The sequence below is a fragment of the Taudactylus pleione genome, unplaced genomic scaffold, assembly GCF_031769625.1.
Source record: "Taudactylus pleione unplaced genomic scaffold, aTauple2 ptg000007l, whole genome shotgun sequence".
Classification (NCBI taxonomy): domain Eukaryota; kingdom Metazoa; phylum Chordata; class Amphibia; order Anura; family Myobatrachidae; genus Taudactylus; species Taudactylus pleione.
The window spans coordinates 17,598,064-17,670,152 of NW_028284410.1; positions in this window are offsets into that span (position 1 = coordinate 17,598,064).

Below are 72,089 nucleotides of genomic sequence, written 5' to 3' on the forward strand. Positions count from 1 at the left end.
ACATGCATAGATAACAGTAAACAGTAAGAAAAGGAAAGTATAATATAGATATGTTTTTAAATTACTGTTTTAAAAATGGATTACTGCTATGTTCTTTCCATCTTATCAAGAAGCTGAAGAAATAAGGGGCCTATTTATTTAGCTACACAATTTTGCCCTGTTAATTAACATCTGTTATCTCTGTATTTGTAGCGATTACAGATTAAACTAAACAGGGCAATGTATCATTAGAATCTTGCCAAAACAAGGCATCTGATACAAGGTCCTGGCAACGATCTTCCCACATTAAATGCTCCTTCACTACTAGATAGTCGCAGCGGCAAAGGAGGTGTTTGTACTGGTTATGCGCACAATTGAGACTGCCGGGAATTAAAAAATTTTTCTCTGACAAAAATGCAATATTTCAGCCTATAATACCCCTTTCAGACATACGACCCGGGAAATTTCCTGCTCAGACCCAGGAATTTCTCCTGTGCAAATTCCCGGGTATTTGGTAGAGACCCCCCTTTCACACTACAAAGTCTACCCGGGAAATTCCCAGGTAGACCCTTTCAGACAAGAGCAGGGTTTTTTAGATTACAATGCAACTGCTGGACACAAAGATGAGGTGGAGCTGATGTGAGTGGTGCCAGGCCCTGATCACACACAACAATGTGCCCCCTGTGACTGGCATGCTGTGTATGTGGGGGTGCACATAATTTGAATCACTGCCCAACATGTCCCCAAACTACATCCCATGGGTGCCCTGGCAGCTCGCCCCTATCCCCAGGCCTCTGGCTGGGCTGCCCCTGGACACAAGTCTCCTGCCTGGCACTGATCACGGGCACAGAGAAGAGCAGAGCAGCGGCCGAGGTGCCAGGGCCGGACAGGCCGGGTACAGATGCACGAAGAGCAGTCGCCCACCCATATTTGCGGCAGCAGCAGCGTCCCACCCAGCCCTCCCCGCCTCTCACCTCTACAGTGGCGGGGCAGGCAGAACCCCCAGCGAGCCAGCATCTCACCCCGTCACCCGATGCTATGCCTGGGAAATAGGGGCAGTAGTGGTGGTCCAGCGGGAGTGTGGACGGGTGGTGAGCGGCAGCGCTGAGCGTCCTATAGGACGCTCTGCGCTGCCAACTCAGAGCAGCAGCGCTGTTCCCGGGTAGGTACCTTTCAGACAGACTTGGCTACCCGGGAATTTGGCTGAGGCAGGCCAAATTCCCGGGAATCTCAAGATGTCTGAAAGGGGTCTAAGTTACAATGGCTTACACCATCTTAAGATGACATGAGCTATAGCAAGCTTAGTGAATAGTTTCAGACTGTAGTCCCCATTGTGAATAATGGGGACTGAGATATCCCGCTTTAATTAGCTGAACGCAAGAGATATTTTTGATATTGCCTGTGTTTAGCTATTGGTAAATTGCAGAGATACTTTAATTATGCTCAAACTGCTATTTCCACTTGATTTAGTGGGAGATGTATCAAATCATTGAGATAAATAAAATGGAGAAGTTGTCCATAGTAACCAATCAATTTGGAACGGTCATCTCATAGACTGTGCTAGATAAATGACAGAAGTTTATTGGTTACTTATCTGCTTTATCTCTCTCCAAGGCTTGATGCATCTCCACTTTAGTGAGTTATTATGTGGAGGTGAGTAACAGTGGCATCTTATGAGAGGAGGAGGCTTGTGTGAGCCTACAGCACATGTGCATGTCTCCCAAAAAATGGCCCCGGTACCATTTATCAGGTGAACTCTCTACTCCTCATATTGGTAGATTTATCAAAGCTTGGAAAGAGATAAAGTGGGGAGATAGGACTCAAAGGTCATAAACCCGGAAGTCCCCACACCACAAAGGACAGCTCTTATCGGGAGAGCTGTTCTTTGTTTGAATCTTCATGCATACGGCATTACTAAATACCGGTTTGCATAAGATCATACTAACCAATCAGCATCTAACTATCAGTTTACAGGCTGTGTTTGAAAAATGACAGTTAGGAGCTGTTTGGTTAGTACTTTATCTCACTCCACTTTATCTCTCTCCAAGCTTTGATAAATCTTGCAATAGGGCAGAATGTACTAATTGCAAAATCCCGGCTTTTGGCAATTTTACCGAATTTCCCATATGTATCAAGCTCTGGAAAGCTACACTTTCTGAAGCTTGTACCTGATTGGCAACGCCATCTAATAGAAGACTATTGGCTTCTTTTCACATAATTCCAAGAGAAGGAATAAATAGGATCCCTCTCTGGGTTCCCTGCATTTCTCATAATGTATCAAGTTCTGGAAAGCAAAACTTTTCAGAGATTGTACCCGACAAGCAACGCCATCTATATATGGGATTGCCTAATAGAAGCCCATTGGCTTCTTTTAACATAATTCCTGGAGAAGGAATCAATAGGATCCCACACATGCGCAGAAGGACTTCCGGGTCATAAACCCAGAAGTCCTCACACCACAAAGTATAGCTCTTATCAGAAGAACTTTCCTTTGCGATTTTAATCGCAAATCTACATGCATACAGCATGCAGTAGATGGCGAGATGTATCGCATTCAAAATGCGATATATTATACATGCTGCCCATAGTCTCTAGTGTGCATATCCCTGGGAAAAGGATGTTAGTGCCATATTCCCAGTGGTCTGGCCACAAGGTAAGTATATTGAATGGGAGCAGGCTGTGTGTTGTGGCGGGCCCCCCTTGTCTCCTCCTCCCATTATAGATGCCCCTTTGGTGAGTAACAAATGAATGCAGGAAGCAATGATTGTTTAAATACTGGAAAAAATATGGCAATAAAGTCCAAAGGCAAGTGAATGTCTGTCAGTCATTGTTGAGTATTTATTGCAATCATTAAGAAGCATTCTCTATTTATTAAGACACATAATGCAGAGAATAAGGCTCTTTTTTTGTATCAGGGCAATTTACCAAAAGCAGAAGATTTCAGAGTAATTTCATGTGCTTAGATAAGTAACGCAGAACACTGCAGTTCCCATCATTTTCAATAGTCTGCACCTCGTACTTTATGAAGCTTGGAAAAACTTAGCTTATACAATTTTCATTACCATTAGCTGCTACAGCCTACAGACTACAGTATCACCATAGCGGGATCTTCAGATCCCTCCCCAGCAACCTTAGACTGGGCTCATGTAAAGGGTTAATAGCTGCTAATAGCGGCGATAACAGATGTTACTTAACTGGACAAAAATGCATCCATTAATAAAAACAGTAAGCTCCAAAGTGTGCGCTCCAGGACTTCAATAAAAGAATGATTCACAGACCTGCAAGAAGACCGATTAAAAAGCAACTCCTTATAACAAAAATAAAGTAAACTTATGTAAAATACATTACTGCAGCTAAGGGTGGTATATTAATATGTAAATAATTATGTGTATATGAAAAAACTGTAAAATAAAACATTTTTTCCCCATTAATTTGCACTTCACTGTATCATAGTACACAGCTCTGCAATAATGGCATGGCACAGAGGGGGCATTTGTGTAAACTGCTTCACAATAGAGTTTTGGTTTTGTTGTATTTCCACATATATTACATAAACTTCAAAAGAGTGGTGTACCCGCGTAAGAGTAACATAACCAATTACTATTCAACAAGATCAGTATTCCAATAATGGGGCACTCAGAGCCGTTACTAGACTTTTTGGTGCCCTGTGCCAGAGAGAGCATTGGCGCCCCCCCTCCCATTTTTTAAATAGGCACATAAGCTAGTGCACCTGAAAAAGGCCTATGGCTTCATGGAGAAGGGCCAGGGAAGATATAGGGGAGGCTAGGAGATGCTAAAAGAAGAGGAAGCTACTAAGTGAGCATAATAATAAACAGGGAAATTGGCAGTCCCAAACAGCGCCCCCTGCCTTGCGGCGCCCTATGCCATGGCACAGATTGCACTACCCTAGTTACGGCCCTGGGGGCACTCACACAAGCAGTGACTAATAAAATATGACTTACAATTCAACTAGACATGCACACATTGCTGCTATCACACCATACTTTTGTGTAGTGGAAACAGCACAATTACCTATAAACAAATTATATATTTTATTATGGAGTTTACAATGTGTAAATGTGTGCATGCCTGGTTGAATTGTAATGATTGACTGGTGAAGAGTTTTTTCTGCCAAAGAGAATTTTGTGAAGAAGCAAATAGTCCACTGAGGGAACAATCATTTCCCTGTTACTTGGGTAATTGTATTGCTACATATAGCTCAGTGCCAGTATTTAGGAAGCTGGGGAATATACTGTACCCTGCCATTAGGGTGTCTGTTTTTTAACTGACCACTAATAATTACACTCACATGTTACATAATACATCACTATATGGTTTTATAATTTGCTTTTAGGGGCCTATTCATCATCACTTAATTTCAAAATGCACATTTTCACCTGCAATTGTAGAAATTAAGTTATCGGACCATTCATCAAGAAGGTAAAACAGGAGATATCACAGATATCTCCTACTTACCTGCCTCTTGCGGAATGGCCCGCTGTCCCCATACACTAGTATCACAGATATCTCCTACTTACCTTCCTCTTGCGAAATTTCCCGCTGTCCCCATACACTAGTATCACAGATACCTCCTACTTACCTTTCTCTGGTGGAATGGCCCGCTGTCCCCATACACTAGTATCACAGATATCTCCTACTTACCTTTCTCTGGTGGAATGGCCCGCTGTCCCCATACACTAGTATCACAGATATCTCCTACTTACCTGCCTTTTGCGAAATGGCCCGCTGTCCCCAAACACTAGTATCACACATATCTCCTACTTACCTTCCTCTTGCGAAATGTCCCACTGTCCTCATACACTAGTATCACAGATATCTCCTACTTACCTTTCTCTGGTGGAATGGCCCGCTGTCCCCATACACTAGTATCACAGATATCTGCTACTTACCTTTCTCTGGTGGAATGGCCCGTTGTCCCCATACACTAGTATCACAGATATCTCCTATTTACCTGCCTCTTGCGAAATGGCCCACTGTCCCCATACACTAGTATCACAGATATCTCCTACTTACCTTTCTCTGGTGGAATGGCCCGCTGTCCCCATACACTAGTATCACAAATATCTCCTACTTACCTTTCTCTGGTGGAATGGCCCGCTGTCCCCATACACTAGTATCACAGATATCTCCTACTACCTGCCTCTTGCGAAATGGCCCGCAGTCCCCAAACACTAGTATCACAGATATCTCCTACTTACCTGCCTCTTGTGAAATGGCCCGCTGTCCCCATACACTAGTATCACAAATATCTCCTACTTACCTGCCTCTTGTGAAATGGCCCGCTGTCCCCATACACTAGTATCACAGATATCTCCTACTTACCTGCCTCTTGTGAAATGGCCCGCTGTCCCCATACACTAGTATCACAGATATCTCCTTCTTACCTTTCTCTGGTGGAATGGCCCGCTGTCCCCATACACTAGTATCACAGATATCTCCTACTTACCTTTCTCTGGTGGAATGGCCCGCTGTCCCCATACACTAGTATCACAGATATCTGCTACTTACCTTTCTCTGGTGGAATGGCCCGTTGTCCCCATACACTAGTATCACAGATATCTCCTATTTACCTGCCTCTTGCGAAATGGCCCACTGTCCCCATACACTAGTATCACAGATATCTCCTACTTACCTTTCTCTGGTGGAATGGCCCGCTGTCCCCATACACTAGTATCACAAATATCTCCTACTTACCTTTCTCTGGTGGAATGGCCCGCTGTCCCCATACACTAGTATCACAGATATCTCCTACTACCTGCCTCTTGCGAAATGGCCCGCAGTCCCCAAACACTAGTATCACAGATATCTCCTACTTACCTGCCTCTTGTGAAATGGCCCGCTGTCCCCATACACTAGTATCACAAATATCTCCTACTTACCTGCCTCTTGTGAAATGGCCCGCTGTCCCCATACACTAGTATCACAGATATCTCCTACTTACCTGCCTCTTGTGAAATGGCCCGCTGTCCCCATACACTAGTATCACAGATATCTCCTACTTACCTGCCTCTTGTGAAATGGCCCGCTGTCCCCATACACTAGTATCACAGATATCTCCTACTTACCTGCCTCTTGTGAAATGGCCCGCTGTCCCCATACACTAGTATGGGGAAAGAATTCATCAAGCTTAGAAAATACAATATTTTCGGAGCTTGACTGCAGGAGGATTCGCCATTTTCAGATGGCGTTTGCTCCTGCTTGCGTATTGCAACCCACTCCTTCCTTCCGCCAGACGTCGAGGCTCTTGTGCGCATGCAAAAGGAGCAGTGAAACACTTTAGGGAGACAGCTGATTTTCGAATCAGTTGCCTCCGCGCCGGATCAATGAAGAATCGCTCCGGCACTTGCGGCGAGATGGAATATTAATTATCGGGGATAATTAACTTAATGAATAGGCCCCTTATTGTCCAAATAAAAGTTATATTTTATTAGTCACTACTTGTTTGAGTGCCCCTTTACTGGAATACTAATCTTATCCTTGCTCCATATTTCTTACATGTATCTGCTCTATGAAAAGAAAGTAACGATGACAGTGGTAACAAATATATAAACAAAAAGATACAAAAATGAGAATACATTTGTTGCCATGATGCCAAAAAGGATGGAAAGTGGATTACCAGAATACAGACACTATACAGCAACTCCAGTGCCAACTGAGAGCATAGGATGCCAGTGCTGATACCTGTAATGCCAGAAATCAGAAGCCTCTGTGCCATGCTCCTAAAACACACACTGAATACATCTCATATCCTGAGGACCATATTGATATACATGTGCTGAAGTGTTAATTGTTTCAATCACATAGTCAGAGGTCCAGACCTTTACAAACACATAATGAGTTGAACTGACTACAATTGACCAATAATGTTCAATGAAAAAGGATGTAGTGAGAAACGTGAGTGGATAAGATGCACATTACATGGGTAATTCACACATTTGTACATCTCTAGCTGTATGGATGAGCTATCTCTTGCTACTAATGAAGTGTGAAAGCCGATTGCTGGCCTAATTGGAGGCAATATCCATTTTCCCTTAAGCAATTTAATTGTCAATGACAACTTGACTGAGCTAACAGACCTTGAAGCTATAACACAGAATCCTATACGTGAACATATGTTTTACAGCATACTAATCAATTCCTCTCCTCAATTAGCATAGCAATGCCCACAGTCTTTTCTCAATAAGGCAAAGGTTACATGGTCTTTTATAAATCAATTACATATATATATATATATATATATATATATATTCCTCATCAAAAATACACTTATCCTGTGCAGATATTAAACTGATGTCTGCTCCTCTCAATGGGCTTCCTGTTGACAGGGCCTAAAAAAAATACCCAAAATATACATTGCGAGGGCGCACAGCACAGTAGTGTTGCCTTTTATTGCTAAGTGATAAAATGGAGTATATCTCTTAAAAGAGCTAAAATTACTTATTCCAATATGGATGAGTCTCTAATTGATGCCTTTAGTAACTAATCTATCTATGGGTTCTAAACTTGAACCTTTATCAACACCCAATATATTCAGACAAATTTATAAAAAAATACAATTTCACACAATAGCAGAGTTATAAACATATTACAGATTTGTGATACATAGCTGTACAATTATTCCAATCCTGAGGTCAAAAAATTATTTTCACCCCTAATAGAAGGGTGCTGTTATTCAGTTGAGTCTCCTCATAATGGATAGTACCCTATGCGTTTTGTCTCCACATGAAACATCATCAGGGGTATCTATTAGTGTGAATAAAGAAAAGGGGTGTCAATTATGCATATTATTAAGACACCCCTATAAAAGATAGATCTCCAAACAGGCTGATTTTTGCTGACGTCTGTACATCCCACATTTGCGTGAACGCACTCATACAACTGAATTTTGCCTAATTGTGAAAGCCGTCACATACTCTATAATGTGTAATTCACACAAAATATGCTCTGCTAATGGGGCTATGTTCAACTCTTCATCATACCCTTTGTGTGAATACACGTCATTAAAATTCAATAAGGTTCATTTACTGACTTGAAGATGTGCTAATCTCCGATGCTTTTGTATGTGTGCCGACTTGTGTACCAAGTGTATTGTGCACACTAATCCCATGGGGGAGATGTATCAAACCTTAGAGAGAGATAAAGTGAAGAGAGATAAAGTACCAACCAATCAGCCAGGAGCGGCCGGCAGAGGACTGACCACAGAAGTAGACTCTGGGCACTAGTCTATGCCCAGAGTCTACTGCATATGCGCAGGTCACTGGGCAAATGGCGCGGCTGTCATTTTCACCAGTCATTTCCCCACTGTGCATGCACAAAACGCCAGGAAAATGGCAGCGGCGGCCATTTTCTAGGCATTTTGTGCAGGGCTGTGACACCCAACGCAGGGCATCGGAGAGGTAAGTATTAGAAAATATGGGTGCAGGGTGTGCGGCGTGGGCCGCACCACACACCCTGAACCAATTATTGTAACGCCCCCTACAATCAGCTTTTAACTGTCATATTACAGGCTGTGTTTGAGAAATTACAGTAAGGAGCTGATTGGTTGGTACTCTAACTCTTTTCACTTCATCATTCTCCAAGCTTTGATAAATGTCCTACCTGAAACACCCCTGTAAAAGCAAACTGCTTAGTTACCAAAATGATGCCACTATTTCAGCCCTGCAAATCCATACACTTCCCTTTAAAACTAGGTGCCCTTGTACAAAAGTAGGCACATAAAAGAACAATTCTGTTCAGGTTTCACACGTTTTTAGTTTGCAAACGCCTACCATATATCTATATATATATATATATATATATATATATATATATATATATCTTTAAACGACGGCTATGGAATGGAACTGCATGCTCTGAGTTTATTATTCATTGGAAAAAAATGTCTTATAATCTACTATTTGGAAGCGGAAAAAAATTATTTCCTGCAATGGTATTCACAACCGCTCTGCCTTCATCACAATATAATCATAATAACTGAAGCAGGTTTTCCTGTGGGATTATACCTCTGTGTGATTTAATCCTTAAATTTGTTTGGCTTTCATCCCCCGGAGAAGACAGATTTCAGTTATAAAGTATTCTTGCTTCAAATATCAGACGAGGCACCATGCATCTATAATCTTTCCCAAGATTTGCAAAGCCTAGGGCATGAGGTGAGATCAACTGTAATACTCCTGCTGTACTTTATCACTTCATTTCAGGGACTAATAAAAACGCATACATGCTCACACACAAGGGGAGGAGCCATGTATTTTAATGGATTATTCTCTATTCAACATTTGATACAGTGAAGACTGGAAACGGCTGTACAATTAAGACAGTAATAGTTATCCTAGGCTTTCCACATATAAAGGAAAGATATGTTTGGGTCTGTGTATATAATTCACTGTGTATAAATAAGATTTCATAAAGGGAGTAAGAGGAATATATTTGTTTGATAAAATAATGACATGTTCAGATGTGTATGAGTAATATCCTCCTTATCTATGTGTACCTTTATAGTGCATATGCGATGTGGTAAATCAATATTAGCAGTATAAAAAATGTAAATGCTATAGCAGTAACTCTTAGGTCACATTGGCAACTATCGCACTGATTACTATAAGACACCACTGTATTCTGAGAGCGGTCACATGATTCCATAACATGCCAATCGTGTACACACTGAATATCAGCATCACATGTGTCGTTGTGGCATGAATTTTAACCCCTTCACTGCCTACATGTGCAAAAGAAAAACCACAGTTGCTTTTAGTTCAGTTAATTGAATTTCAATAAAAAACACACTTTCTTGGGGCATTTTGGTTACATTTTATTTGACGTGTTAGATTAATGGTATTTTCTGGAAATGACAGGTCTGGAAAAAGCAATATATAATTTGTGTGGGAAACTGATATAGATGTTTTAATGTGTGGTTACAATGGACTCAGCAAATGACTGAGCAAACCCTCAGCTGCGAAGGGGTTAAGGGAAGTTTAGTTTTTTTGCATGATAAAATAGTATGACAAGACTAGAAACGTGCTACAAATAGTAATAACAATTAGGCCTTTTTTCTATAAGTAGCCAGGTGTTACCATCTATTGATGTCAAATAAATGTATTTTGTTCCCTAAAGTTGATTCATTAACTAAATATTAACTGTAGTTTATCTATATATCTAGTATATCTATAAAACATAAGTATGACAACGAAAATGCAACACTGACAAAAACAGCAATACATATGAATGTATAATGAAGTTCTTTTGTATAATCATTTATGTTAATTGGTATCATGATATAATTTAGGGTCTGAAATGTCATCATCCTGGATTTTAATGGTAAGCTGTTTGCTCACCCAGGCACATGCAGTAAAGGGCATACTGGCATAAAGCATTATATTCCGATATTAAAGATACACAGAACTGACCACTGAATGAAACATAACCTCATAAGCTATCTCCATAACCTGAAAGCTTACAGTATGTAATAAGGCCATGCTGACTTTCAGAGGCAGGTGGACCAAAGGAATATAGGTAGGTTGTGCTATATATAAACAGCGTAGTAGGTATAGATAATGTACCTGCAAGGGTCACACAGTTCCATCAGTACTGAGTAATGCACTTGAGCAGAGTTCAAGCTACATTTTAAATATGCACTGAGTACAAATGCAAGGTGAGAAACAGCAAGTAGGGATGTGCAGTTTTACGCTGCACCTGCCCATCATATTAACCCCCAATTACAAAGGAATATAGAATCTATTAAACATATGTATTTAAATATTTATTTATAATGTTTTAGCTTTTTAAAAAATAGATGTGCTAACACTTACTGTACAAAACAGCATGAAAAAGCCACCCTGAAATCCACTGCTATACTCTTCTAATACCACTCACTGTTCCCTGTGCTGAAATGTGATATATATCAGAGAGGGGAATAAACAGCTTTTATGGCACTCTGCACTATAAGACCGTGCATTGCTGTTTTCCAGGCTAATAAAAACAGCAAAGATATACGTCACCCAGGGGGAGAATGGGTATTATGCTTATATGCGAGTGCGGCTAAAATATACTGGTTCTGTGATGTTGTTTTGCTTGCGTTATCTCATTTCGTGGCTTTTCCACTCTCTTTATGGTGGTGTTATGGTTCTGCCTTATTTATGACGCTGGTTCGCTCCTGTCTAATGCAGCAGCTAATTTATGTTTCAGTGGAGCGGTTTTGCTAGAAGAAATTGGTTTGAAGCACAGTCCTGACATCTGTAATGTGTGTTCTGCTTGTCTTTTGGTGTATGGGATTAATGTCTAGGGGGTTGTTCGAGATGGAAGGATTCTTCTCTTGCTCTGTTCTCAGTCCTTGGCCAATAGACCCCATAGCTTTTATAGGGTTTTCTTTCTGGCTGCAGGAAAATATTCATGGGCCCATTTATTTTCTTTTGTACAGTATGTGGGTTTGTGAATGACTAATTCAGTATTATAATGTTTTAAATGACAGGTACACTATCTCTCAGTGACCAAATAGTTGAACAATGCTGGTATTTAACTATTGTATCTATTCCTACACAAATGTATTTATGTTCACTATATTGATATTGACATACAGTGTAAAGGGAATTATATACAAGATCAAACAAAGGGCATAGAAGAGCAGGCAGGAGATGATGTGACAACAGCAAGGGGAGACTGCAACCTATAAAGTACTGGGAATGTACATACATGAATATAGATATACAGTAGGTATATTTAGTGGGAGTTGTATTACTTTGTGAGAGAATACAAACTTTGCTCACATTCTGTGGACTTGGACTGATAGCACAACAGTGGTGTTTGGTGTTGCAGTCAGTGGGACTGTTGCCTAAAGGAGACTTTAAATCAGCTAGACCTATGTGTCCTGCCTTCTCATAACTGAAGCCATCTTCCACATACTGTATGATGCCACTGGGTAAACTTGCAATGAGAAAGGGAAGGACGACTTTTGTCATACATGCATATGAAAAGTAAACCCGGACATTTATCTGACCAATCCACATCCCAATGGTGCAGAAGCTCCTTTGGGGTTACATAAATTATAATGGTTTCACCAAAAACTATTAGGGGTTGTGCATATGTGCTTTGTGTTTTTCATGTGTTTGAACCTTAAGAACATAGGAGCTCATTCAGACCTGCTCGCTAAGATGCATACTCTCGCTGCTGCCGTTGGTATGCAGTGTGTATGTATTATGCACATGCGCATACTTAGCGAAAGTTCACAATGCATTTGCTCGCTGCGCATAGACAGCCCAGCAGAGTGAGTGACAGGGGAAGCCATTTGTAGGTGGTAATAGGGGCTGGCCATTAAAAATGGGGGAGTGGAGGTGCAAATGCAGGCGTGCCTGAGGATCTCAATGGCGTTTTAGAGGTGTGCATAATTATAAGACAGCATCATAGTACACGTCACCTGGCTTGTTTTTGCACTGAAGTGCTAGCAGTGCTTGCGGCAGGGTATGGTCAACCTCAAGTGCTGCGATAGCATCCGATGTACTGATGGTTGCATACACTTCCTGGACATGACGTGCACAAGTGGGCTTCTTAAAACAGGCTGATGGGTGTCTGCATAGACTATGTGATCACTCTCTAAGAAATACTGGGCATGCTAATGCATTGTTGCGCGATTGCACTGCCTACGCAATTTGCATACATATCCTGCGAGCAATCGCATCTAGTGAGCGGTTCTGAATCAGGCCCATAGAGCTCTATGTACTACTGCTCCATTTCTTTTCTAAAGGTAATGCTATTTCAGAATAGCCCTGGTACATAGCAAACCTGAGGAGAGGGCGGAGACTGTGAAATATAGTAAAGTTTGGTTATTTGGCTAAAGGAGAACTTGTTTCTTTATGTGACTGAGTTTGGTTCTTTTTGTATAACTGTATAGCATGTTATATGGACCACCTATACTGTACTCTCTATTTGCCTGGACGGAATAGTGTAAACACATTTTTATTTATTAGTGTAAGAGTTACTGTTAATCAAGCCCCATTACTGTCTACATTCACTGCCAGCAAAACCTGTACAGGTATCAGTGCTCATTTGACAGGAACCTACTATTTAAAGTTCATGTTATGTGCAGTCTAAAAAAATTGAGAAATGTTGAGATCATAAGGCAAAAATAGGTGGCCAATAAATTGAGCATGCAGTGCCATAAAACTGTACTGCCCCCGCCCCCTGAGAACATGACATCATCATGTCATGCAGAGGGGGTTGGAGCCACCAGCATCGGAAAGTGCAGCACTGCCCATAGCTCCCTGAGGATGTTCCTAGCAGCTGTACAGACTGCAGTATGCCTGTCTGGAGCGTCCAGGTGGCAATGCAGTAGGAAGGGCCGTGGGGCAGCGATGGTGTCGCCTCCAGGCAGGGCCGTCTCTTCCATTGGGCTTGTTGGGCAGTTGCCCAAGGGCCTGAAGCTTCAAGGAGCCCAGCCAGCTAGTTTCACTTTCACTTTCTGCCTGTGACTGACGTGAGCTACTGCAGAGTGTAGAGGAGAAGCCAGGCAACACCCGTGGAGCTGCTGACAGACCCAGCTCCACCACACAGGATAAAGGTAAGAGCTGGAATAGGAGAGGCAGATACATTTGGGGAGTGGGGCTTGATGTCACTACTATGGGAGGGGGAGACAAAGACATAATGGGAGTAGGGGCTCAGGGAGTTGATGATACTGCTATGGGGGAGGGGGAGATATATACATATGGGGAGTGGGGGCTGATGGCACTGCAATGGGAGGGTGAGACAAAGACATGGGAAGTAGGGACTCAGGAAGCTGATGATACTGCTATGTGTGGAAGGAAGAAGCAGATATATGTGGAGGCTGATGACCTGTTATGGCGGGGAGGCAGAGATAAGGGTGTGTGGGAGCTCAGGGCTGAGGACACTGCTATGGGAGGGAGGGCAGAAGGCAGAAACACATGGGGAGTGGGAGCTCAGGGTGTTTATTTATGACACTGCTTTTGGAGAAAGGGGGGGAGATATTGGGAGTGGAGCCCAAGGGGATAGGACACTGCTCAGGTGGACTCCATCATCCACATTGACAGTAAGGGACCCAGCGACACGGTCTTCCGGTGTCGGGATTTGAACCGCTGGCCATAGGACCAGCGGTCATTCATACTGATTCCCAATGCGGGCAGCAGACTCTCTTGTGTACTATATGGTGGCTGTGTCATATCATTGTTCTGGGCAGCATATATGACAATTTACATTTTTTTCCCGTGAATGGGTGGGTAGGGGCCCCAGTGCATTGCTTTGCCCAGGGCTCACACTGCTGTTAAGACAGAACTGACTCCAGGATCCTCTGCCCTGTGCGATGGCACAGGTCACACACATCTGGTTACAGCCCTGTGCCCATGTGATCTTACCTTAAATGCTGTAGCCAGTTTTACATAAGACTTATGTTTAGAGGGAAATTAATAATAATTAATTATATTAACAATACATTATATTCTGCTCTTTATAATCTTCCTAACGCTACTTCTGAATGCTCTGTCTAAAAATTATACTTATAATATGCATTATATTTTAGATGTGTGTGAGTTAGTAAGAGTTTGTCCTGTACCCTTCAGCTTCATAGATTGTACTTAACCTATGATATGTGGAGAATTAGTTTTGCAATATTCTTGAAGTGTTTCCATTTTATCATTGATAGCAAATAGAGAGAGTGCAGTAAGCTGCCAGAATCTAAGAATGCATCTAACCCATAGTTCTGGAATTTAGCCAAATACTCATCAGAAGAGTCATCTCTGTATCAAACAAGATTCTAATTTAAATAAAGAACTGACATTGAAATTGTGCCTGTGACTGTGAATGATAGTAGTTGAGCCATTGGCATCCTGCACAGCAGTTTAACGATTCGAACATAATTGATACCTAAAGAAGGATTTCACAAGATCCAAAACTTGCTAAATATATTAAGATGTGCCTGGAATTTGTAATTGCAAACTTGTAGCTTGGCATGTCCTTCTTCTATATCTTCCTAATGGCCCACTGCAGAGAGCTGTGGAACTGTACAGTATTTTTGTGGCTGAATGCCATCTACATGCCTTTGAACAATAACCAGGAAATGCTTCAGAACAGTGATGTGCAAATGGATTTGTCCGACTGTGAAATTCAGCTAAATATCAGTGATCCACATTCACCTGACAAACGCAGGGCAATTTATTCACCCTGGAGAATCCAGCCTATCACAGTGCTTGGAAGGTAAATAAGCCAATCAGCAAGGAATAAGTAATGTCATATATCTAATGGTCTCTAAAAGGGTCTTATTGCAGCCCCTCACAAGTAATAAGACAACTGTAAATGCTATTAAATGCTATTATTTGGGAGTGTGACTTGTGAACAGAGGTAACCAAATAGCCAGCCAATTACTTCCCAGCTATCTCAACTGGTGTATTTTTTACATAGGTTGGTGCAAAAAAAAAATTCTTCTACATTTGTCATTTGCTATTTAAACATACAGATATTCAGGCAATACAATGACACTGTAACAGAGGGTGGAATGAGTCTGCAAGCCTGCAAATCACAGTAAGGATGTAATCACTGAAATGCGTCTCATGCTGACCATAAGAAAGACAGATATGTGTCTGTCAGAAGGCCGATCATTGCAGGTACTCAATCAAGGATGCAAAACATGAACTGATGATGATGGCCGCTTCTGATTGGCTCAGTGTGTCTCTACTCCTCCCACTGATACTATTAGTAGCGTAGATGCTGCAAACTGCTCACATTTTTACACTGATATTTGCAATCGGTTCACAGCATGAAAGCAGATTCCTATTTAGGGGCATAATCATCAAATAATATTGCGGCATAATGGGTGTTTTTGGGGGGTACCCACAAATATTCAGGATCCGATGAATGCATCTGCCCCTCCATTACTGACAGCAACGGCAGCCCCCATAAAAAGAGTCTTTATGGGGGATGCAAAGCTGTCAGATTTACTTGTCATTTCGGCCCCACAAACTAACATTAGCTGCTGTATTCCATAAAAACTACTTGAAAAGGTTTCCTCCGGTACCCTTCCCGGCAATGGTCGCCGCACATGCATAGTCAGCTTTAGCGATCATTTCACTTACACATGGCAGGGTTGGGCTACTTTCAGAGCCCCTGTGGGTGATTAATAGTACATCCAGTTGATTTATAAATTTTTATTGATGCAAATAGCTGTGATAAGAAATTAGAATTATCAGGTCTAAAACTCGATAATTAGTACATAAGCCCCTAAGGGGTCTATTCATGTAGGTTTGTGTAAAGGAATTGTTACTTTTCACTATATATCACATCAGTTTGATGTGATATATAGCTTTGTTAAGTAGCATTTCATGCCTACTTACCTTTCTGGTGATGCAATCCGATATTGAGGGCTCCGGCGTCCTGTCTTCAGCTGCAGTCTTCAGTCTTCTCTGCGAAGCATGTAGGCAAAGGAAGGCAAAGAACGGTACTTCCTGCGAATGCACCGGCAGCTGACTGCAGCAGGTCATGTCAGACCTGCTGCAATGGACTCTGGGCTAAGGGGGTGGAGCCAGCAGTATTCAATGACCCTGCTGCTTTTGTTTTTCTGTATGGATTAAGCCATCCTGAGATGGCATAAACTTTACACTGCAGAGGAATGGAAAGCTGTGTTTTCCGTTCTTCTATGAATCGCACTCACCATACAAAAGTATGGTGATGTGATACATACATGGAGCAGCAGTGCTACTGGAGAAGGAATAACCTTCTCCACTGTAACACCCTGTATAAATTGCCGAAAGCAGTGAAAAGCCCTGTTTTTAGCTAAACGGCTATACACTGCTCTATGAATAAACCCCTGTATTAAAGGGAAAGGCAACAAATAGTCTATGTCTGGTCCAGTGCCATAGCAGGGTGCAAAGACTCCCTAAGCCAACTTCCCCATCCTGGAGCAGGAAAATGGCCATCTGAGCCTTCCTAAGTAGGCTGTTCCAAGGTGGAAACAGTTGTCATCAGGGCATCCTTTTGGCTTTGAGCTCTGGGTGTCAGCACTGATTGCACACCCTTCATTGCAGCCCTAGTCTGGATAGTGTAGATAATAAATATAGTGCTTTCATTTTGTAATTGCTTCTCATTTTAATTGCCTTTTACAAGGTAAATGCAGCTTTATTATTTATTACCAACACTATCCAGACTAGGGCTGCAATGAAGGGTGTGCCATCGGTGCTGACACCCAGAGAGCAAAGCCAAAGGATGGCACAGTTGCTGCCCTGCTGACAACTGTTTCCACCTTGGAACAGCCTACTTAGGAAGGCTCAGGTGGCCATTTTCCTGCTCCGGGATGGAGATGTTGGCTTACGGAGTCTTTGCACCTTGCTATGGCACTGGACCAGACATAGACTGGGGGAGGGGGGCATTTTATTGCAATCTATGCGCAAATTACCTCCAACTTTACAATGGACCAGAAGTGTCAGGAAAAGTTACTAGGGAACAAAACTCAGTATATTGTCTGTGATCAATAATATTAAATGGCTTAATAGTCTCATTTGAGAAAACGTTAATTGTCCATCTACTGTAGCATTGTTATCTTTTCTGATGCAGATAGGTGTGATGATGTTGTTTTGGGACTGATTCTGCGCCTGATGACAATTGAGAATGTTCAAAATCTAAAAGCTCTGTCTTCGTCAATTAATGTTTGTAATAATTCCACTGTAAGATGCCAAACCAGCTACTGCTATCCCCTCTATCTATTACTGCTTTATGTAATACACAGAAAGGAAAAGTACAGCAGGACACATCCTAGAGCACTCTCCATAAATGTGCACTTAGCAAAAAATTAGAGCTTTACAAATGGTACCTTTCAAGTTTGTTGAATCTGCATCATTTCAATAATTGATGGCTTTTGAGGAATACAAGATGGCAAGTATCCAGGTAGAGTTATTTTTAAAATAAAGCTGAAATTCTTTATAAGCCATAGCTACAGAACCCTACATTTTAACTTTTAAGCGCCCTAGCTTATACGTACCGTGTCGCTGATACCACAAAGAATTATATGGCTTATAGCAATTGGTCATGGTGAAAAGATGCTTGTATCCAGTTAATTGGAATGAGTGGAAGCAAATTGTAGTTGGCATGCAAAATGTAAAGAATTCTTTTTGATGGGATTCATACAGTTTGATTTGAAATTTGTCCAAATCACAAATAACACAATTTAATACAGTAGAGGCCATATCCAATTAGCTGCGATAAGCTGTGGTTGTGTGAAAAGTTTTCACCGGTGTTAACTTTTTGTGCGGCTTTTCGCACATTCGCGAATTCTCAGGCAAAAGCGGCAAAAAGTTTTCACCATCTCAGAGCAGGTGAAAAGTTTTACAAAACCCCTTATTTTGGCTAAAAATGATGGTCGCGATGGTCTTGCGGGCTTGCGACGAGACCCTTGCGGTAGGGTCTCGCTGCCGCAAGCCCTGGAGTGCTTTTGGCTCCATCAGAGCCAAAAGCACTCCCACTGACATCACTAGTGATGTCAGCGGGGCCGGCCCCAGATGGTAGGCGTTCCCATGGGAACGCCCCCGGCACGACCACCAAAGGGGGCGTGCTGTCAATCACCATCGACAGCACGCCCCCTTTGGTGCGAGACCCATAACGACGGCTTGGCCGTCGTTATTCGGGTCTCGCACATGCGCACGATGGAGCCGCCTCCGTCGTGCGCATGCGCACTTGGGCAACATCGACCCGCTTGTGAGCGCTCAGCGCTCGCGAGCGGGTCTGAATCAGGCCCTTGGTTCAGAACCCCTTGGACAACCTCCTAATGACTAATTAGGCAAAAATATGCTTAAGTGGGCCAATAATGACATGTAATTTTTGGAGTGAAAAAGTAAAAAGTGTTGGAAAATGGGTTTAAATTCAAAGTAGTCGGATTGGTATTTGGGGGGATCTACTCGGCGGACAGGTGTTTTTAGGATTGCAGGTGCAAGTGACAAGTGTATTTTTTATGGGGTTTTTTTAAATACAGTTTTGCAACACAAAAATATACTTACACCCATTTTAATGTACCCCCAATTTAACTACAGCATTTATTTTTTCCAAAAGTTATAGTTTTCTATCATTTTTTCACTGTTACATAACAATGCATATAACAGCTTTTTGACACAATTTAAGAACAACACCCCCTTTAATTATTTATCTTATAGACTTCTATACTGTTTCCCAGTATTAGTTGGACTTCTTTTGGGGTACAGGCAGTCTTCCCCATTTTCACCTGTACTTTTTGCCGCTAACAGCATGGAGAATTTTCGCACGAAAGCCGCATCGCGTCTTTTGGAATAGGATAGCGCGAATAGAGGGAATGCGCTTACGTGCAAAAAGTGCCAGATTTTGGCAAACAGTGCAAAAAGTTTACACAAATGCGAAAACTTAACATTTTCGCGTCTAATTGAATATGGCCCTAGGTTTCATACACTCCACAATTTACATTAATTGAATTTGTGAGCAAGTAATATTTGCTATTAGATGTGCTTTTAGATGTATGTGATAAATAAATCTATATTATAAAGTGACTTTATTATGTATATGTATAAATGCTAGACTTTTTAGCAGAAACTTTTCATTTATTACAGTTTCCCTCATACACAGAGTATAATTTTGGAATCTGTGACACATTTCGGTATAGGTCACGAATCATTTGAATCTGTCAGAATGCTTAGAGATGACTTCAGTCACTTTTTATAGCATAAATCAGGACATGTTGGGTTAACAGTGGAAGTTACATCAAGATATCTGAATCATTTGCACAAGACAGTATCTTTCTTTGGTTCAGGGAAAAAAATGATAAAGTAGGTTAAGTGACTAACCAATCAGCAATCCGAATCCTACAGTATTCACTTATATCCTCTTGTACTAAGAACCTGGTTTGACATGCCATATTTTTGAACTTGCAATGAAAATAGTCAGTTTAGTGTTGTGTAGTAATATTCTGCAATGTTGGTTATGTTACTTTTTACTACAGTGTATGAAAATAAACACACCACATCAATATACTGCTACACTTTCAATGCACATTGCATAGGTTTTGTTCTCTGGGCAGCCTTTTATATTCTGCTATATGTCTCTATTTAGCTGCACTACCTTCCCTTGCTAGAAGTCACATCCATTGAACTAACTATATCCTACTTGATGGTCTTACTATTTATACTCTGCTTTCTAACCCCCCCTCCTCTCCTATCTGTGTGTCATGTGAAATGCTGTTCTTCTCCAATCTCCATCTGCATTTATATTCCGCAGTACATTTTAATTAAGGAGGAAAATGATACTTTTTCTGTCTCTTTTTTGGGGCTATGCAAATTATCCCGTGTCACCAACGTATATATAATGCAGGGAGAAAGCAGATTCCAGGCAGCGCTGACAGCACTTTGTGTTTCCTATTGGAATATTAATTGCAATAACATAGATATACAAAATATGAAAGGGGATAGAACCTACTTAGTCCGCTTCCTGTTCTTCTGATACCTCAGATTCCATCTAGTGAATGATTATATTCTTCATACAGTGACCGTGACATTAATTAGATATATTAAGTGTTGCTGGCTTTTATAATACAGAGTGTCAATAACTAGCATACATACATTACAGTCTTTTCTGGACTCATAGCCAGCAGTGCTACACAATGACTTCCATGCACCATTGCCTTATGTTAGGATTGTGGTCTGTTTCCTGTGTAGTAATAATGGCACACACGATAGTGCACCTGTTTCTTCTGGTTAGGCTCTGGAGCTTGCGCTTACATATTCTTTGGTGACTGTACTCAGAATATGCTGTTTATTGAATTCATATAGCCCCTTATTACACTTAAGGGGAGATGTATCAATCCTTCTAAAGAGTGGAGAAGTGAAGAAGTGGATAAGTTACCGAGCTTCTATCTATCATTTCATGGAATGTACTTGATAAATGCTAGCTAGAAGCTGATTTCTATGGGCACCTGGATACATCTCCCCCTTAGACAAAGAAACAATCAGGATAAACGCAGTTGTTATTATCCTGCAAAATGTGATCAGTTGAGGGATATAAGAACCAATGGGGTTGATGTATCAAGCAGTGAAAAGCGTGGAGATTTGTGCCAGTGGAGAAGTTGCCCATAGCAACCAATCAGCTTCTATCATTTTATAGAATGTACTTGATAAATACTACATCAAAGCTGACTGGTTGCTATTGGCAACTTCTCCACTAGCCAACATCTCCACTCTTTACACTGATTTGATACATCAGCCCCCAAATTACTGTTTTGCTATCCAATTTGGTCATAACCTGTAGATGACCCAATTTTTCTCTTTTTTTGTCCACTTGGGGTTAAGGCTGAAAAAATAATTCCCATAAGGACATAGATTTGCAGTCAATGGATGTCACACTGGCGAGCTATAGTCATCGGCTTACCTGTTACCAGCAGATATCTGCTGTACCAATCAGTATTGCAGCTGTTTATTTAGGTGAGTGGTGATGGGGCATGGCCTACCAATTTGGTGCCCTAGGCAAAATTTGGACTGGTGCCCCCTAGCAGATAATCCCACCAGCAATCTTATGTCGGGTACACACTAGACGATGTCTAGTGTACCCGACCTCGTCAGCGACTGGACCCTGTGGGGGAGACGGCATCGCCAAGTGCAATACACACTTGCAGATGCCGGCAGCGACGGTGTGGGCCATGCTGCATTCGGCAGCATGGCTCTCGCTAACAATATCCCCCGTCGGCCCTGCAGGGCACACACATATAACTATATATATATATATATATATATATATATATACATACACACACACACATTATTTATATATACACACACATTTATATATATATTTATATATACATATACACACATTATTTATATATATATATATATGCACTATATATATATATATATATATATATATATACACATGCACATTATTTATATATACACAAATTATTTATAGATGCATATATGGATATATATATATACACACACATTTATATATATATTTATATATACATATACACACATTATTTATATTTATGCACTATATATATATATATATATACACATGCACATTATTTATATATACACACATTATTTATAGATGCATATATGGATATATATATATATATATATACACACATACACATTTATATATATATTTATATATACATATACACACATTATTTATATTTATGCACTATATATATATATATATATATATATATATACATGCACATTATTTATATATACACACATTATTTATAGACGTATATATGGATATATATATACACACATCATATATATATATATATATATATATATATATATACACACATATTATATATATATATAGATATACACACACATATATCTATACTTATATAACTATAAATATATACATAAATACTGTGTGTGTGTGTGTGTGTGTATATATATATTTATATATATATACATACATACACACACATCTGCCCTCAGCTGGTACCTGCAGCTAATGCTGGCTGGATGTTAATAGGCTGGTCCGGTCTCTGATGCTGGGAGTTGGGCCGGGCGGCTACTATGGCTTATGGCCTACAGGCAGAGATGTGAGTTGTCACTCACGTCTCTGCTCCGCAAAGGCCCATGGGAGGAGTGGCCGCGGTAGGGCATGCGCGGCATGCCCTACCGCGGCCATCTTGTTGTCTCCTCCTGTAGCCTAGCCAGAATGAGCTTCTGTGCAGAAGCTCATTTCTGACCTGGCTCACGGTCAGCCAACTGACCGCTGCGCAGCCTGCGCTGCCCGATCGGAGCTGAGCTCTGATCGCGGCAGCGGCGGGGGAGGGGGTGGGTGTCTAAGGGGGCAGTGGCAGGCGAGCGGGCGAGGTGCAGTAGTTGCAGAGCCCTGGAATGCCCCCTAGGCATTCCAGTCACCCCTAGGCATATGCTTATTATGCCTATGCCTAGGGCCGGCTCTGCCGGGACCGCAATGTTTAGAGACCCTTTATTTTGCTTGTTCAAAGCTTCAATACAAGGTGTATTCCACACGGCCCATCTAGTCTTCCAGTTTTATAACCTTAGACCCTATTAGAGCTTCAGCTTTTGTTATAATTAGGATAAACTTATGTCTGTCCCAAGCATGTTTACATTCCACAACCATATTAAACTCTACCACATCTGTTGGAACGCTATTTCATCTAAAATGTATAATTTTATAGATTATAGAACTGCACATATTGTGCATTATGGATTAGTTCTTCATTTGCTATATTGCACCCTATGCTGCTATAGTTTCCAACATTTCTATGCAGTGTTGGCTCCAAAGGTGGGGATGCAGCGCAGTCCACAATTCAAATAGGGGAGCCACGCCCACACCAACTGCCAGTGAGTCCCGGCCGGTAATGTTTGGAAGTGTTTGGAGTGGCAGTTGGTGTGGCTCCCCTATTTGTTTTTTTAACTACGCTGCAGCCCCACCTCTGGAGCCGCCACTGTTTCTATGTATACAATAACTTCTATGTGAATACTTTTTTAAGCTAATGGTGTAGTCCTAAGAAGAGACTCTGAGCCTGATTCATTAAGGATCACTATTGCAATCGCAGCTCTGTAATCGCATGCAGGTCTGCTGCGAAAATATGCTAATGAATGCTATCGCAATGCCATCGCACTGCCAGCATATAAACGCCCACTGCCTCCCACTACGGCTATCTCACATCCGTAATAGCTTGCAAACCTCCACAAACATCGGTAACATTGAGTACCATCGGCCCCTCACGCAGAATGACAGTAGCCCTGACCTTACTTAGAAATTGCTAACCACGTTGCAAACAATGGGCTCTCAAGCTGCGTATGCAAATGCAGTGGCTAATTTATGCACGCCCACGCAACGGCGTTCAAACAGACAGACACACCTGCGTTTCTCCGACCACCCCGTCACCACCACCAAATGCTCACACTGCCTGTCAATCACTCTGTGATTGCACTGCGTGGTGTGCTTGATCGCAGTGGTGCCTTTGCTCATGGGCACTGCGATGCATATGCTGCACAGTACGCAACAATCGGCCAACTGCGAGCGCTGTTGCAATTGCGATCCTTAATGAATCAGGCCCTCTGTCACAATATATGAATAGTTTCATACCTTGTAAATCTGGTAACAACATATGGATACACTATCTAACACATGATGAGCAAATGTTTCAAACCTAAAAACAAATTGGCACAATATGCTCTACAGTACCAGAATTAGGGGCTTGTTTATCAAACTAAAAATTATGGCTAATCCTCCAAAAATGACTGTTGTTAGAGGATTGAAGCAGTTTGTAGTATCAGGGCTATTTAAGGAGGGGGAACCGCATAAGATATCAGAGATATCTGTGGCACTTCTCTCTTAGCTATTGCAGCAGCAGTCCATTTTAGCTAGCTAATGTACTTGTAGCCTATGGCCTACAAAATCAAATATTTTTATCATAGAGGGATCCACATACGGATCAGGCAAGCCAGATCCGAACCTCGAAATAAAGTTAAAATAATGTTAGCTATGCCTTTTGGCTTCATTTATCAATGAGTTTTATTATTCACAATGAGTGATAAAACTCGCTGCATATGATAAATGGTGCTCCAGCCAATCAGCTCCCAACTGTCAGTTTTCAAACAAATGACAGTTGGAGCTGATTGGCTGGAGCACCACTATCCTATGCAACAAGTTTTATCACTTATTGTGAATGATAAAACTCGTTGATAAATGATGCCCTTTATTTGTTATGTTTCCCTAGGACAGTCACTTTTCAGAACCCGTATTCCTGCGCCTTCTTCTTAATAAATAGCCTTGAAAAAGCATTGCAAATTGCCGCGAAATGTATAATTTTATCCCATTCAGTAAAAATGACATGATGTTGTAGCTAATATTGCGCCAAATTCCATTGACACACTATTGTGACCAACCTGCATACATGCACTCTCTGTGTGGCAATAGGCTTTTCTAAAATATTTAAACATTTTGGCAAGTGTGAATAAAGCATATTGGGATCTGTCTGACACATCATTTCCTGTTCCATAATGTAAACAACTGGGTTCCCCACATCCCAGTTGGTGTAACCTAACCACAGCTTGCACCAGGGCACGCCTGCACCTTGAAGTCAAATTTCATACAGAACTGAAACTTTCCAAAACTGTTTGCTCCTCCCATATAACTAATGACTGGAGTTTGTGCTATGAAACTACAGCCATTCTTTGTTTTTGCTAAATATATTTCTTATGCTTATAGAGAAAATTATTTTGCAGCTTCTGCCAGGGATACCTACAAATTTACATTGTCGATCTACTGGTTTATTCCTCAGGGCAGTTATTTCACATGCAGAGCTGCCTGACCCAGGACACAGCTAACACTGAACAGCTAAACTTCAGTTCTGTGCATTTTAATAACCAGCAAATTAAACGCATTGTCGCACTCCTCGAGTCGTGATGCCTTATTATTCCTGTCTTTATGCAAAGAATGAAATTATGAAAGGCTATGAGGGGGAAATAAACATTTGTCTAATGAAAAGAGCTGTCTAGAGGGAGGGCTTGCTGAGGAGCAGAATAGACATGAAAGATAAAGCTTGCTCCTATCTTCACTGCTCTTGCCAACATGAATAGGTTTTTGTCTGCCAGAAAGGCTTCAAGTCAGAGATGCTCTCTCAGAAACAAGCTGATTTTATGCAGTTCCAGGCTGCTCGGTGGATGGGAGCTTCAAGTGGCAGCGACGAACCCAGAGCTCCTGGCAACTCTAAGCTTCCCAGAAAGTTTTAGTCAGTTTAATGATTCTTTGCTCATGACAATCGGCTGACCCACATGATTCCTAACGTTTTCAAAGATGATGCATTAGAATACGTTGTGGAAATGTCACAGAGTTTGATGCCAAGAAATGATATGCTTCACTTTAGCTACATGTGTCTCTGGTGCGCACGGTCCTTAAAAGATAACTGTTCCATACATACCCAGCACAGTCAAAGCGAACATGTTATCCAAATACAAGCTAGGCTTTAATATCATTCCCACACGAGACTGCACAGGTGTTTCTAAATCATCAAATAAAGATGTGACTATCTGACTGTTGTAATTACTTTCCCCATTGCACAGGCCGGGAGCAGCTTTCATTTCATACTATTAAAATGCTGCTCAATCTGCCTCTGACCTCTTTTGTGCATAAGTTGGCAAGTGACATTGGGCATATAGCATGGTATAAAGCTAGGTGTACTGTATGTTACTCATGTAGGATTAATTCCAACAGGTTGATTTTAGCATTCCATTTCAAACCGATTTTTTTTTTTAAACTTGAGATTCTTACATTTAGAAAAAAAATAGCTTAAAATGTCGATCACTGCCATCACCAGGGCAAACATGTTTCTACACAGATGGTTATATTCCCTAATAAGCTTGATCACTTGTTTACCATAGAACCTGTGCTCAGTGCTCAGTATATAACAATATCATAAGTGGACAGTCACTGATGTCTGGGAGTTTAGCCAAGTACATGAACAGGCCACTAGTGCCAATGCGCTCAGATGTTTTTATAAAAAAAGTGTTGAAGGCAAAATATAAAGCTTTGTACTATATTATGATAAATATTTATTATAGTTATTGATGTAATTAACTATATTAAATTGACAGTTTTATTTCATTCAACAGTATAGTGGGGAACTTTTTTCAGAGGTCCAGTCAATATAACATATAGCAATCACTGTCCAAAATATGACAGAAATTCAGCTCCAGTTGCCTTGTGCCTAAGAACAAGGGCATTCTCTGACCAAAGTGCCGGGCGCACGGCTGTTAGCGCCGCGCTAAGCAGAAAAACAGCTGTGCGCCAGGCACTTTGGTCGGATTTCTCCTTGCATCCCCAGGGGGGTGTGAGAAACAATCCTTAGGCTGCCCAAACAGTGTACTGAACTGCTCACGGCGCTATTCAGTTCGCGTTGAATTGAATTGCCCCCATAGTGTGTACCCAGCATTAATGTTTTTAATTCTTAAAATGAAAAGACCTCTATTTACCTTACTTTATGAAAGAGCAATTATGTTACATATAAGCAAAATAATGTGTAGACTTTAGTTACATGTACCTCTGTCTCTTGTAACCTGTACCACTGTCTTCATGTATGTATCTACAGTACATAACCATGTTATGTTTCTCCCTTAACCAGGGCCGGCGCTACCACTAGGCAAACTTAGGCAGCTGCCTAAGAGCACTGGCCACTGCAGGGAGCCGCTGGATTGATGTGTAGAGTGGACCGCACATAAGTGTAGTCCGCACTACACTACTAGGAACAAACACACAGCCGCCGGCAATCGGCAACCACCATAGGACCATGGTGATTATTAGGTCCAATGCTACACACTCACTGAAAAAGTGTGAGTGCGATTCTTACATCGCTATTTCTTATTTGCTAATATTTACGGATTTACACTATATATTTTTTTTCTCTCTTTATCCCATGAGGGGACCACCAAGATATCCATAGATCCTACCGAAGTGCCGACACCACCACTTTTTTCTTTCTAATGTATATGGTTAAGACAAATATGTGTGGGACAACCACACCAGCCCATCATCAGCACTGTTTCCAATTAACCACAGCTATGGACACATGCCAGGTGCAAATACATTTTCTCTATATTAATGGTTATGTTATTATACAGTAGTTTGCAGGACTACATTTCATATTTCCAGTACATACACATACACTAAGGGACCCTTTATGTAGAGGCATATTGTGCTATTACAGAACACTAGTTACTTCATCCGTTGCATGATCAGAGAAGATAGAACGTGGTCTTTTAGAGCACTTGAGGGCATAGCTTGATTTAAAAGCATGACTGAACGCCAAGCATGGAAGCTGGGTATGTATGCCGCTTTTCCTCTTACTTTTCCTGTTATTGTCAGATACAGTTGCTGCATGTTTCTCTTCCACCATTCCTAAGGAGCAGCACATCTTACTCTGAATTTACTGGCAATGTCCTACAGTGGATTAAATCACACAAGTATTTACATTTTACAGCACCCTGTCACACTTATCTCACCTCAACTCCCATTACCTGCTCCCCTCCACCTACACTCACATCCAGACCCATAGTGACATTGATTACTGGAAAACATTCTGCCTTGTAGCTTTAGCATGATAAGATCTCAAACTGAAATGAGGTTTGAAGTGTGAAATGGAAACTCTTAATATGTCTGTGATATGAAGTAACAGGAGACTGTTATTCCTTTCTCCTCCTTTTGCGCTGTTGATGAAAATGTTTAGGCTTAAATACAACAGATAGCGGTGTCTGTTCATGTTCCGTCCACTGAAAGTGAAAAGTGCAGCCCTATTATAGGAATTACGATGCTGCAAGCAGACTATAGTAACCTGGCTGCCACCTATGACAAGTTTTCTCCATGTATTACTTTTCATGTTATATACCAATCTGAATCCAAACACATTAAGTGGTATGTGATTTGCCAGAGATCACATATAAATGACATTTTAGAAAACCAATGACCCACCTACTGCTTGTTTCTGTTATTTATTTATTTAGTCCTTCTCTCTCTACCTTTCCCTTTCAAAAACAGAACTTAGGATACATAGAATAAATCAGCATCAATCTGCTCATAGCCTAGAGCTACTTACCCACTGACATTTTACTTGTGTTTTTAATGCTAGTAAAAATGTCAGTAAAAATGCTATCAGAAAAATAAACCAAACTTAAACATGCTAGGCTAACTAGGCTGCAGCCTAAGGCGCTAGGCCATAGGGAGGTGCCAGCTTCCTACACCTTTCTCGTCACATACATCTAATGACATTACAACATTATCACAACATGCAGAAGTGCTGGATGGCTGCACAACTGCATAGTGGCCTTCACACTTGTTGTAAATAGACTGCAAGAGCTTTGACAGAGGTGGTGGTGGTGGGGGTAGCAAGACGAGTAGAGAGAGATACTTTGATGTGTGCTGGGGGGAAACACTATAATGTCGTTTGTGTAAAAGCAGGAGGAGACACTTTGACACTATGGGGGGTATTCAATTAGGCTGCGAAAAGTTGGAATCGGCGATAATTTATCACCAATGACATCATTTTTGCATGTTTGAATTATTCCCGTATTGAATTTCAAAGACTTTTCGCCGGTACAAAAAGTCTTTGAAAAAAACCGGGGATAACGTTTCACCATGCTTTACATGGCGAAAAAAAGTGCAGAATTGGGGTTTAGGGGTGAAGGCTTAAAAAAAAAAATCGGGACACCCCAAAAAATAAAGTTTAACTTTGGGGTGAAAGAAAAAATGGGGGACAAACTTCTAAAGTAGCGCAATTAATTCTCGAGGGGTTCCCAAGTATGCGGCAGGTGTTTTCTTCAATGCGGGTAGTAGCGGCAGGTGCATTTTTGAAGAATTTTTAAATGTACCCCAAATTTCATGGGCATATGGTAGTTATTTTTTGCTCCAAAAAAACCTAAGTGCTATTCTTCATCACTTCTAAAAACCCCTAATTACCTTCTGCAGGGAAAAATAGGGGTACCCATAGTGATCCCCCATGTCAGGACATCTTTAGGGGGGTCCTAGGATGAATTCCCGAAAATTCCTTATTTTTCCCGATACTTACCTTTCCACCGGTTCCCGTTTTTGCTGCTTTCTAATTGAATGAACGCGCCCGATACTTTATCCCTGCAAAACCTCCGATGTGGAGCGAAAAGTCCAGCACTGACTTTTCGCTCCAAATTGAATACCGTCATATGACCTAGGATTTGATGGAAGGGGCCACGGGGGAATCTTACGAGTATATCAGCCTAGGGCAGTTGGATACCTTAATCAGGCTCTGCCTTCTCTCTCCCCCCCCTCTCTCTATCGTAGAGAAGTCCTAGTGTGCAAAAAAAGATGAAAATATGGAGCTGCAGCTGTTTTTGCTCACATTGTATATGGCCAACTCTTAATATATTTGAGACAGGGATTATACACATGAAATTCCCATTAACCTCCCCTCCCTCTCCCTCCTTACACTTACCTTACACTTACTGTAGAAGAGTTGTATGAGTGGACTATGCTATTCAGTGCGTTTGTACTTTAAACAGTTTTAATGTTTGTACGTCTCTCACTGTTTGTCATCATTTTGATCTGTGATCTCTTTCAGAAGATCCCTTTTTGCCAATTATCAAACACTTTTCTAGCCCATCATCACTGCACTTGAAAAAAAGGTAATTTTAAAAGAAAATAGAAAGATGTTCTATTAAAAGATATTTTTAAGTGGCCAATTTGTTGAGGTGCGCTAGGAACATAAATATCCTGATTAAGTGACAGAGAACACAAATCTTTATATAACACAAGCCGGCAGCTGGAACGCTGTCCTCTATCCTAATTGCATTGCCGTACTGTGAGAAGTGACGCTCTCTCTCTCTGATCTCCCAGGGCCCCATTCATGTCGGTAATTACAAGGAGAAAAGAAACTAACACACTTGTAATTAAATGATGCGCAGCAGACAATGGACCAGTCTTTGCAAAGGGAGAATCAAAGCAGAGAACAGAGCAAAAGGGGAGGCAATGAGATCCCCCCACCATGAAATAGATTAAGAAGTTACTTTGTAGAAATAAAGGTACAGTCTCTCAGCAGAGGTGGTTTGAGAATTGAAGAAAAAGCTTGAAATTTGGACGAACATCAGTCACCCTAAATGAAGGACGTTGTTTATTATCTATTAACAGTTTCATATAGCGCCCACATATTATGCAGTGCATTTATAGTCTCTACCACACATGCAATAATGCACATTTTAGACAGCAAACAATTAATCTACCAGTTTGCTTTTGGATTGTGGGAGGAAATCAGAGTCACTGGAGGAAATGCACATGAACAGTGGAAGAACTTCACACAGATAGGGTTCTTTAATTCATAGCCCCAGTGCTGTGAGGCAGCAGTGCTAACCACTGTACCACTGTGATGCCAATTTTAGAAACAAACATTTGTATCTTCCTTGGTGGGAAATAATAAACTAGAATATCTAGCATTTTTTTGTGCCAGTCCTCAAGAGGGAGTTATTGTGAGCTCAGCCAGTTTAGGGTTAGGCACTTACTGGAGGGTTAGGGTTAGGCACCAGGAGGGTGGGTTAGGGTTTAGTCACCTACCGGAGGATTAGGGTTAGGCACTAGATGGGATGGTTATGGTCAGACACCTACCCTGATGGTTAGGGTTAGGCACCAAGGGGATGGTTAGGGTTAAGATTAGGGCTAAAAAAAAATCAGGTGTCGACCATTTTTGTGTTAACCATTTTCATGTTGACCTTTTGACCCTGTTGACCATTTGTACCTGTTGACCTTCTGACATGTTTACCTTTAGTGTGTCAACCTTTTGTCCCAGTTGACCTATTGATTGTCTAACATCTGGTGGCCAACCAGTCAGAGACAGGGAGCCCAAAATATCTATAGGTATGTCAAAGAGCCAAGATCATGCGCACGCCAAAGATGCAGGTGCAAAAAGGGGCATGGTCAGCTAGGCCATGCCCCTGATATGATGTTTGTAGGAACATGTAAAAGCACATGCACACAATCACCATGGAGGTAACTATTAAAGGGAAAGAAAAAGCCTGAACAATATAAAAAACATTGAAAAAAACAGATCCACATAAAATACACTGAAAAAGCCACATACACAAATAATACACTCAAAAAGCCACATCTACATAAAATACACTGAAAAAGTCCCTCCATGTGTCACTCCAGCCCCTCCATGTGTCACTCCAGTCTTCTCATGTCACTTCAGCAGCCTCTCATGTGTCACTTCAGCCCCCCATTTGTAACTCCAGCAGCCCCTCATGTGTCGCTCCAGCAGCCCCCCAATGTGTCACTCCAGCCCCCCATGTCACTCCAGCAGACCCTCATGTGCCACTTCAGCCCCCCCTCTCTGCCTGGGCCACTCCAGTCCAGTCACTCTCCCCTACACTCCCTCCCACTCTGTGAGCCAATTCAGCCCCCCCACATGTCATAAATAAAATGAAAAAACAAATAAAACTCCCCCACAGCTCTTACCCTTTTGTGACTGTCTGTGTCACATAGGTAGGCTCCGGCATCTGTGACCGCATCCTCCTTGTGGCTGCAGGTTCAGTTACAAGTTGAGCTCTGCCTCCTGTTTGCAGCGTGACATCACCACATCGCCCATACATGCCTCCGGAGGAGAGCAGACTGCTGCAACAAAGGACGGCCTCCTCTGAACAGCTGCACACCTATCAGAGGAAGCCATCAGTGTCAGTCGGAAGAGCCGTATATGGCTCTAGTGCTACAGGCTGGCCATGTCTGATCTAGACACTGTCAACCTTTTTCCTGTCTATCTTTTAATCCACACCTGTAGTCTATTCATTTGTTCAGATCCAGTGACATCACTGAGGCATTACTTAACAAATATGTTTGAGACCCTACTTATATTCATGAGGCAATGATTCATATGGAATTTATAGAATGTTGGTTCAGTCCATAAAATGGATATACGTGCAGGTGGCAGGTCCACTGTAACATACTCTCCTATAGATATCCATTAAATGTTTTTACAAGATATTGAACCAATAATTTTCCTCAAGCAATCCACTTTCTATTGCTGCTAACAGCAGTTTGTTTTCTTTTAACACAGCAAACCCCAAACCTCTTCTGAAAAACTGTAAATATTGAGTAGTGATTTTTCAGTAACGATTGGAGGCCGCAGATGATTGCTGTGGAAAATCTGTCATAAATTGATCATGCAAATAAACAGAAAGACTTCCCTATGTAAAAGTGCAGCTGAATAATCACCTGTGTCAAGACAGGTCATTGGAACTAAGTGAAAGCAATCTAAATTTTCAGCACCAAGGACAGCTCTAGACTTCGTGTCTTGTCCACTAACTGAATCCAGTGCTGTTTCTGAATATTAAATTGTGCTACAGAAAACATTCCTCAAAATTGCATAGTTTTGCGTATTATTCGAGCAGAATAGACTATTGTTATGTAATCATACAGTATATTCTGAATGTTGGCATAGTGAATAGAACACAATACAGTCTTTTATTTTATGGCTTCAGGACAAAGTTCTTCATCCTATTCCAATACATTTCAGTCCACATTTTGACAGCAGAACGGAGAAGTGGAATATCACTTGGAGATCATTGATCTCTATGAAAAGATGCTCGTGCAGTGCACACAGCTACCTACCGAAGCGGATGTCAGTACAGCTAAAGGGATAAGTAGAACGGTGTCTCTCCGTGAAGATCAGTGATCTCTGTGTGATATTCTGTCTTTCCACCATTCTCTTTCAAAACAGAACATTGATGCTGGCATCAATCTGCACATAGCCTAAAGCCACATACCCACTGACATTTTACTTGTGTTTTTAAAGCTAGTAAAAATGTCAGTAAAAATGCTAGCAAATATATAAATCAAACCCAAAAATGCGTTTTTACTTGCATTTTTATTAGGGTTTAAGAGACCACTGAAGGCTTCTCAATGAACATATAATGGGATGATGGTATTCTGAAAAAATACTAACATAATGCAATGGAATGGAACATAAATAAAGTGGCAATGAGTATGGTAACACTAGAAACAATATATATATCAATATGCAGTGATAGTAAACAGTTTGTGTTGCCGGCTGTTACAGCAATAGAAAATCTTTGATCAGTGCAATTTGCCAAAAACATTTTGCCAGAGCATTGGTAATACTAGATGGCAGCGGTAAGGTGGCTCTTACCTTTTTTCTGTCAGTCCTGGTTCCTTCTGTGCATGCACACATTCACACTGTACTGGAAGCTCAGACTTGGGCTTCAGTAGAAGATTCTGTTAAAAAAAAAATGTTTTTATAAATTTAAATAAAAATTATAAATTTAAATGTATTTAGCAAAGAAAAGAAAATATTTAATTTTAATAAAAAAGGAATACCTGGCCCTGCTATCATCATCTTGAGATTGTACCAGTTTGATTTTTTTTAAATAAGCATACCCATGATTTGTATCTTTATAACCTTCAAAAGGTTCACACATTATCCTTGTCCTCAGTAATAGGCTAAACAATACATTTATTGAAAGAAAAATACACTCATCTATAATGAAATACAACCAGGCATTTTAAAGGTAGATAAAGAAATGTCACAAGCTACAGCACACAAACGTGTCAATAAATAGCAGGAAGGGGCTGAGGGCCGCAGCCAAAGCATAGGAGGTCGCATCCGGTGCTAGGGCTGCCTGTTGTCATTCACTGATTTATGTTATTTCTGTGTGTATTTCACTTATGCTTCTCTACTGCTCATTTATACAGGGCAAATATATTATACTTTAATAACAAATGGCTGCTACAACAATAACTGCAATTTATACAGAAAATGTGTAATATTAGCTGAGCAGAGAACTGTGTACAGCCTGTATAATACAGGACAAAATAGGACATGTTTGTAGGGGATGTGGTGAGGATCCCGACAAGCGGGTTGCCGTCTGCCGGACGCCCCCGGAACCGGAATCCTGAACGATGAGACAACATCGGCACCGAAATCCCAACATGACTCGGGATGCCGATGTCTGGATCCCGACAGGCGGCATCCCGATCGTATGGACACCGCGGAAAGGTGAGTATCAGCCTTGGGGGGAGGACTTATGTTTAGGCGCCCCGGGGGGAGTTAGCGCAAGGCTCCGGGATGAGGGGAGGTTAGGGTTAGGATCCGGGCAGGGGAGGTTAGGTTCAGGCACCACCGGGGTGGGGGGAGGTTAGGATTAGGCACTAAGGCGGGAGGGTAAAGGGTTGGCACTAAGGGTGGAGCGTTAGGTTTAGGCACTTACCGGGAGGGTTAGGGTACGGGGTAGGGAGGGTTAGTATTAGGGTAGAGGAAAGGAGGGTTAAGGGGGTAAATAGGACAGGGGAACTTTACTTACCGTTCCCCTGTTGGGATTTGAACCGTCGGGATGCCGCTGTCAGTATACTGACAGCTTGCATCCCGTCCATTTTTATACCGATTCCATTTGTAGTAGTGTGTTAAGTGTTCAAATGGACAAAGTTACACTCAAAATATAGGTACCATCCTTCCTGCCTAGTTATGTGTTTGATTATGCACCAAAATGTCTTCCTTACTTTACTACATAACTAACGACCTGCCCTGGCTTCGCACATGAGCAATTTCATCTCGCCACAACCCCCTGCATCTCATAACAATTTACACCATGTCACCACTGTCCCCTGCATCTCATATCAAACTACACCATGTCACCACAGTCCCCTGCATCTCACCACAGGCCCCTGCTTCTCACTACTGCCCCCTGCATTTCACTACAGCATCCTATATTTCACCACAGCCCCTTATGAAAAGATATCAAGTATCAAAGAACAAGGATTGTGGTGCGGTGCACTGGTTACACAAATAAAATATATCCTTTATTAAATTTCATATAAAATGATAACAAACATATAACCCAGGACTGTCTGAATAGACAAAATGGAGGTAATGCACAATTATTCACTAGGTAAAAATGTGAATTATTTGTACCATTGATTTGGTCAGATCACATAATGTTTCCTGCACTATTGGCAATTGTAACAGGATGATGTAACAGTTATACAGTGTTTCAGGTTGTTCACTGTAATTTATTTAATATACTGATTCTTGTTCTAACAAACATCCCACTGCTAATCTGGATAGCATTATATACACCATTAGTTGTTATTTTTATTCATTTATATCCCTCCACACTGTCATTAACTGTAACAACTTTCTGCACTTTATCTCAGTAAACTTTTGTCATGTCATACATGTGTTATGTCTAAGTTTATTAAACAAGTTTAAAAATTGCTGTTTCGATATACAGTATTCCTTAAGAAACACCAGATATGTATCTTTCCTTATGTATAAACATGGATATTTATCATTTTCCAGTCGCTGCAAGCAAATTAATTAAGCAACACAGGAATAAAAATTAATTTCTAGGATATTTTGAGCTTAATTCAATAGCTCTAAGTGTGTATTAAATTGTGATTCCTATTAAGGGGGAAACATCACTTATTAAATCACATTACACAGATTAAATTTGTTGAAACCTGTATATTTTATTTGTGTGACCAGTGCACCGCACCACTATCCTTGTTTTTTGATACTTGATATCTCACAACAGGCCCCTGCTTCTCACTTCTGCTTCTTACCACAGCCCCCTGCATCACACCACAGCCCCCTGCATCACACCACAGCCCTCTGCATCACACCACAGGCCTCTGCATCTCACCACAACCACCTGCTTCTCACCCCTGCCAGTGTCACCACAACCCTCCCCCCCTGCTACTGCCCTGCAGCTGGCTGGGGTCCTCCACTGGGATGTGCTGGGAAGGGCAGGAGGGTCATGGATGAGAGATTTGTATTGCAGGTACTGTAAGCATTATCAGCAGTATGTCCCAAGGGCTGGGGCACCTGTACATATTTCTGCAGCTACCATGCGCACCGCTGCCTGATAGCCAAACATGGCGATGAGCAATGTCCTCTTTGCACAATGTATCCTGTATTTCCTGGGCTTACTGTTGAGCTTCCTCGCTGTGGTGCCCCTGTCCAAGAACAGCGCTGACTTCCATGGGAGGTGCCTCCTGTTCACCGAGGGTGTGTGGCTGAGCAAGAATATCATGCTGGAGAGGAAGGACTTTACAGTGGAGTAGTGGTGGCCAGAGTCCATCTGAAGGTTCAGCATAGGGATGGACATTGGAATCCAATGGATACTAACCAGGGGCTGGCTGGCAACTTTTAGCCTGGGGGACAAATGCATGCAGGCGGCCCTGGCAGAGGAGTAGCGTGTAAACATACAAAAAAAGATTTACAGATGCACAACTCCAACATTACTCATTATGTATAATACATTTTGCAATAGCATTTTGCAAATAATAAGAGGCTTTGGCATAATCATGGCCATGGTTATGGGCCCACCCACCGCGCCCAGGTAACCTCTGAGGGTGGGTCCCTAACCTACTGGGGTTGATATCCAGAGCGCAGGACACCCCCAAACCAGTCCAGCTGAGCCACCCCAGGGCATCACTCCAATAAGGAAAGGTGAAGTGTAAAAAAGTAGGATAGATAAGAGCAGCAGCTGCTGCATGTAGGGAGGTGAGAAATAAAGATGTGAAAATAATACATATATATCATACAAACAATGAAAGTGCTAAAAGTGAAAGAAAGGAAAAATGTGTATATAATGCGATGCCCTGAAGCAGCCCAACCAAATCAATCCAGGGGACCCACGCCCCAAAAATCAACCCTTAGCTGCACTGCAGTATAAACATTTTTAGGACTTACCTAGATTGTGCCTCTTGTTAAAGTGCAGTCAAAATGCCAGATCCCTGCTTAAAACCAATTAGGGACAGGTGGGAAGGGGTGCTAGCCTAGATTGAAGGCGTCTCATACCTTCAAGTGTGCATAAAAACACACTAAATAGAATATGTGGAAAGGGGGGCCCTAGACTGCACACCCTGAAAATATACGTAATGGGAGGTGCTACCTGTGGAGACTATTGTTGCAAACATACAAAAAAAGATTTACAGATGCACAACTCCAACATTACTCATTATGTATAATACATTTTGCAATAGCATTTTGCAAATAATAAGAGGTTTTGGCATAATCATGGCCATGGTTATGGGCCCACCCACCGCGCCCAGGTAACCTCTGAGGGTGGGTCCCTAACCTACTGGGGTTGAAATCCAGAGCGCAGGACACCCCCAAACCAGCCCAGCTGAGCCACCCCAGGGCATCACTCCAATAAGGAAAGGTGAAGTGTAAAAAAGTAGGATAGAGGAGTAGCGTGTAGCCAGGGTGACCGAAGAAAGTGCGTGCTACGGCGCCGCCCCCCCCTCAAGTGTTTCAGGGAGGAGGCGGGTCCATATGGGATTAATGTAAGGTAAAAATAAAGATTAGGGGCAGCCCCCTGTTGTAGTGCCCCCGTGTGCCACAGGAGAGAACACCTTTATGCAGGCCTCCAGTAGTGCCCCCAGTAGTGGTCCCCCCTGTGCAGTGCCCCTTGTGCCCCCAGTAGTAAGCCCCTTATATAGTGCCCCCAATAGTGGTACCCCCTATGCAGTGCCCCATATATAGTGCCCCCAGTAGCAGTCCACCCCCCATGCAGTGCCCCCAATAGTGGTAACCCTTATGCAATGCCCCTTAAATAGTGGCCCCAGTTGTAGTCTCCCCCCTATGCAGTACCCCCAGTATTGCCCTTTATATAGAGCCCCCAGCAGTGGTCCCTCGATGCAGTGCCTCCAGTGGTAGTCCCCTCCCCTATGTAGTGCCCCTAGTAGTAGTCCCCTCCCCCCTATGCAGTGCCCCTAGTAGTAGTCCCCTCCCCTTGTAGTGCCCCTAGTAGTATTCCCCTCTTGTTGTGCCCCCAGTAGTAGTAGTACCCACTTGTAGTGCCCCCAGTAGTAGCCCCCCCTTGTAGTGCCCCCAGTAGTAGTAGTCCCCCCCTTGTAGTGTCCCCAGTAGTAGTCCCCCCCTTGTAGCACCCCCAATAGTAGTAGTCCCCCCCTTGTAGTGCCCCGAGTAGTAGTCCCCCCCTTGTAGTGCCCCCAGTAGTAGTAGTCCCCCCCTTTGTAGTGCCCCCAGTAGTAGTAGTCCCCACCCTTTGTAGTGCCCCCAGTAGTAGTAGCCCTCCCTTGTAGTGCCCCCAGTAGTAGTAGTCCCCCCTTGTAGTTCCCCCAGTAGTAGATCTCCCCCCCTTGTAGTGCCCCCAGTAGTAGTAGTCCCCCCCCTTGTAGTGCCCCAAGTAGTAATTCCCCCCCTGGTAGTGCCCCCCATAGTAATCCCCCCCCCAGTAGAGAGAGACTTAATAAAAAAATAAAAAAACACTTACCTGAAACTCCCGCTCCTGGTCCCGACGCTTCTACCGGCTCCTCTGGCCGCTTTGCATTATGGGAGAGACGTCGTCATGACGACGTCTCTCCCATTACCCACTGCGGGAGCCGGAAGATGGCTCCCGCAGTGGGAGCAGCAGCAGCCGATGAGAGTCTGACAGACTCTCAGCGGCTGCTGATTACAGCAAACACACAGCTGCCGGCTCCAGTGGCTGTGTGTTTGTGCTGTGTAGCGCTGACCGAACTCCATCCGGTCAGCGCTACACACGCGGTGCAGTCTGTCACAGTGACACAGACGGCCCGCAGCCCGCATGACGCTGCGGCCCGGGGGGCACATGGCACCCTGTCCCCCGGCCCAGCCCGCCACTGATACTAACCATCAACATTTTTGTTCTGATGGTAGTGTTTTTACCATTTGATGGTGGAAGCCCGATGTTTGACACCATTGAATGGAAATCATTCGATGGTGTTCCGATGGTTGTTTGTGTTTTTAATTTGTGATAATTTGCCTCCCCTGACTTCTTCCTGGCTACTGGGCATCTTTATGGGTTTGTGGGAGGTTGTCTCTCACTCTCTGTCTGCCTTAGATGTGACCCTGCTCAGTCCCTGACTCCCACCCCTCTCTAGGCTGCTGGCAAGCAACAGGGCACATTGAAATCTCTGAGTTGCTCTCACTGTCCGTTGGTACTTCAGCACCGTGGCCAGTTGCCATACAGCAGCTTGGTGCAATATTTTTTTTGTGACTTTGATTCACTAATATCGTCACTGCTCGGCTCCCTTTTGTCACAGATGAATGGTTCCTTCCACGACAATGCTGTATAGAATAGTGAAAACCCCATCAAAATCTGTCCAGTGGTTGAAGAGATTATGCCAAATGAACAAGCAGATCCCTAAACTGTGGACTTTATTATATATATATATATATATATATATATATATATGTACATTGCATAATCTCATTACTCACACTTCCATACCACCAGTGACTGGGAGGAGCAGAAGCTGAGGGTGCCTGAGACAGGAGGAAGGCAGTGAGCAGGAAGGAAGGGACATATCAGCAATGTTCTGATCTGCCATCTGTGCGACACAGTAATAAGGTAAGGTGGCTAGTCCCAATACCCTGGGGTGGGGGTACCCACCAGGAAGTAAATCAATGAGGGGGCCAACCAAAATAAGTCCCTGCTAGGTTCTTTATTTAAAAAACAAACTTTTTATATGACTTAAGCAGCCCCATAACTGGCTGGCCCTTCAGTAAACCTCCTGGGGCTGGCCACCGCCAATCCTCCCCTCGGTATATATGTGTCCTCCACACAGATAGGACACTGGTTGGAATCCAACCCATGATGTCAGCAATGAGAGTCAACAATGCTTACCACTGTGCCACCATGCTGTCCATCATTTCAAGTTTGCTCCCAGTTTGTGCAGGTGAAAAATTTACATCTCATAGCTAATATATTTCATGATTCCTGTGACTCAACATGACTTGAGAAGATACATCTCAAAGGCCAGTGCTTCACAACCATGCTACTAAGATGTGTGCAACTGTTAACAAGACACATTAACCACTTACCTGGCACTAATGCATGGGATGTGACCGCAGCCAGCTGGGCTTTATTTTAAACTATATTAAATAAAACAACGTCAATTTCTGACAGTTTTTTGGGGGAAACAATTTGTCAGTTAAGTGGTTAAGCAAATATGCAGCGCATCAATTTTGCATCAAGATGCATTTGTTCGTTGCGCAATTGTACTTACATACAACACTAAATTAGGCCTTATGCTGTTACATTTTTTATTATGAACTTCCGGAGATATGGAGAAGGACATCAATAAGTATTCCTGAATATGAAGATCGGAGGGTTGAGTAAAATATACAATAATATGGCGACCTTGTATGCCCAATTTCCAGTGGTAAAAGATCTTCTTTACAGTTGCATTTCCATGTAAACCTAAAATAATTCCCTGCAGATTGCATTTGGCACTTTAAGAATCACCATGGTTAAACTGGTGGCATGTGTCTGGTTTGTAAAATGGTTATGCATTTCCGTTCAATGGACCTATGCCAAGCCTGGCACTCAGTCAACAATAAAACCTGCCAAAAAAAGTACAAGCTCCTCACTTTTCCATTACTCTAATCCCCCCTTTGTGAGATTCAAATGACCACTAATAGAGGTCCAAAAGTGCAATTAGTAATAATCATACCCCTTTCATTTGGAGATCCTGCTAAAACAAAATGATAAAAGTCTGATTAGAACTACTGCCTTATGTAGAAGTAGCTTAGGGAAAGACACAAGAACCAATCAAGACACACTACTATGGACAGATAAATGTATGATAAGATGGTCATTTTCTTAAGAAGATTCAGCAATATTAAATATTTATCAACATAAATCGGAGTGATAGTACAGTAGATGTCACCAGGGCCGGTGCAAGATTTCTAGTTACCCTAGGCAAAGCTTTGATCTGCACCCCTGTTCTTCCAATTCACTCTTCTTAGCCCTTCACACAAACACACACACACACTTTACTTAAATACTTAAATATTATTACATTTATTAACAAGAATCAGTGGCAGCTCCTACCTTTTAATGTGAGGGGCCTGTCCATGCTGCAGTCCGGTCCCTGGCCTGTTCTCTTCGGTGCCTGTATTGAGCATGTGCAATGCGTCTGGCAGGGCCTGCAACCGGTGCATGCACACAATCACTGGCTCACGGAAGGGTAGAGGAATGCTTTACTATTGGAAGGGTTCTTTCTGTTAATTATGGTCTGGACTGTCAGTTCCAGGGGGAGAACAGGCCTCCGCCTGGGACTGACTATCTGGCTGAGATTAACAGGGAGTGCTTCTAATAGGAAGCCACTGCCAGTGAAGATTCACTGGGAGTGGCGAATTTTACTGGGAGAGGGGCTGAAGTCCTGCAGCCAATAGATAAAATCTGCAACTGACAAGATTGCATAGGCACATGCATGACCTGGCTTTGATGGGTCACACAAGTGCAGTGGAATTTAAACCCAGACTTGAGCCATCAATTCCACTATTGCAGATAAAATAAAAGCATAATCTTATGTATATGCAATTTAAAAGAAAAAAAACTATAATAATAAATTAAGCTACTCCTACTATTGCCTTTCTAACTGCAAATAGATGTAATTTAAATGGCATTATAATATCAAGATTTTGTAATTTCTATCACCAACATTTTTTTTGGCCTTATTTAGCTAAAAAATAGTCATCAAGGCAGCTGAGCAATGCTCCATTTTCCAGTGACACTGTCTGGGAGCAGTATACACCAATGTACTAAATTGGCAGCCAGTCGTGGACCCTTTAGTGCATAGGTGTTGCGGTCTTGGGCTTCCAGGTGCAGACAGTCCCGGCAACAGGGGGGTACAAGGGTGACACTTGTACCAGGCCCTGAGATTATGAGGAGCCTGGGCACCTCAGTAATCTCACAGCCCATTTCATGTGTTTTCCTTGCATCTGCTGCTGCTGTACTGAGCAGCTGCCTGCGCATTACACAGGCTCCGATCACAGCACAGGCTCAGCGCATGATCCGGACTGTGCTAGGGGGGCGACCCCCCCTGGATCCACCACTGGTGTGAGGGCCCTCTGTGTGTGGGGGCCCAGGGACGACCACCCCTGTCGCCCCCCCCTTAATCCGGCCCTGGCTAGGGCACAAGCAGGTGAGTGACAACTACAGTAGGTCTCCCTATTGCAGGTAAACCCAGGTTTGGCTAGACCTGCTCAGAGGCATGCAGTCTAACTCACTTGGTGGTCTTCACCAGTGACCCCTCCAGTTGTGATATGGGTTTCGCTGCACCAAGTGAGCAGGATGCGGCCCTCTGGACAGGTACCTGGGAATGGCAGGAATACCGGAACTATATTAGAAAGAATATTTGAACACAGGAGATGAATTGAATACTTGAACACAAGAGATGAACTGAATACTTGAACACAGGAGATGAACTGAATACTTGAACACAGGAGGTGAACTGAATACTTGAACACAAGAAATGAACTGAATACTTGTACACAGGAGATGAACTGAATACTTGTACACAGGAGATTAACTGAATACTTGAACACAGGAGAATGTACTGAAATTGCTAGAGGTCCAGCTGAAAGCTAACTAGCAATTAGCATGAAAGCTGACACCACAGTAACACAGGGAGGCTGCAAGAGAGCCAAGCAGCACACTAAAAACAACATAGGAATTTACAAGAAACACTGGAATTAGCATGGGAGCTATAAGTAACACTGAAACAACACACTGTAGATACTTCGTGGAAAACATAATAATCACTGGAACAGCGAAGTTGAACAGCAGTTTCCTGTTCATGGTGTCAGACTTTAATACCCTGGGTAGCTGGTGGATCAGCTGAGTGACCACAGAACTACCATTGTAATTGACTAGTCAGATGATATGGACCAACATGGCTGCACCCATGCCCGGTACCCCGGAAACCTGGACGCATGCACAGAAGCCCTAGCAGACCCCGAGGAGAATACTCAGACACCATTCATCTCCACTCCCAGTAACTGAACACCTAAACCCAAGAATGCCGGCGCGGAGGTAAGTAGCGGCTGATCCCAGGCCGCATCCTGACAGGGATGAGGCTGGAGAGACATAGGGGGATGAAGCTAGAAAGACGAGGTTTGAAGCTGGTGCAACACAGATGAGGTTGAGGCTGTAGAGACACAGGGAATAAGGCTGAGAGACACAGTTAAGGATGAGGTTGAAGAGACACATGACATAAGCCAATAGCCGACCTGCATGTACCTACTGGGAAGGGATTGGGCCACCCAAAAACATGAGTGTGTCATCCATAAGATTTCTGTTGCTGGCCCTGGGTGCAGATACAATGAAAACATAAACATTGGAAAAAAAAACTAATAATACATATAAGCTTGTTTAAAAGGAAGCAACCAGTTGGGGCTGCTGCCTTTACCAAAACTGCCAGAGGGGCACCGTTTAAACAATAAAATAAGTCTGCTCCAAACGCTGCTGCCAGGTATTGAACATTAAACTCACTGGGGAAGGATCAACTGGGTCTCTGTGTGATTGACAGGCACACCGGATTGGCCCGCCTCCAGACTCCTGTGTCAGCTAGCACCCATTTCCTCACACACAGATTGTTATTATATTTTGTTCAATCATCAAACAATGTTTATGTATTTCAAAATGCTAATAAATTAACCATCTTCTGGTCAGCACCTTTGCTGCGCTGCTGAGGGTGACAAATGTTTATAAACATTGCTACATCAGCATTCATACTCAGGGCCGCCATCAGGGGTACAACCATTACTCCCGTACCTGGCTTGGACAGCCGAGGGTACCTGGCTGCCGGCAGAGTTAACTGTTAAATCATCACACAGGATAGGGCAAGTCACTAGCGCTGGCCGGAGAGTTATATGAATGATTCATCACACAGCTAAGCTGTTCACTATGGGCTCCATGTACCAAGGGTAGGTAAGGGGGCCAAACTGAAAAGGCAGAGAAAATCCCTGTACTTAGCACTTTTCCATATGTACTAAAGGGTTTTCTCTGCCTTCAGCCTGCCAGCGCTTCTTACAGGCTAGCATATCAGTGCTGCCATAGGCTCCTATAGCAGTGGTCCGTGACCCAGCTGTAACCAAGATGACATGTCACTTAAGCTGGGTACACACTACACGATGTGTACCCAGCATGACAACACCAGAAACGGGACTCTGCATGCGACAAGTACATACACACTTGCCGATGCCGAGTCCAATGGGGGGAGGGAGCTACGTGACCTGCTGCAGTAGGGATGACAGGCAATGTCGCTAGCAACCCACGGGAGCACACATATCATGGGTACACACTAGACGATGTACCCGATATGTCACTCCGATCCACAGGATTGGACGACATATCGTCGAGTTTGTACTCAGCTTAACCATCAGTTGTCTTCTACAGCGCTGGCTTCCTCACCTCCAGCTGCCGTTATCTGCCTCTCCTCAGTGAAGAAGTATGAAGTGACCTCGCTGTCACTTTGACCGGTTGTCAATAAAGTTTTGACAAAAAAATCTCTGCTGAGTCTGCTGCAGCTGTATGGATGGGGGAGAGGTGAGTCACACACAGTGCAGTAAGTGGGACATGTGACCTTGCTGCCACCACCAAGGGGGTGACTTAACACTCACTCTCCTCGGCAGGGCTATTTTTTGTAACTATCACGATAGCTGCCTACTGCTTCTCACCGATAACAGGCGAAGCAGGAGCAGCTTTTTGTCCAAGGTAAATAAAGTTTTAGTACATGGACCCCTGTGTCTCCGTCCCCCAGAGTCCACCCCCTCCAATACTCAGCTTCCTCACGGAAAGGGACATTTGTGAAAAGCAGTACTGCACAGGCACACAACCTCCATGCTACACCTTGCTCCCACTGTGTCTGGGGGGGGGGGAGAGAAGGGGTTCGAGGGTAGGGTCCTGCATGATTTTCTTGCACTAGGCTCCACAATTCTTGATGGCAGCCCTGGTCATAATACCCAAAAAAGTGGCAGCGTGGCAGAACCCAAAGGGTTGGTATCGAGGTAGGCAGTGGGGAGGAGATGATGATGTACAGTAAGTGAGGGAAGGAAAGCAGATGAAGGAAGAGGGCCCTGCTTGTCAGAGTTTACAATCACTATTAAAAGTATGAATCCAAATACAAAATTTTGTTGGGTTTGAAGATGGTCACTCACCCTCTCATATTCAAATATTGACTATAAATAATAAATAACCTAGAGTGCAGATAAAAAAAAGAATATAATTAAATATAATTAAAGATAATCCATTAAATATAGGTCATTATCAGTAAGTAATTCCATGTTCTTTAGGGATTATTCTTTAAGACTAAATATGTATTTTTATTGTTATTAACAGAGACTTCCAGTTGGTAATATTGATTTATTGTTCTCAATAAAATATCGGGAACAATCTGTTTAAGTGTAATTTTTATTAAAGAAAAATCTGTTGACTTTTTAAGGGGATTAAACACTTTTACAAGCCAACATATATGTGTTTTTCTACAGTCTTTTGGAGGTCATCCTCATTTGAAGCTGCTTCTATAGAACTTTCCAATACGGAGAATATTTTAAGATATGCACATACATTTTATACTAATAGTTACCTTACTCACAAATGTAATTTTTACTATTCAAACTACACTACGGGCTCCATTTATCAACAATTCTTATTACTGGCAGTATATTTTGTGGTGATAATAACGTCTATGCCACCAGTATTTAACACAACCTTTCCGGCGAGGTCCAGCAGTGTCCCCCTCCTCAGCAGCATTAAAATGCCAAAAAAGGCTGCTGTGTAATGCACATGCAGAATGTCACCAAAATATGGTAGGGAGTGGTTAGAACATAGGAAGCAGGATTCAGTAAAGAAAAAACATTTTGTGCAAAAGGTTACCGATAGGGGGAATATGGCACTGTACAATGTAAAAACAGCATAAAAATGGACAGACAAATGAATAAACTGTAATGAACTATTCCCTTTGGGATGTAGTCGGCATCCAGACGGTTAGGATGCCGGCAGTCAGAATCTTGGAACCAGAATCCTGACAGCAGTCTGCATCCCGGCTCCAGAATCCCAACCACTGACATCTCCATGGTGAGTGTTAGGTTTAGGGTTAGGCACTAGAGGGAGGGTTAGGGTTAGGTTGTTTGATGGGAAGGTTAGGGTTAGGCTGTGTTGGAGAGGGTTATGGTTACGCTGCGGTAGGGGAGGGTTAGAGTTAGGCTGTAAGAAAGGTGGGTTAGGGGGAGGGTTATGGAAAGGGTTATAATACTTACCTAAATCTGTCAGGATTCTGACTGTCCGGATGCTGCTGTTGGCATTTTGACCATCGGTATCCTGACTGCCGGGATTCCGTACCCAACTTATTCCCTTTATTATGTTACACTAATGATTACACAGCAATAAAACATTTGTCTGTCCATTTTGACGCTTTTTTCACATTGGACAGCGCCATATTTCCCCTATTGGTGACTTTTTGCACTAAAATACAATGATCCCACTCTCGTTTTTATAAAAACAGATAGGCTTAATATAGGGTTTTCTGTAGAAAAGGAAGTAACTGCAATGTTGCCTACAAATATTTTATTTAAACCTAATATCCAAATACAGTATATATTCCTATTCAGGGCCTACAGCTGGAACTTTATCAACCTCTTTAACTATATCATAAGTATTAAGCTTAGGACACAATGTACTGTACATACTTTGGATCTTCTGTAATACCTATTTCTCTTCCAAAATATTTCTACTAAATTACAACCAGAATTATGAGCTTTAGAAAAAAAAAATATTTAAAATGACAGTAATATTAAAAATGTGATATAGTTTGCCACAAAATGGAATAGCGAAGGCAGAGTCATTAAAATAACTGCCTGACTCATACAGTATTCAAAAATGAATAAACATATGTATAGAAGGATGGTGTATTGTGCCTTCCTCCATTCATAAGGCAATTACATACCATTTAAGAACCAAGAAATAAATCAATACACTTTCTGTTGTTCCTTTTTCTGTAGATTAGACTCTGTGACTTATGCTAAGAGACTACTCCACAGATCTAATAACCTTTATGCAATCTAGGATTTCTTGCAACACTGAAAGATCCCAAAGCTTTACCTTGTGACCTCAGAGTTCATTTCTATGTCAGGTGCTGGATACCTGGAGAAAAGGATTCAATACAGGATTCTGGAGCAGTAACTTTCAACAATAGAAAACCAATGAGGTTCTAAACAAAGAGTAATCTGCTTTATTTCATTGCGCACGTGCCCTCTGTGTGAATGGTACAGATGAGTAGTAAATGACATTCCAGCGGCTGCCCATAACCCATAACCTTTCCAAATGACAAAGGATAATGATCCTAGGAGACGGGCCCATGATGAACATCAGGGGAAAGCAGAGAGAACAATTAGCAGTATCTCATAGACTGCATTCAGAAAACATCTGCTTCGTTTAGGAAAGATCACAGAGCTGCATTCACCACATATGCTACATTTCCTATCATTTCTTAACCCTTCCAGTCAGTGGTCGACATAAAGAGGTAACACTGTGATAAAGTGCAACATATTCCATTGCTAAAGGCAGGAGGGAGCAGCAGAGAGATAGAGAGAGAGAGAGAGAGAGAGGGAGAGAGAGGGAGAGAGAGTCTATCTATATATTCTAAGCATGTATTGTATGTGTTTCTCTTACTCTGCTTTCTGCTCTTGTCCTTTGCATGTGTATTTAAAGTGACAGAGTTTGTAGGTCCCTTGTGACCATGCTTCTCGCATGCGCCAGCTTTCCCAAGTCAGTGCTTTTTTTAATGCTGGAAATCTTTAATTAACAATTTATATTTCTGTTTTTCTATAATACAGATTCCTTATGTAAATTACCAGGATGGATGGGAATAGATTAAGGTAATACGGGTTTCCATTTTTTTTTTAGCACAGCTACATTTAATGAAGATCTAGAATAATTATGCTTTTATTAGCAGATATTAGTGCATCATACAAGTCTTTCACATTAGGAACACAGAGGTGTAAAACATGACCTATAGCGAGTCTGTTGACTTGGTGATAATAATGATAATTTTTTTCTTAATGTAGTTCCCCTTGCTTTTCTATTAAAGGCAAAACAATGGTCGTGACTGATCTTATTACTGTGCTTTGTTTAAAGCCAGTCTAAAGTAAGCTTTTTTCTAAAGTAGCATCTGGTGTGTCTAGTTTTGCAAAGTAGCCAAAATTAGGTTTAATTTTGCAAAGTGATATTGCCAAAATCAGTTGAAGAAGAGGAGAAAAGCCATTTATATGGACATTCCTAGCTATACTGAAGGGCACATGACAATTTCTATTCAGTAGAATATTTTAGTGATGCTATGTTACCAGTCTTTATGTCAGTAAAACTTGTATCATTATACAGCAATAACCTGAAGAGATGGGGTTAGGGGCAGAGCCAAACATTGGTCGCGGTTAGGTTAGGAGACATATATTGGGTAGATAAAAATTAAAAATGGAGTTTGACAAGATGAGGAAAGTGGGGAGGAGGAAGGGGGCTGCTGCCTATTTCATCTGTCCTGTGTCCCTTAATTTATTATTATGGCAGCCCTGAATACAGCCTCAATGTTCCCTCACATGCCTTTGAAGATGTTCAGTTGTTATTGTTCAGACCAAACACTAGAATGCAAAACATATATGATCTTAGTGACTTTGACAGTTGAATGATTTTTTGTGTCAGACAAGGTGGCTTGAGTGGAATGCAAAAGAGCATTCATGAATGTACAGCATGTTGAACCTTTAAGTGAATGGGCTACAGCGGCAGAAGTCCAATCCAAAAACCTGAGGCTATAGTGGACCCAGGCTCACTAGATCTAGACTGCTGAGGACTGAAAAACGTTGCCTGGTCTGACAAATGTTGATTACTGCTATGGCACACAGGTGGTAGGGTAAATATTTGGTGTAAACCACATAAATGCTTGGATCCATCCTGCCTTGTGTCAGTGGATCAGGCTAGTTGTAGATTTGTAAAGGTGTGGGGAATATTCTCTTGGCACATATTAGGTATCTTAAATCCAACTGAGCATCAATTAAATGCTAACACCCTACCTGAGCATTGTTGCTGACCATGTGTATTTCTTTATAGCCATCGTTCTCTCCTTCCTACAATGGCTGCCCACGGTAGCTGTGAAAGGTAAAACACTGCTAGAGGCATGGTCTGAAAGTAAACCAAACATTGATCATCTCAGAGTCTTTGGGTGCAGAGCATATGCACGCATTCCTAAGGAGAAGAGACATTCCTAAGGAGAAGAGACATAAGTTGGATCCCAAGTCAGTGGAGTCTATCATGCTTGGATACTGCCAAGAAAGTAAACAGACTAAAATCCAGACTAAAATCCAGAGAAGTAGTGTTCCAAGAAACAGCGCCACCAAACGTGAGGCTGGATCAATGATAGCTAGATGTACCAACAGCTGAAAGCGTGTCTGAGGTAGAGACTGCCAGTGTGAACATCCAATCACAGAGCAGGAATTCTGTGAGAAACAATAAAATATCTCCCTAAGAGATATTTTGAGGAGTTCGCAACTATCACTTTCTGTGAACCACTAAGATAACTAAGAAGCAAAGTCAAACAGTGACTGGGAGGAATGGAAAACATGCAATAGATAAAGAAATGGCATCACTGAATGACAACAATACGTGGACTGTTGTTAACAGACTGGGCCACTGCTGAACAGTCAGGAACAAGTGGGTCGTTCATAAAATGTGAAATGCAGACATAACCATTGCCCATTACAATTCATGTTGCTAAAAGATAGACACAAAAAATTGGGATTGACTATGAGGCAATCTTCTCGTCTGTTGCATTGTACAGTACATTGTGTTTAGAAGGAAAAGCACTCCTGTGCTATCTCTTCCTCTCTGCAGTAGTGATTCCAGTGTGATGATGTCACTGCACATACATATCCCGGTGCATGCCACGGTGCAGTACCTAGCTCCTTAAGTAAGACAACTATTACCTGAATAACCACTGTCACTAGCATCAGTAGTTACCACAACTCTACTCCTGTATTACTGCTATCACTGCTGTTACCACTGTTTAACTTTGTGTGTTATCACTGTTACAAATAAACCTGAAAATCCTTCTGTGTGGACTTTCCTCTATTTTACTCCCACTGACACCTACTGTAACCATACATGTAGCACCAATAGGTCATAATAATAAAGCTGACTTGATTACCTAAAATATTAATGCTTGTGTTATTGTATACAGTTGTCATGGTTATATCATTGATGTTCATCAGTGCCTCGCATTGTGATGACATAATGTTACTGTGCACCTGGCTGGGTCCAGTGTCCAGCTCTCTGATTGCAGTTGTTTCATTTAAGCCCTGAGTGCCACACTTTGGATTTTGATATGTGACAAAGTAAGGGGCTTACTACATGCTTTTGGAAGAGATTCAGGAGCTCACTCAGACCCGCTCGCTAAGATGCATACTCTCGCTACTGCCAATGGTATGCAGGCTGAATGCATTGTGGGCATGCACGCAGTACCCATTCGCATACCTTAGCGAAAGTTCGCAATACATTTGCTCGCTGCGCATAGACAGCCCAGCAGAATGAGTGACAGGGGAAGCCATTTGTAGGTGGTGTTTTGTTTGCATGCTTGTATATGCATTCATATGGACACTGATGCATGGGTTACAACTGCTATGCTTCTTTATTCAGCCATATGCAAACTGTCGACATACTGTACACCAGACTACACCCACTACCCAGCATTCTGCCTGGTCCTAGGGACCGTCACTGAAGGTTCAAGCTTTCACATACAAGTTAGGGAGTATCTACAAACATTAGGCATATCTAATGCAATAACATCACATCCTCTTTTCTTTAAAGATAAGCCCTGTTTCCTTCAGTGCAACAATTCAACAATGTCATTTGTTAAGAATATCATCTAGCATGTTTCAAAAAGTCTCTTAGGTCGGCGAATTTCTCTTTGGATCTTTCATACACTGTCTGTGTTTCATCAACCATGTTGGACCTTTCTTGAATCATGGTTTGTTCACAGTTATCCAGATTATCATATATGTCAGATGAAGGATATTCTTCAGTCATGTTGTCTTCATGTTGGTTAGGTTTAGATCTTAAATCCACCAGATTGATTTTTACGTCTGTTCCACGCTCTGTGCGTATAGTATAAGATCTTGGTGCTACTTGTGCTTGCACAGTACCTTTCTGCATCCAAATGCCTTTCTCATGGTCTCTGAGAAGGACTTGATCACCCGATCTAAGATCAGACAGGCTTTTTGCTCGTCTATCATGGAACAGTTTGTGTTTCACCTGTTGTCATTCCTTACTCAGTCTGACTAATGTTGAACTATGCGTTTTAAGCAGTTCATCATGTATTGGAAGATTTGCTCTAATTCTCCTTCCCATCAACATTTGTGCTTTAGAGAATCCATTCTGCAGAGGTGAACTGCGGTAGATTAATAGACTTTTGTAAAAATCTTCTTTACCTTCCTGTGTTTTTTCATGAGACTCTTTACAGTTTTTACTGAACTTTCCACCAATCCATTTGACCGTGGATAGTGGGGACTTGACGTAGTATGGACAAATTCCCAATCATCAGCGAATTGTTTAAATTCAGCACTGGAAAACTGAGGACCATTGTCAGTGAACACCTCCATAGGAACACCATGCCTTGCAAAGATTGACTTCATTCAGTTGATTACAGCTTTACTAGTAGTTGTATGTAGTGTCTTCACTTCAGGATAATTAGAGTAATAATCAATCACGACAATGTATGTCTTCACATTACAATCAAACAAATCTGCGCCTACCTTCTGGTATGGTCTCTCTGGCACTGCATGAGGACTCAGCGGTTCGACTTGATGCTTTGATCTATACATAAAACATAACTTACATGTGGCTGTTGTCTGTGCTATGTCTTGGTTCATTCTTGGCCAATACATCACTTCACGTGCCCTCCGCTTACATTTTTCTTCTCCTAAGTGGCCTTCATGTATCTTGCACAGCATAGGTTTTCTTAGTCGTGCAGGTATGACAAACCTATTGCCTTTGTAAATGATGTCATTGACAACAGTAAGGTCACTGCGGTACATCCAATAATCATGAATTGACAGCGGACAAGCATTTTTTTCTGCTGGCCATCCTTTCAGTATGATGTCTTTTAACACTTTCATTGTGTCATCTGTCTCTGTTTCTTTTCTAATCTGTTCTTGTCTTGCAAGAGACACTGGGAGAGAAGCTACAATCAAATCCACATATGCTTCTATCTCTTTGTCCATCAGACTTTCGGAACCTTCACTTTTGTTCACAGCACGAGAAAGTGTGTCAGCAATGTACATGTATTTACCGGGACAGTACAGCAATTGTACATCATATTTCTGTAGTCTTATAAGCATTCGTTGAATTCTCATGGGACAGTCATGCAACGATTTAGTCATGATAGCTACCAATGGCCCTTGGTTAGTTTCTACTGTAAACGCTTGACCATACACAAATTGATGAAATCTCTCACATGCATAAGTGATTGCTGGAAGTTCTCTTTTCTATCTGAGAATACCTTGTTTCAGCACTTGTCAACACTCTAAATGCATAATTACAGGTTGCCATGTATCTTCATGTTCTTGCAACAATACAGATCCTAGGCCAAATTGTGAAGCATCTGCTGAAATTCTTATTCTTTTTGCAGGATCAAAGAATCTTAGTACCGGTTGCTCTTTTGTGAGAGGTAGTGCGGTGCAGTGCCTGCTGCCGTGCAGGTGTACGTCTGTTCCTTACCTTGCGTCGCACCCTCTCACCTTCAGGCCGTGTGTTGAACAGACGGTCCTGGAACATCCAAATAGAACACGGACACGATGACCTAGGGGGAATGAGACGAGGTGAGTACCGTCCTTCCTCACGTCGACCGACGCGCCCTACCGAACCGAGGGATAAATTCAGGTTTTAAGTGAAGATCATCATTGGCACTTTTGGCCTCAGATCCCGAATTTTCACCTATCGGTACTCACGCACCAGGTGAAGATCCGTCCTTGCACCGGGTTGCAAGGTTCACCGTCCGCCCAGAAGGAAGGAAGGATAGGTAGTGACAAACAAACAGGGAGAGACAGTACACACAGATATTTCTCACCGTGTCCACTCGTGCTCTTCGTCTGCTCACTCGCCTACAGATCCCTGTAAGGAGATACACAACACAGCCGTGCAGGGCCTAAACCTATGTCACGCAACTACACATACTAAAACGGCTTCACCCTCAACCTACAGTGTGTGTAGTGCGACAGATATAACAATAACTAAACTTTTGCCCTGCACGGAACACCAAACACAGACTATAAGTATACAAGAGCAAAACACGGTGCTGTCCATTTAAATGCCTGCTTCCTACCTTTCCAGAGCTGGCCAGCTACTCTTCTCAGTGCCTGGGGAAAACACTACTTCATTGGTGGGAGCCGTACAGCTCTCCACCACTGCTCACACTTCTAATCATCTATACGGGGCTACCTTTCTATATGAGTGGCACACCTAATGGGCTCAGGGCCCTGGGCCTAATGCCCAGGGTCTTACCAGCGGCTCAGGGCTTATGCTTGCCTACTGCAGGGTACACGAGGGACTTGGGCCTACTGTCCAGCGTCCCCTTTTTCTATGTTGTAGCTCAGGCCTAGATGCCTGCCTAATGGTGGGCTCTGGTAGTGGCCTGGGCCTAATGGCCAGACCACTTTTTATGGGGCTCAGGCAGTTCCCGCCTACTTTATTATTTAGTGACCTGGGCCTAGTACCCAGGCCACTCACACCTGATTAAGGGCCAATCCTTTAATGGGGCCCAATGCCCGCTATTGTGCCCTGGGCCTTGTGCCCGGCTATTTGCGCACGAGCCTAGTGCCCGACAATGCCCCACGGGCCTAGTGCCCAACAACCCTGGTGGTCTAGGGAGGGGGTATATGGTGGGCCTCACAGAGGGCCTACCTGCTACATTGGAAGATGCAGCAGAGGGGAACTTCGTGACGCTCTTTTACTTCTCTCCACCACAGTCCTCTCCGGTCCTCAGCCGCATTCTTCGGCCGCTGACCCGTCCTTGCCAGCGGCGCCGCCTCTCCTTTTCTTCTTCCAGTCGGCGCTGCCTGTCTTCTCTCTTGACGGTGGCGTCTTCTAGCCTCTTCCGCGGCCGCCGCCCCTGTTAACGTGCCGATCTTCCGCTCTTCGGGAGGTCTTCTCTCCTCCCTCTCCGCCGCCGAACTCCCTTTTCCCGCTCGGCGCCATCTAATACAAGACGGGGCGAGTGGGCGGGGCTATGAAGTGGCGAGCCGCGATTGGCTCATCGCGTCCGCCTCCTATTGGCTGCTGGCCCGCGAGCCAGGTTTGGCTCGCGGCCAGAGCCAAACACCCGCCGCACGGAGCGCCGCGCCCAACGCTTGACCGGCGCTGGGAGCAGGTACTCTGTCCCAGCGCTGGCTACCCGCCGCTTCTTGGCTGCCGGACGCCAAGCTCCGCTGAGCTTGTGCCCGGATCCAAGCTTCTCCCGGCGCCACAGTACCGCCGGCACTGATGAAAGGGACCAGGCGGTCCCTTCACCAGGTGCCCACGGCGTCTGCACCGACGCTAGGTACATCACTGTCCCAGCGCCGGCAACGGATGTGTCCCGCAGAGGACACATCCCCTCTGCCTGCCCCTGCAACTCTGCTAATTCTGGGATCAAACACTTGATCCCAGCACAGCCTTCCACATTTCCCCCCCTTTTTCCTTTGTAGTCCCTACAAAGTCTCTTCTCAGTGACTGGGGAAAACACTACCTCATTGGTGGGAGCCGTACAGCTCTCTACCACTGCTCACACCTCTAATCATCTATACGGGGCTACCTTTCTATATGAGTGGCACACCTCCCGCTCTTCGGGAGGTCTTCGCTCCTCCCTCTCCGCCGCCGAACTCCCTTTTCCCACTCGGCGCCGTCTAATACAAGACGGGGCGAGTGGGCGGGGCTATGACGCGGCGAGCTGCGATTGGCTCGTCGCGTCCACCTCCTATTGGCTGCTGGCCCGCGAGCCAGGTTTGGCTCAAGGCCAGAGCCAAACACCCGCCGCACGGAGCGCCGCGCCCAATGCTTGACCGGCGCTGGGAGCAGGTACTCTGTCCCAGCGCCGGCTACCCGCCGCTTCTTGGCTGCCGGACGCCAAGCTCCGCTGAGCCAAGCTTCTCCCGGCGCCACAGTACCGCCGGCACTGATGAAAGGGACCAGGCAGTACCTTCACCAGGTGCCCGCGGCGTCTGCACCGACGCTAGGGACATCACTGTCCCAGCGCCGGCAACGGATGTGTCCCGCAGAGGACACGTCCCCTCTGCCTGCCCCTGCAACTCTGCTGATGCTGGGATCAAACACTTGATCCCAGCACAGCCTTCCACACTTTAATGAATATAAAAAGAAGGTGTCTGCGCTGATGTCAGTATATAAACACAATATTAGTTAATAATATCAATAAGATATATTGTACATATAAAATTAACTGCAGTTCAACAAGTTACAAATAAAGCCTAATCACATAATTGTGTAAGCCTGTGTTTGATAGCTCAATCTTTTGAAAAAATAAAAAATAATATTATATAGAACCACAAGTATGGACACAAAATAATGATCACCAACAGTATCCGTATGCGACCAGATGGATGATGTTCCAGTATGACAAAGGCCCTCATTCAGAGCCGTACGCTCTGAGCAGAGCGCACGCTCTGAATGAGGGCCGGGCTCCATTTTCATGGAGCGTCCTCCTGGACGCTCGTATAGCTGTGGGTCACCACCCACAGGCTATACGAGCGTGCTTTGTGATGGCCGCGATGGTCGAGACCATCGCGACCATCGAAATTGCGAGCCGGAGCCTGCGGTTGAGGTTTTCAACCGCAAGCTCCGGAGTGATTTTGGCTCTATCAGAGCCAAAATCACTCCCACTGACATCACTAGTGATGTCAGTGGGCCGGCTTCTGACGGGAGGCGTTCCCGTGGGAACGCCCCCGTCAGGGAGGCACGCCCACCAAAGGGGGCGTGCTGTCAATCAACATTGACAGCACGCCCCCTTTGATCGGACACAACGAGCGAAGGACTTTCCTTCGCTCGTCGCGTCTGGCGCATGCGCACGACGGAGCTCCCTCCGTCGTGCGCATGCTCAGTGCATAACATCGACCCACTTGCGAGCGGACAGCCGCTCGCGAGTGGGTCTGAATCAGGCCCAAAGTCTATACAATGTCCACCAATGCAGTCATGTAATAAGTAATCATAAATGGTGACTCCTGTAGTAGGTATTCTTGCAGCAGATATATCATGTATGGAAACGCTGATGTGAAAGCCAGCTGCTCCTATATATGTCACAATATGATCCCCAATCCTGATGCTCACATGGGTAAAACAGCTATACAAGGCTTACCACACTGTGAGTGATCCGGGCAAGCTGAAAGCTGAGATAAGGGTAGTCGCGCCGCTCCAGCGGCTCCCGACTGATGACTGGAGTAGCAGTTAGAAATCTCAATGCCGGTGGCTCAGCACTACGTGTGAGCTCCAGGAAACGGCTGATAGAAATCGTGCACCTCCACGCATGAGACAAAAGGTAAGTGTGTGACATGCAATCACATGCACTGGTGGAAAAAAGCCATATAATCCTGCTGATAACTTGTTTATAGATGAAAACCGCAATGGATATATAAATGCAGTTCACAGAATCTTAATCCTTATTCCTTGACGTGTTTCTCCCCTATTACAGGGGTTTTTTCAAAAGGCAGGTAGAAGAACCTCCCTCATGGAGAGGTCTTTTAAACATGTATCTAATTGATCTCAATTCAATCCATCAGTGTGGTTCTAAAACAGAACACCTGAAATTGATACAATCAAAACCTGACGTGCAGATACAAAAGGAGATAAATATCTTATTCACCGGATAAATTCCATAAATAGATAGTTATTATATTCAATGCATTATATAAATTATATCACCATATAATATAGAAAAATACAAATGTGCAGGTATGAAAACCTGCACATACAAAAAAGAGACTCACATATAAATCCCAAATATCCCCGTTTAATATAACCTATGAATAAAAAATATAATGAATATGCGTCTAATAGTATCTAGTCCAAATAGTGATGACAATACCCCTGTATAAATATAGAACTGATAGGCAATATTGGGGATCCATACAAACAAATATAACATAACTCACTATAGTACTTGCATAAAGATTACAAATCCCCACTGAATCTAATCGGAATCAGTATAACAAAATAAGCACTAATTAAAAAATCCATATCTATGGTCTCATTAAGACCCTCTGGTGACACCGTGCGCAGTGTGTGTATCCAGAAGGCCTCCCGCATGCAAAGTGTTCGATATCTGTCACCCCCTCTTGGTGTAGGCCCGATATGTTCAATACCCAAAATGGTTAATGATCCCGGATCTTTCTCATGAACTTTGCTAAAATGTCTAGGAACGCTATGCTGCTCAAAACCATTAATAATATTTCTCCTATGTTCACAATATCTAGTCTTGAGTGATCTTGTGGTGCGGCCTATATACTGTAATTTACATGAACATTCTAGAAGATAAATGATATAAGTGCTATTACAGTTTATAAAGGACTTAATTGGAAAACTCCTATCAGAGTACTTAGCCCTAAAAGTATGTGTCCTATGTCTAATAGAGCTACATGTAATGCAGCGAGTATGTCCACACTTATAGCACCCCAAAATTCTTGTAAATTTATCAAGTGCATTATCCCCATCCGGTTGTACAGCATTGAAAGATTTATTCTTGTCTTTATCTTGCGTTCTGTTCTTAAAAAAACTAGGCGCCAATATATCTTTTAAATTATTGGCTTTTTTAAAAATCACCATCGGTCCTAGACCTACTTCTGATTTAAGAAGAGGATCGACTTGTAGAATCTTTGAATTCTTTTTAACAATATTTTTAATCTTATGTGCACAACAATTATATTTAGAAATAAATATGTTTGATTTATCCAAACTCTCTCTAATTTTTGTGGGGCCTTTTACTGATGGGTCCAATAAATCAGTTCTATTTAATTTTGACTCTGAATGAATAGCATTTTGCAATATTTGTTCTGGATAATCTTTACCTCTAAAGGCTTCAACCAAAACAGCAGCCTGTTCCTCATAGGATTTATTATTAGAACAATTACGACAAATGCGTCGCAATTGTCCAAAAGGAATGTTCCCCAACCATTTCTTATGATGATTACTATGGTAATCTATATAATTGAAAGAATCAACTTCCTTCCGATATGTACACGTGTGTATACCACTATCTATCACATCCAACGTAATATCAAGAAAGGTAGTGACAAGTGACAAGTGCTCGTGAAGGTGAGATTAAAATCATTGTGATTCAAATAACTAATAAACTCAACTACAGAATCCTTGTCCCAATCCCAAATAAAAAATAAGTCATCTATATAGCGTCAATAGAGGACCAGGTTCGCACCGAATCTACCACCCCATATCATGGACTCTTCAAATAGACCCATGTAAAGCTTCGCAAAACTCGGTGCAAACCGGGTCCCCATCGCAGTGCCGGTGCGCTGTAAATAAAATTGGTGATTAAACAAAAAATAATTGTGTTTAAGAATAAATGAAATGGAAGTCAAAATAAACTCATAATGTCTCTCCGAAATAGCCTCATCTCCCATAAGATAAAAACCTATGGCCTCTATACCACCCTCATGAGGGATATTGGTATAAAGTGAGCTAACATCGCATGTCAAAAATAAATAACTTGACTTCCACTCAATATCTACCAAACAATTAAAAAATTCCGTGGTGTCCTTAAGATGTGATTTAAGAAAAGCAACGTGAGGTTGTAAAAAGTGATCAACATAAAATGATAAATTAGCTGTGAGTGGACCCTACACCAGAAATAATCGGACTACCCGGGGGACAAAACAAATCTTTGTGCACTTTAGGAAGGTGATAATAAGTAGAAATAATAGGGTGAAGAGGAAACAAAAAATCCAATTCCTTCCTAGAAATTATACCATCATTCATTGCCTCATCAAGCAAGGTTTTTAGTTGGCTCTGAAAGAAGATAGTAGGATCAGAGGGGAGTGTGTGATAATCTGCATCTGAAAGGAGCCGTACACCCTAATTTAGATAATCACCCACATTTTGTATCACTACAGCTCCCCCCTCATCCGCTGGCTTAATAACTATAGTAGAATCTGAGGAAAGTGTTTTCATCGCTATCACTTCCTTCTGAGAAAGATTTTGTTTATATTTAAAGGTGTCTTGTTCCCTTTCACACATCGACCTGAAGTCATCTAGAGTCTTCTTATAAAATGCATCTATACATGAGTTCTTGTATTGTAATGGGAAAAATTTGGATTTGTTAGTAAATTTAGATGTTTCCTGGGGACAATTAACATTATAAATGAGTATTTCTCTCGTTATAGAGTCCTGTTCCCTCAATAACTCTTCTAGAATTGAGATAGCCACATCATCTTCTTTATCTAAAATAACTGGAATCCCCTTAGGGTCCTTAGTTTTAAGTTTTTTAGTAGCGAAGTCCCTTTTGCGGCACAAGCTACGTACATATCTATTGAGTTCTACAAATAATTCAAAAAAGTTTGGTTTTGATGATGGGGCAAATTTCAATCCCTTTGTTAATGAATTCATTTGTGCCTCAGATAATACTTTGGAAGATAAGTTAATTACAGCCCTTGAGGAGCTCCCGTTCTTGGACCCCTGGGATTTGTTCTTTCTTTTGAGAACCATTTGTCCTCCTCTGATAGTTGGTAACCTGTCCCTCAGTAAACCTGTAGGCATATGCTCATAGGCACAACAATAGAAAGAAGAGAAATGTGCAAATAGTGAAGCACAGTTTTAATCAACACATAACAATGTATAAAATACACAATAACAGCATTGGATGGAAAATCCCCAATGGCAGAGGTGTGTAATTACCAGAAGGCTGGGAGGTATAACCTCAAATGAGCGTACAGTGTGTTACTTCAGCATTAGTCCCGGGCACTCTGCTGATAAACGGTCATGTCCACAGCCATAAGGATGTAAACAGCCTCCGTCGGAAAAGGGTATCCACCTTCTCTCACCTGGTGTATTTTATACATTGTTATGTGTTGATTAAAACTGTGCTTCACTATTTGCACATTTCTCTTCTTTCTATTGTTGTGCCTATGAGCATATGCCTACAGGTTTACCGAGGGACGGGTTACCAACTGTACCCTTATCCAGTCTCCTGTTGATTGATGGGATAACTATAGGGGCATTCTCCCTTATATATGGATTGTAACCAAGCGCAGGTTATGTGACTTTCTATTTTCTTTCTGCTGTTATACATTGGTGGAGGTGTGGGGATACCTCTATAAGAGAATTACTTACCTGCTACAAGGGTCTTTTTGTGTGCACATATTCACTTTCTTTACCCACTACAAATCATTCCTAGGAATCTTCTGATGTCATCTTTGTTGTTAGGACATTCCATATTCACTATGACTGATATTTTCCTTGGGTCAGGCTTCACACCTTGATCTGAGACCATGTCACCCATAAAGATAAGTGTTTTCACGCCAAATTCACATTTGTCCTTGTTTAACGTTAGATTCACTTGTCTGGTAAGTTCCATCACTTGTCTCAATCTCGAATCATGTTCTTCCTTTGTAGAACCCCAGATAATAATGTCATCCATCATTGTTTCAACACCTGCAATATGTTAAAAAATCATGTGTATTCTTATGTGGTATACTTCTGGAGCGGACAGTGGGTCTCATTCAGACCCGCTCGCGAGCACAGGACGTTCGCAAGCGGGTCAATGTTACCCAAATATGCATGCGCACGACGGAGGCTGCTCCGTCGTGCGCATGCGCGAGACCCGGCGAGCGACGGGGAAGCCGTCGCTCGGGGTCTCGCTACAAAGGGGGCGTGCTGTCGATGGTGAGTGACAGCACGCTCCCTTTGGTGGGTGTGCCGGGGCGTGGCTGCCCAGACGGAGGCGATCCCATGGGAACGCCTACCGTCTGGGTCCGGCCCCACTGACTTCACTAGTGAGGTCAGTGGGAGTGATTTTGGCTCCGATAGAGGCAAAATCACTCCTGGGCTTGCGGCAGCGAGACCCTACCGCAGGGTCTCGTCGCAAGCTCGATGGTCGCGATGGTAACCCACAGCTATGCGAACATCCAAAAGGCCACTCCAAATTTAACTAGGACGGCCCTGATTCAGAGCGAGCGCTCTGGTCAGAACGTCCGGCTCTGAATCAGGCCCTGTATCCCATATGGTAGTCGAAGAAATCTGTATCGACCTTCTGGTGTATTAAATGTACACAGCTTTGAGCTGGTTTCATTTAGCTTCATTTGCCAGAATCCTGAAGAAGCATCCAATTTACTGAACCATTTTGCTCCCGCAAACTGCGACATGATTTCATCTCTGGTTGGTATTTGAAATGTTCTCTTTTAATATCTTTGTTTAAATCTCTTCCAGTTTTCAGAAAAGTTACCAGACATTTGCATGCCTGTTGGAGGAGACAGCTTATCCATTGCTACTCACAGTTTGATGTGACAAGAGCACAAGGTATAGTTTTCACACACTGAGTATCACAGCTTTGCAGACTTTTGCAGGATCATCTCACACTCTAAGCACTAGCAGAGTCCATTTACACTTCTTCTGACACCATGTTTTGTTTGCATGCTTGTATATGCATTCATATGGACACTGATGCATGGGTTACAACTAGGGGTGAGCGGGTTCGGATTTCTGAAATCCGAACCCCCCCGAGCCCCCCCGATCCGAGTCCGATCCGAATCAGGCTCGACTTTTCCCGCCTGACTCGGATCTGAAATCGAGGCAAAACGTCATCATCCCGCCTTCCGAGTCTCGCGGGTTTTGGATCCTATATAAGGTACCCACGTCGGCGCCATTTTCTCACTCGGCTGTGGACAGTGAAGAGGGAGGGTGGGAGTTAGGGCTGTGTAGTGTAGTGTAGTGTAGTGCTGCTGTTGTCCACTACTTCAAAGTCCATAGGGGCTGGCTGTGTTGTGCTGTGCTGCTGTTGTTAATAGGGGCTGTGTCCACTACTTCAAAGTCCATAGGGGCTGGCTGGACTGTGTTGTGCAGTCAGTTCTCCATAGGGGCTGTGTCCACTCCAAAGTCCTGTGCAGTGTCCCAGTCCTAAAGGAGTGCTGCAGTGTTGTCCAGGGGGTGCTCTGTCCATCAGGGGTGCTCCCCCCAAGTGCTAAAAAAATAATATATTTTCTGTGTTTGTGAATTGTGTGCGCAGTAGCCGCACGTGCATCAACAAAGTAGTGCCAAGCGTGCGCCTGTGTCATAAGTAAAGGGCCGGCTGGCTTGACCGTTAAGGGTGCTGTAACCCCCGAAAGTACACTCCAGTCCAAACCAAAAAAAAAATTATTTTCTGTGTTTGTGAATTGTGTGCGCAGTAGCCGCACGTGCATCCACAAAGTAGTGCCAAGCGTGCGCCTGTGTCATAAGTAAAGGGCCGGCTGGCTTGACCGTTAAGGGTGCTGTAACCCCCGAAAGTACACTCCAGTCCAAACCAAAAAAAAAATTATTTTCTGTGTTTGTGAATTGTGTGCGCAGTAGCCGCACGTGCATCAACAAAGTAGTGCCAAGCGTGCGCCTGTGTCATAAGTAAAGGGCCGGCTGGCTTGACCGTTAAGGGTGCTGTAACCCCCGAAAGTACACTCCAGTCCAAACCAAAAAAAAAATTATTTTCTGTGTTTGTGAATTGTGTGCGCAGTAGCCGCACGTGCATCAACAAAGTAGTGCCAAGCGTGCGCCTGTGTCATAAGTAAAGGGCCGGCTGGCTTGACCGTTAAGGGTGCTGTAACCCCCGAAAGTACACTCCAGTCCAAACCAAAAAAAAAATTATTTTCTGTGTTTGTGAATTGTGTGCACTGTGGCTGCACGTGCATCAACAAAGGAGCAGCGCCAAGCGTGCGCCTGTGTCCCATAAGTAAAGAGCCGGCTGGCTCATTTCTTAAAGGGTGGTGTAACCCACAAAGTGCACTACTCTCCAGCAAAAATAAAATAATATTTTCTGTGTTTGTGTGCGCTTTAGCCGCACGTATATATATCAATATAACATAAATGGAGGACCAAACTTTCTCCGATAAAAATAAAATAGGGAAAGATCAAGAACCACTTCCTCCTAGTGCTGTTGCTGCTGCTGGGAGTTGTTCATCATCCCAGAGAGGAAGTAGGAACATCACTACTTTTACTAAACAATTGACCCTCCAACAGTCCCTAGCGATGAGGATGAAGTACGACAGCAGTCATCCTGAAGCAAAACGTATAACTGAGGCCTTGACTGCTATGTTGGTGTTAGACGTGCGTCCGGTATCCGACATTAGTGCAGTGGGATTTAGACAATTGATGGAGGTAGTGTGTCCTCGGTTCCAAATCCCGTCTAGATTCCACCTGCATCCTCAAAGCAGCAGCGACAAGCGTGCGTCTGTCTGTTAAAGGGTGGTGACACCCTCAAAGTGTGCTACACAAACAATTAAAATATTGTTCTTTTTTTTTTGGTCTTTGTGAAATGTGTGGGCTGTAGCCGCACCTGCATCCTTAAAGCAGCAGCGACAAGCGTGCGTCTGTCTGTTAAAGGGTGGTGACACCCTCAAAGTGTGCTACACAAACAATTAAAATATTGTTCTTTTTTTTTCTGTCTTTGTGAATTGTGTGGGCTGTAGCCGCACCTGCATCCTTAAAGCAGCAGCGACAAGCGTGCGTCTGTCTGTTAAAGGGTGGTGACACCCTCAAAGTGTGCTACACAAACAATTAAAATATTGTTCTTTTTTTTTCTGTCTTTGTGAATTGTGTGGGCTGTAGCCGCACCTGCATCCTTAAAGCAGCAGCGACAAGCGTGCGTCTGTCTGTTAAAGGGTGGTGACACCCTCAAAGTGTGCTACACAAACAATTAAAATATTGTTCTTTTTTTTTTGGTCTTTGTGAAATGTGTGGGCTGTAGCCGCACCTGCATCCTTAAAGCAGCAGCGACAAGCGTGCATCTGTCTGTTAAAGGGTGGTGACACCCTCAAAGTGTTCTACACAAACAATTAAAATATTGTTCTTTTTTTTTCGGTCTTTGTGAAATGTGTGGGCTGTAGCCGCACCTGCATCCTTAAAGGAGCAGCGACAAGCGTGCGTCTGTCTGTTAAAGGGTGGTGACACCCTCAAAGTGTTCTACACAAACAATTAAAATATTGTTCTTTTTTTTTCGGTCTTTGTGAAATGTGTGGGCTGTAGCCGCACCTGCATCCTTAAAGCAGCAGCGACAAGCGTGCGTCTGTCTGTTAAAGGGTGGTGTAACTCTCAAAGTGCTCCAAAAAATAAAAAACTATTTTTTTAATGTGTTTGTGACTTGTGTGCGATGTAGCCGCACCTGCATCCTTAAAGCAGCAGCGACAAGCGTGCGTCTGTCTGTTAAAGGGTGGTGACACCCTCAAAGTGTGCTACACAAACAATAAAAATATTCTTCTTTTTTCTGTCTATGTGAATTGTGTGGGCTGTAGCCGCACCTGCATCCTTAAAGCAGCAGCGACAAGCGTGCGTCTGTCTGTTAAAGGGTGGTGACACCCTCAAAGTGTTCTACACAAACAATTAAAATATTGTTATTTTTTTTTCGGTCTTTGTGAAATGTGTGGGCTGTAGCCGCACCTGCATCCTTAAAGCAGCAGCGACAAGCGTGCGTCTGTCTGTTAAAGGGTGGTGTAACTCTCAAAGTGTTCCAAAAAATAAAAAACTATTTTTTTAATGTGTTTGTGACTTGTGTGCGATGTAGCCACACTTGCATCCTCAAAGCAGCAGCGACAAGCGTGCGTCTGTCTGTTAAAGGGTGGTGACACCCTCAAAGTGTGCTACACAAACAATTAAAATATTGTTCTTTTTTTTTCTGTCTATGTGAATTGTGTGGGCTGTAGCCGCACCTGCATCCTTAAAGCAGCAGCGACAAGCGTGTGTCTGTCTGTTAAAGGGTGGTGACACCTCAAAGTGTTCTACACAAACAATTAAAATATTGTTCTTTTTTTTTTGGTCTTTGTGAAATGTGTGGGCTGTAGCCGCACCTGCATCCTTAAAGCAGCAGCGACAAGCGTGCGTCTGTCTGTTAAAAGGTGGTGACACCTCAAAGTGTTCTACACAAACAATTAAAATATTCTTCTTCTTTTTTCTGTCTTTGTGAATTGTGTGGGCTGTAGCCGCACTTGCATCCTCAAAGCAGCAGCGACAAGCGTGCGTCTGTCTGTTAAAGGGTGGTGTAACCCTCAAAGTGTGCTCCACAAACAATAAAAATATTCTTTTTTTTTTCTGTCTTTGTGAATTGTGTGGGCTGTAGCCGCACTTGAATCCTCAAAGCAGCAGCGACAAGCGTGCGTCTGTCTGTTAAAGGATTACATCGGTGACAGCATCCAAGTAGGCATGTCAGACAGTCCGTACCTGTACTGGCAGGAAAAAGAAGCAATTTGGAGGTCCCTGTACAAACTGGCTCTATTTTACCTGAGTTGCCCCCCCTCCAGTGTGTACTCCGAAAGAGTGTTTAGTGCAGCCGGGAACCTTGTCAGCGAAAGGCGTAGGAGGTTGCTTCCACAAAATGTGGAGAAGATGATGTTCATAAAATGAATTATCAACTCTTCCAGGGAGACCAGCCTCCAGAACGTACAGAGGGACCTGTGGTTCCAGCAGGGACGAATTAATACTCTGTGAGGATGAGGATGTACACACTGAAGAGGGTGAGGAATCGGTGGATGAGGAGGATGAGGATGACATCTTGCCTCCGTAGAGCCAGTTTGTGCAGGGACAGATAAATTGCCAGCTTGTTTTGTGGGGGCCCAAACGAACCAATCATTTCAGCCACAGTTGTGTGGCAGACCCTGGCGCTGAAATGATTGGTTTGTTAAAGTGTGCATGTCCTGTTTATACAACATAAGGGTGGGTGGGAGGGCCCAAGGACAATTCCATCTTGCACCTCTTTTTTTTCTTTGCATTATGTACAGTTTGGGGCCTAGTTTTTCAATGCCATCCTGTCTGCCACTGCAGTTTCACGCCTAGATGGGTCACGTGTTTGTGCCGCCCACTTGTGTCGCTTAGCATAGTCATCCAGCTACCTCGGTGCAACCTTTTGGACATAAAAACACTATTGTGAGGTGTGAGGTATTCAGAATAGACTGGAAATGAGTGGAAATTAAGGTTATTGAGGTTAATAATAGCATAGGAGCAGAAAAACCTACAAATTCTGTGATTTTAGCTGTTTTTATGCTTTTTTTCAAAAAAATACAGATCCAAAACACAAAACCCAGAACCCAAAACACGCAAGGGTGGTTTTGGCAAAACCAATCCAGATCCAAAACACGAAGAAAGATCCAGATCCAAAACCAAAACACAAAACACGAAAAGTGGCCGGTGCACACCCCTAGTTACAACTGCTATGCTTCTTTATTCAGTCATTGCAAACTATCGACATACTGTACACCAGACTACACCCACTTCCCAGCATTCCCCATGGTCCTAGGGACCGTCACTGAAGATTCAGGCTTTCACATACAAGTTAGGGAGTGTCTACAAACATTAGGCATATCTAATGCAATAACATCACAGGTGGTAACAGGGGCTGGCCATTAAAAACGGAGGACTGGAGGTGCTAACGCAGGCGTGGCTGAGCATCTCAACTGTGTTTTAGAGGTGTGCATAATTAAAAGACAGCATCATAGTACACGTCACCTGACTTGTTTTTACACTGAAGTGCTCACAGTACTTGTGGAAGAGAATGGTCATCCTCAAGCGCTGCGGTAGCATCCGATGTTCCCCGATGTACCGATGGTTGCATACACTTCCTGGACATGACGTGCACAAGTGGGTGTCTTAAGACAGGCTGGTGGGTGTCTGCATACACTATGTGATCGCTCTCTAAGAAATACTGGGCATGCTAATGCACTGTTCTGAGATAGCACTGCCTACGCAATTTGCATACACATCGTGCATGCGATCGCATCTAGCGAGCGACTCTGAATCAGGCCCTCAGCTCACATGGTTGCTAGCAGGTTGCAGGATGAGGCTATAGTCTGAAAAGTCAAACTTAAGCTGGCCATACACCTTTGCACGATTTCGGGCCAATTGCCTGAATTTCGATGAGTCATAAGATGGATCTTGTGAAACCCGTGTATTATTTTAGTAAGATAAGATCCGATGCGCGCTCCCGCAGCTCCTATAATCGGATCTTATGATCAGATCTGCAGTACATCTTGTCCATCGTATCGTATGCAGATCGTGCCATTTATTTTGTTCATTCGATCCATCGTGCAGCAATTCAAGTCGTTTCAATGACTGTTTCCCTTATGAGCTTGTGAGACACAGGATCGATCTAACTACAGATCGTGTGCTAAGAAAAACAGCAAACATGCTGCCGGGACTGCCAGGGAGCTTCGGGGAATCGTAGGGAAATCGTATGATGAATCTGATCTTATGCTGGTCATGTAGGTGCACGGCCAGTATAAGTACCTGGGCTATTCAGCTTTACATAAGGGAGGAACAATTTTAGCTGGTTTTCTATTGGATTGTGTTAGCTTAGTGCTAAGGATTGTCATGATAAAACTCTCTTTTGTTTTGTCAAAGCTGTCTGCCATCCTGACAAACAAAGCACACTGTTAAAACTAAGGGCCTGATTCAGACCCACTCGCGAGCGGCTGTCCGCTCGCAAGTGGGTCGATGGTGTGCACTGCGCATGCGCACGACAGAGGGAGCTCCGTCGTGCACATGCGCGAGACGCGACGAGCGAAGGACTTTCCTTCGCTCGTTGTGTCTAATCAAAGGGGGCGTGCTGTCGATGTTGATTGACAGCACGCCCCCTTTGGTGGGCGTGCCGGGGACGTGCCTGCCAGACGGAGGCGTTCCCAAGGGAACGCCTACCATCAGAAGCCGGTCCCACTGACATCACTAGTGATGTCAGTGGGAGTGATTTTGGCTCTGATAGAGCCAAAATCACTCCTAGCCTTGTGGTTGAGAAACTCAACCGCAGGCTTCTGCTCGCACTGGCGATGGTCGTGATGGTCAAGACCATCGCGACCATCATCCTGCACGCTCGTATAGGCTGTGGGTGGTGACCCACAGCTATACGAGCGTCCAGGAGGATGCTCAATATTTATGGAGGTGGGCCCTGATTCAGAGCGAGCGCTCTGGTCAGAGCGTCCGGCTCTGAATCAGGGCCTAAGTTACAGTATGTTGTAGAGACATCTAGAAGTTGAGAAGATGCAGCATTATCTGCAGAAGATTACACCAGCGGACAATGTTGAGGCACATCTGATAGCTTTTGAAAAAAAAAAGCAAAACATGCTAAAAGCCTGTTGGCTAACTGGATCAACATGTTAGCCCCTTACTTGCCATGAACTTAAAAAACTATATGGATTTAGAAGGAGTACATTCATTGGATTATCAACACCTAAAGCAAGTAATTTTGTCTTGCTTTGGAGTCATGGCCACTGGGACAGCCCAACTACTTCATGATTGATGCTTTGAAAGAGAAACAATTGGTCGCATATCTTCAATTTGTCTAAATTACTTAACAAATGGTATCAACCAGAGGTAAATCAGCAATACAAATCATAGAGATTCTAGTGATAGATCACTTCACTCTGGGCTTGGAACAGGGCCTTCAAAGGACGGTTTCCAAAGTGATCCACAAATGCTTGACAAATTCACTATCACTGTGGAAAGGTTTGAGTCTATTTAGAACATGTCTAAGAACCTGAAGTTTCTACCTAAGGCTGTGCTACAACAGGGATGTTAGCATTAACGGGTCTTAAAGTAAGTGAACCAGCATGGAAAAGGTGACAGCAATGAAAGTAACTGGGCCAGAATGTTTTGAGTACAGAGGTATTGGTCATTTATGAGCTTAGGGTCCCTTGCTCCAGAATTCCATGAACTGCAGCATGTTTCATGTTTCTCTGGTTTTCCCTGCCTATTGCACTATGAGTTCTGCAGCAGGAAAGCCCTGTTTTTTTTTTTTTTACTGCAATGCTGGACACAATAGTGGACTCTTTCTGTTAAGTCACTCTGGTCTATCAGAGACATTGACTGTATGATTTTGTAAGGTCCAGGTTTGCTGTATACATAGAATCACTGAGGAGAATGACAGAACCCTCTTTCAGTTATAGGAATAACAGTCAAGGTAGTAGTTACCATAGTGCTGAAGCTATGATATGCTCATCTTCAGGCATGATTTTCCTGTTTGTTGAAATCCTCCACTACCAAGTAAGGAAAGAGGATGCTGATTCAGAAAAAGTAACAAACAATCACTGGAAAACATATGTAAAAAAACATTGCAAGAAGAGTTGTTGGAGAGATAAGCAGAGTACTATCTTGCTAGGAGAAAACATGGATGGGGCTCTGTGGCCCAGAGCAAGAGAGGGGATTATAACCTTATAACAGGACAGTTTCCCTTACAGGATTTTTCAGTGGATCATCTTAACAATGTTACCAAAGAAAATGCATTTAGAGCTGTGACTAGAGTTAATGAGTAGAAAGGGCTTTCCAACCTTCTAGGAATGCAGTGTATTTAATAGTTAAAAATGACTTGTTGTACCAAGTTAGTATCCTCTACAGGAAGAGGATAGCACAGTTAGTGGTTTCACAGGTACATGTTCCTCTAGTACTAAAATTGGAACATTCTCATAAATGTGGGGCCATTTTGTGTTGGACAAAACATGTCAGCAAGTCTTCCTTAGATTCTTAGGGGTAAATTTACTAAATGTTGATTTTAGGTTATTGGCAGTTTTTCCATCATTTTTCCAAAATTGACGGCAAAACGACCAAAAACCTGACTTTAGAACACATTAGAATATTGGACCACATACCAAGATTTTTACATAGATAAGTATACAAGCTGACGATTTAATGGTCGGGTTGCAATCCTAAAATTATGGCTAACCCACCCAAATAATAGACCTGCCTATGAGCTTGGGTGAAGCACTGCACTATTATCTGTGCAGACTTTGTTAGAGAAAAATTTAAATAAAAGGTTCAAATAAAAATATAAAAATGCCCCCCTTAAATTTATAACAAGCCCTGGGTCTCTAAACCTAGACTGGTTTTGAAAAATATGGGTGAAAAATGGCATGGGTTCCCCTACTTTCCAAAAACCAGCACAATGATGAACTAGCTATGGGGCTGAAGCTATTGCTGGGGGTCACAAAGTGTGGGTTCCCCTGTCATAACAGCAACCAGCCCCAAATGGCTAGCCCAGGGGTGGAAACCTTAGGAAAGTGGGGACCCCCACAAAAAATGGTGCCAGAGGGCCCTTAATGTCCAGGCATGCTGGTACTTGTGGTTCAACAAGTGCCATCATGCTCAAGCAGATTTGCTAGGACTAGTAGGTCACTTGTGAAAAATAATATTATTTAACTATTTGTTTACTATTATTTCTGCACCCATCACCACCAGGGTTCTGGAGAAGACCCCCGGGTCCCCACTTCCCTAGGGACTCCAGGCGGGGCTTACCAGTTTGGGGCTGGTTGCCATTATGGCAGAGGGACCCCATGCTGCAAGTCCCCTTGCTATAGCGTTAGCCTCCTGGCTGGTTCAGCCTGGTGTGGTTTTTAGAAAATAGGGCCCATAATGTTTTCCCTCTATTTTCCAATACTATTCTATACTCAGAGGCCTACATATGTATTTTGTGGAGACCCCACACATTCTGTTTTCTATTTTTAACTTAAATTTGCTGTCGGTTTTGAACAGAAAGGTCAAAACAAAAGGCCTTAACAGCAGCAAAACAAATGCCAGACATCGACATAGGTTTTCAATTGAAACTGAAAACCAACGGATAATGAATAGACATTTTTTAGACACGAACACTCCATCTATACCCGTCGGTTAGTAAATTCACTCTTTAGTTTCCACTGTGTCCATGTGGCAGTTAACATATACTGATTGCCAGTCTTGTTTAGTCTGTTATAATACCTGCCCTAGATCTATACACAGGGCTCTCTTGATACCCATTCCAATTGTTTTAGAAAGATGTGTTTTGTATTGATTCCAGTCAGTGTTCATCTGCCTTTATATTTTTTATGTTATGTTCATATATTTATTTTTTCTGTTTCAAATTATTAAAATAAAACATGGTTACTATTTTTGTGGCATAACTACAGTCACATGATTTAATTTCTGTATATTCTCCTATATTGCAGTATTCATTGATATATTTTTTGTATAGTAAGCTACCAGTATTGACTTCAAGGCAAGCATATACAACTTTGTGCAGTTTTTGTTTTTCAATTCTACAAGGGCCTCATTCTTAATTTATGCTTTTGGTACCATCTAGTCTGAAACCAGTCCTGGATTACGTTGAAAAGAGTAGATTATTTATTTCATTTTATTTTTTTTTAATTTTCAGCATATGTTAATTTGTTGATCATGTATACCATATTTTGGAGATCATAAGGTATTTAATATGCCAGATCAAGAAGCCTTGTTTTCTTTACATATGCTTGAAATTAAGTTTCCCTTAAATTAAAACTGGAATTATGAAGCAGGTAATATGTGAATTTGTTACATTAGGGAAAAGGCAAAAAAGGCATGGTGTAAAAAATAAAAAAACACCCCCCCTTCTCAAAAAAAAAAAGAAGAGTGGAGTTAAATCATCTATATCTCGATTTGGTTAGTAATTACTGGATATTATTAGAAAACAAATAAATACGTGACGTGCTCACTGTGAAAGTCTGGATTCTAGTCAGAAAAGAAAATAAGATATTTTCGATTTTATTTTGCAGAGAATATTAACTTAAACATTTTAAAACATTAAAACATTTCTACATAAGGTGAGTAGAGCGTGTA